Below are 71581 nucleotides of genomic sequence, written 5' to 3'. Positions count from 1 at the left end.
TAGTTAACCAACGCAAATTTTTCAACTCGTAAGCTCTGGTAGACAGCCGATTGTTGGAAAGATTGACTACATACTTAGATATGAAATCGATGCAGCGATGGAAAGGTTCATAATGAGAACGAAATTGATCAGAGCTGCAGAAATAACACTTAGACCGACTTCATTTTGTGCGAAATTGCACGTTGAGGAGGATGAGGGTGTCATGTATGAAGGGCAAATTCCAGAATGTTGTATTTAATTGGAAAAATTTGTTGTAAACTTGTAACAATATTAAGAAGAACAAGTCTTCTTGAGTTTCCCTGTTTCCGGCTGAATTTTGAGGATGAAACCTCAATAAAAATCATTTAAGCTTAAATTCGGTTGGAGGCATAAAGAATTCGGGTTTCAATCCATAGATGTTGAAATCAACCTCTTCGAGTTTCCATGTCTCCTGCAACTCCCGTTTGTGGTTTGCAGACTGTTCCCCGTATCGAAAAACGGTGAAGAAAGTCTTGCCACCGTGGGCGATGTTGACGCCATCGACGAGCTTGTAATCTTCGATGACAGACTCGGTGCTGGTCTCCCAGAAAACGTCTCCATCTTCCTTGCACGTCTTGACAGAGAGCAGCCTGGAGTCCTCGAGCTTAACGAGGAGGCCCGATCTCTGGCTGAAGTAGCCCCATATGGTGTGGTGGATGATCTCATGCTTCGGGCTGCTCTGTGCCTCCAGCGTGGACTGGTTGGTGTCGATCTTGAGTATGAAGCAATCCTCGTCGTTGATGATCTTTTCGCCAATGCAGACGGCGTCTATGAACAAATTGGCCGCGGCTCGTGGATCCAATCCCTGCTAGTAGTAGGATTCAGAGTGTGGCAGAGTACACACTTTCCTTTTTTGGTTTGTCCCAACTAAGATGATTAATTGTTAAAAATTGAAACACATTTATCTCCACTTTATTCTATCTCTCTTACTTTAAAATTAATATGCATATAATCCCATACCACCCAAGGAAGGGATCATCAAATAAGATACCTGTAAGAATCGGCGTAGTAATCGGGGTGGGCCCTTGGAGATGGGCCTAAGTTGGTTGGAGGACTGTCTCCAGGAGAGTTTGCCGTTGCTACCGGAGATGATTTTGGAGCCAGAAATGAGCATCTCTAGGCACCACTTGTCGGGATTCTTCTGCCAGAGGACGAAGCCTCCAGCCTGTTCATTGCTCTTGGTCTTGACGGACTCGTCCCCCTGGTAGAACTCGGAGGCGCTGATCTTCACCTGCCCGACCACGCACATGCTGCTAAGGGCATTCAGCGCCGCCTGCCCACCCATCGCCGCTATGTACTGCTGCACGATGTACTTGGCCGTCGACGCCTCCTGCATTGCATGCACACACGCTCAGTCACAGACAAAGCAGGACTACTACTACCACCACTACTATTACTACTACTTAATATCTGAGGCCAAAAGGTCTCAGGTACAACAAGTTAGCGCAGCCTTTAAATTTAAATTTTCTTTTTAGTAAATAAATTTAAGTTTAAAGGTCGCGCCAACCTAAGACCTCTGGCCAACTCACACACTGCTACTACTGCTACTACTACTGACGATGGAGGCGTGCTTGACGGCGCGCTCAATGGAACGGTCCACCTTGATCTGGAAGGGGAGGATGGGGCACCCCACGATGCTAAGAATGAAGCTCATCTCGTTGTACCTTCCCACGACCAGCGGTGACGACCACTTGTCCGCCGTCTGAGCCTTCATCCACGCGGACATCGCCTGCCACCGCTGGGCCCCATTGCTGCCCAATGGGCTGAACATCTCCTCCGGGATCGGCACCTCCAGCACCGTCTCCAGCGTGTCCTCGCGCTCGAAATTCGGGCATATTTTCCGCATTACTAATTTCTGCTTGTTCTTCGTCGACGCCATTTTTTCTCAGATTGCACAAAAACTCTTGCAAATGATCAACTTTTTTTTTCTTTTGTTTCTTTCAAAGGATTTTTAGGTGGGTTGGCGTTGTTGTAGGAGTCGTGTGGGCACGATGATTTTATTTTACTTGAAATGTGATATGTTTTTCGAAATAAATTTGTGTTTGGAAGAATACAAGATCCGAGTGATCCTCTTTGATTATTTATCATGCCCACGTGCCCTATTGTCTATGACATAAGAAAATACATACACACTAAATTTACAAGAACCAGATTGTCTTCGATTATTGATTTTATCCAATTTTTATTTTTAACTTGATTTTTGAATATAAGACTACATTTTTGCGTGATTCTATATTTCTATCCATGGTTCACGTATGTAATTGTTAATGCTCACACATCAATGAAAATATATTTGACATTTTGTCTATACTAAGTCAATTTTACAATTTACAATCATTTCACTGAAAATGATTCATGGCTAGTAAATGAAAGTTGTAACCATAATATCATGGAAAAACTAAATAATCATGTTTGAAAAAAAATGAAACGCAATATTATATTTAATTAATAGAATTCAGGGAATTATGGTTAAAGTATTTCCTTCTTTTATTTGTTGATTTGGATAAATCCTATGGTTAACATCCCTTCAAATTTAGTAAGAGTGTTTATACTTAACTCTTGAAGCACCTCTACAAAAGTTTTTGATCTTACAACTTCAATTAGAATGTTGACTAACTGATTTTTCAGATTAGATGAATGGATGTTCCATAACTCCCAACATAATTATTTTATCTTTGATGAGGTGCCTTTCAACTTCAACATTCTTGGTTCTATCATGATGAATTGGATATTTGGATATATTGATCGCCTCATTATTATCACAAAAAATCTGGCAGGTTTTGGTTGATATTCACATTGATCAAGAGTTACCTTTTTTTGCTTATCTTATTTTTTTAGACAAGGACTTGCAGCCCCCATTGCTCCATCAGTTGGCTTCAACATCAAATCTTCTAGCTAACCATCCTTACTCGGAAGTTCAAATATTGTGTATACTACTCCCTCCATCCTACAAAAATACGCACTCTTTCATTTTTAGTTCGTCTCATAAGAATATGCATTTTCTAAGTTTGGAAACTCTTTTATCTCTATTGAGATGAGATCCATTCTCCACTGACAATACTTTAATTATTTTTTCTCTTTACCTCTCTCTTACTTTACCATTTTTGCATTAAAACTCGTGCCAAATTCAAAGTGCATATAATTTTTTTGGAACGGAGGGAGTATCAAACTTCTAAACAAGAGAGAGATGAAGGAAGTAGTGGTGTTTGAGATTTAATCTCACTGTGATTTTTCTCTTAAGTAAACCCTAGCACCTCACTCTCGAGCTTCGGTGCTGTTGATGGTATGGTCTGTTCCACCCCCGACACCCAATAAATATTATAAAAATTAAAATAAGAAGAAAAATCAATCTATAATAGTACTAACAAACTAAAACTGTATGCCTTCACAAAATAAATACTAGAATACATATGAAAGAGAGTGTTAGGTTTGGACAATATTAGACTATTTATGAACTAACTACTCCCTCTCTATGTTTCACGCTATCTCACTCTAAGTGATACATTTTTCTTTTTAGGATGTCCTACTCTAAATGTGTCTCATTGTAAGTGATACATTTTCCTTTTCAGTATGCGTTATTCTAAATAACATATTTTTAAATATAAAAACATCACACTCTATATATTTTTCCTCTCTTTAACTTTATTTCTCCAATTTACTTACAAAACAATACTACGTAAAATCCCATGCTGAATTAGCAATGTTCCACTTAGAATGGGACGGAGGGAGTATATCACTTTTGATTTCGAAAATTGGCTTGAAAAATAAAAAGGATTTCCCTATTAAATAAAGATTTCATTGGTCTAATAATACTAATCTCTATTTCTCACAAAAATATGTATTATTTTTTTAGTCCGACCCATAAAAAATGCATTTTAATTACTTTTTTCTTTTCATCTCTTTTATTTTACTAATTTCAACTAAAAGTGCGTACTTTGTGGGAGTGTGTAATAAAAGTTTGAAACGCCTTAGTTACTCGATGAAGTCGGCTCATTGTATATTGAAATTATAGAGCAGGAAAGAATAATTAGGATTCAAAAAGATCATGAAATGATACCTTTAGAAGAAATTAGCAAACCACAAATCACCAAATACTCATATTAGAGCAGGAGTAGGGCTGTTTGTTGCATAGAATCATGTTCCGTCAAATTTTAATAATCGCAATTTGGAACCCCTTCCCTTTTCCCAAATGTGGTTTTAATAACTTATGTACATAAACTTCCACTCTACATATCACTATAGTTAGAAAGGAGTAAAATTCTCAAATAAATTACTCCTTTGGCACATAATAATAAACAATGCGTTTTTTAAATTTTAATTGGTAGTAAAAAAAGAGATAATAAAATAAGAGAAATACATTAGTTCAGTCTCTCTCCATTTTTATGATTAAATATCATTTTTCCAATAAAGTTTTATTCACATATTTTAAACCTTCAGCGACATCAGCGTGTAATTCGCAATGAATGATAAAATGAGACGATTGACAAATTTTCATCTTTCATAATTTATTTTTTAAGATTTTTAAAAAATGTGATGAGATGAATCAGGATTAGGCAATATTCTGTTATTTATTGGCAATTTATCCTTTAATTAGAATAACTTCTAACATTATAAATTTCTTCCCATATAAACTCAGATTAAATATCCATGCCCCTGAAGGCCCTCATTAGTTAATCTAACGGATACTTATCAAAATTCTCACAAGCCTATTACTAGAACTAATTTTTGAAATTTATCATTGTTCATATAAAATACTCTTCTCGTGATGTAGTAGTGAAAATATATAATCATTTTGTTATTTTGGTACGTTCTATAATAATACAATCATTTTCTTTTCTAGCAAAAGTCAATACATTTCTTCTTCATTACTTTATTCTCTTCATTTACTTAATTCATCTAACACAATATTTCTTAAATCGCGTAGTAGTGAAAATATAGAATCATTTTGTCATTTTGGTACGTTTTATAATAATAGAATCATTTTCTTTTCTAGCAAAAGTCAATGCATTTCTTCTTCATTACTTTATTCTCTTCATTTACTTAATTCATTTAACACAATATTTCTTAAATCGCGTGCCGAAAATAAACATCTCCACTACTGCGAAATGGAGGGAGTAGTACTTTAGTAAAATTGTTGATGAAAACTCCATTACCATAAGTGCAACTAGTTTTGGAAAACAATGATCTAAAGCTACAAGATAACAACTTAGAGCAGAAGAAAAGGGCAATACCATTCAATAGAGTGCAGGGACGTTGACGAATTAAATAAAAGGAGATATCACATGCTTCCTTTTATCTAACGATCTGACTTTTCGATTTTCTTAACAGTAACTGCAATCAACTGTTTTCATTTTTACAATCCTTTAAAAATATACACGTTTTAATGTATAATTGGCAATGTAAGACAGAAAGAACGAGAATAAGTCTGATCTCATTACAGGGGAAAAACTTTTTTAAGAGAGTGGAATGTTGTATCTGTTTTTATATATTAGTTTTATAATAAAATATGAGAAGAATTAGTTAGTGGAAAGTTGAGTCAATCTAACATTTATGATAAAAGTTAATTGAAACTCCTAATAACGGATGGACTAAAATGGTTAACAAGGACTCCTAATGGCAGACGAGTAATACTTTTAATGGATGGACTAAAATGAAAATAGTTCAGAATATCATGTAAACACTAATTCTACTTTCCCTCTCTCCCACATCACATGTATCCACTCCACGCCTATATATATATCCAACCAAGTTAGCAAATAATCATCACCCGTTCACACACACACACAACATAGAGAGCAAAAAAAGAAGTGAATATTTGTGAGAGATGGAGATGAAGATGGAGATACCTGTGATCGACTTCAGCAAGCTCGAGACAGGCGAAACCATGGCGCTCCTCCACGAGGCCTGCAAAAAATGGGGCTTCTTCATGGTAACCAAAGTGACAAATTAACCAACTTCTTATACATGAGCACTTTGTATTGTATTGAGGTTTGTTTGGTTGTGTTGCAGATCGAGAATCACAGCGTGGGATGGGGTACGAACTAAACCCTAATGGCAAGCCCAATAACAGTGACGGCCCATCAGCCCAGAGCCCAAGAAAGAGTATCTGTTCGGCACCAAAGAGTTCGGCACGACCAAAGAGTTCGGACTCAGCCTACAGCTCGGTAAAAGCCGACCAGTCAAGCTCTCCTCTCAGATCGGCAAGAGCTGATCGGTAAAGTCCAGCAGTTCGGTCTCAGCATTCGACCGAACTAGGAGTTAGTGGACTCATGAAAGGCCTCCACGACCTCCACTATACCCACGATCTATTTAGTGGTACGAAGCAGTTATTGAGCAGTTATTGCTCACCCACGATCTTGTTAGTGGGGCTGCAAACCACGATCCTAGTTCAAGGTATAAATAGAACTTAGATCAGATAGAAAAAGGTTAAGCTCTCTAGAGATAAAAAATCGTATAGCAAGTCTGTGTTGTAAGCTGTAATCCCAGATCAAGCAATACAATCTTGCCCTCCCTTCTTCCCGTGGACGTAGATTTACTTCAGTAAATCGAACCACGTAAATTCTTTGTGTCGTAGTCTTTATTCTCTACCAGCATTTACTAACATCAGAAATTCGCGGATCCATCACTGGCGCCGTCTGTGGGAAACAGAGAACAAAATTTGTGATAAAGCGAATTTTTGATCCATTTTTTCCACCCAAAAAATGCATACCAGATCGCAGAGTACCCGTATTCCTGCCCGTGAGAACCAGGAGGAAGCCAATCCATCCCATAGGTCTGGAAAACAGCCTAGGGATAAATCCACCACCAGTTCTCATGGCGAAGGAACAAGCCGCTCCAAAAATCGTCCCACTGAGTCTTCCCAGCAGCCCGATTTGAATGAGGCTGTCAAGCAGTTTTTGGCGGCGAAGCAGGAGGAATTCTTAACCTTCCTGCAAAAAAGCCAAAAGCAGCCGGAGACGAAAACGACGGATTCTCCTTCTCCCTCCGCACAAGAAAGTCACTACCGCAGTAGTGTCGCATCTCCCAGGAGAAAGAATCCCCGTCCCCAACATGTTCCAGTTCCTCCTCGGTACCGGAATCACAGGAGAACTCAATCTCCTCCATACCGACGAGATATCGGATTCGCCGTGTACGGAGCACTGAAGACTCCGTTCTCGGACGACATCACCCGAACTCCCCTACCACAGAACTACCGAACTCCGTCGATGACTTACGACGGGCTCGTGGACCCTCACGATTTCTTGGGGCGCTATCAATATAACATGGCGAACCAGGGTCTCAACGAGGTCCACATGTGCAAGCTGTTTCCCGAGCTGCTCATCGGGAACGCGAGAAGGTGGTTCGATAGCCTCCCCCAGGGCAGCATCAGATCTTACCGAGATCTAATGGATGCCTTCCACAGGAGGTTCTTTCAGAAAGCGGAAGCCCGAATCACTTCGGCTCAGCTGCTTTCCATTCGTCAAGGTCGCGACGAAAAAATCAGCGACTTTATGACAAGATTCCACAAGGAATGCCTGCAAGTAGACGATCTCAACGATCTGCTTGTCATCTCGGCATTCCAAAATGGAATCCTGCCCGGAGCTCTCTACAGGAAGCTCGTTGAGTGCGGTCCGCAGACAGCTCAGGAAATGTGGGACATTGCGGACCAGTACTCCCGGGCCGATGAGGCAGACCGTCGCAAACGGTCGTTAGACAGCTCATCGACCCGAGGAGACAGAAGGAAGCCCGATCATAGCGATCAGGGGCATCCTCGCCGGACTCCATTTGAAAGAATTCAAAGGGCTCCGGTGCAAGACAGATTGGGACCCCGTCTCAATCCCGAGAAGCCGCCCGCTCAGTTCGTACCGCTGAACAAGCCGAGAGCGGAAATTTTCGAACTGCACTCTGACCTATTCGAAAAGCCAAAGCGGATGACGAAATCAGCCGCGCGCCGACCACAGGATAGCTACTGCTCCTACCATCAAGACCACGGTCACGATACTGAGGAGTGCAGAAACTTGGCTGCAGGTATCGATGTTCTTGTGAAGGCAGGGACATTGAAAAAATACCAAAGCAAGCAGCCAAAGAAGAATAAGAAGCAGAGTGGTGCGAACTGCGCTCCTCAGGATCCGAAAAGGCAGCCGGATCCCGAAGACGACGACGAGCCGCAATATGATGGAGTAATCCAGACTATTGACGCTCTCCCTGCCGGGAAGACCAAGTCGTCCCTAAAGTCAGAGCGCAGAGGCTCCAATCGAGAGGAGCCAACGCATAAAAGGCTGAAGCAGGACGAAGTGATTACGTTCTCGGATGCTGATCCCGTCCCGGCCATCTCTCCTCACCAAGACGCCATTGTCATCCAAGCCGGAGTGGCAAACAAACTGATCCACAGGGTGTTTGTGGATACAGGAGCGTCGGTTAGCATTCTTTTTAAAGAGTGCTTTGACAAACTAGAAGTGGACCCAGCTCGGCTCAGTCCGGCTCCGCTTCCCCTGAAGAGCTTCGCCCAGGAGGACACCCGCCCTGAAGGTATTATCAGCCTTCCGATCACGGTGGGGAAAGCGCATACTAGCTCCAGTACGATGATTGAGTTTTTCGTGGTGAAAGCTCGGTCCCCGTACAACATCATCCTGGGAAGAGACTGGCTCAACACAGTTCGGGCCGTTTGCTCCACTTATCACCTCACCATCAAGATCCCTACTAAAGGAGGGATAGCGGTCATCCGAGGTGACCAAAAGAGAGCAAAGGAATGTCTGCAAATTGCGCTTAGAAGTGCCGAGCAGTCAGATCGGCACCACCAAGCATAGCAATCACAGCAGCCGGAGTCAGAGGCGATGACCGAAGTCATACCGGAGCCGAACTCGATGACAGTTCAGCTGTACGAAGACGATCCATCCAGAACGGTTAAGATCGGCTTCGCGGGAACGCCCCTACTTCGGGAAAAAAACCATCCAGCTCCTCAAGGAGTATAAAGACGTCTTTGCATGGTCTCCGTTGGACATGACCGGAGTGCCCCCCGAGGTAATCACTCATCGGTTAAATATTGATCCTTCAGTCCGGCCGATAAAACAGAAGCAAAGACTCTTTGCGGCAGAACGAAGTCAAGTCATCCATGACGAAGTCCGTCAATTATTGAAGGCGGATGTGTTATTCGAAGTGAAGTATCCTTCGTGGGTGGCCAATCCTGTCATGATCAAGAAAAAGGAAGGAGGATGGCGGATGTGCATAGATTTCACCGATCTAAATAAGCACTGTCCCAAAGATTGCTATCCCCTTCCGAACATAGATAAAAAAGTAGAAGCTTTGATAGGCTTTGAAATTTTTTGTTTTCTTGATCTGTACAAAGGATACCATCAAGTTTTAATGGATGAGATTGACGCTTCAAAAACGGCCTTCATTACTGATTTCGGCATTTTCGCTTATAAAAAGATGCCATTCGGTTTAAAGAATGCCGGAGCCACTTATCAAAGGATGGTAGACAAGCTTTTTCGGCACCTGATTGGAAAGGAGGTCGAAGTGTATGTTGACGATATAGTCGTCAAAAGCAAAAGCACTTCGGAGTACGAGCACAACCTCAAGTCCACTCTCAACGTGCTCAAGAAAGCCAACCTCAAACTTAATCCCCAAAAGTGTACCTTTTTGGTAGATTCGGGAAAGTTTCTGGGTTGTTGGGTTTCAAAGGACGGACTCAAGGCAAACCCCTCAAAAGTTCAAGTTGTTCAAAACATGGCGATGCCGAAGTCCATACATGACGTGCAAAGGCTAACCGGATGTCTAGCCGCACTGAATCGATTCCTTTCTCAAGCAGCCGAAAAGCAACTGCCGTTCTTCACGGTGTTGAAAAAGGCACCAAAGTTCGAGTGGGGAGCCGAGCAGAAAAAGGCCTTTGACGAGCTCAAAAGTTATCTAGCCGAGCTTCCTATTCTCTCTGCTCCAACCGAAGCCGAAGTAATATTCTTATACTTAGCGGCATCGGATCAAACCATCAGCGCGGTGCTTGTACGAGAAGAAGGCCTAAAGCAGCTTCCCATCTACTTTACAAGCCGAGCATTAAGAGGTCCAGAAACCAGGTATCAACCTCTGGAAAAGATTGCTCTGGCATTAGTAAATGCAGCAAGGAGACTGCGGCCATACTTCTATGCTCACAAGGTATGCGTCTTAACTGATCTGCCACTTCGGCAAGTGTTGACCAAACCAGAAGCATCAGGCAGAATCGCCAAGTGGGCTATAGAGTTGGGAGAGCACACAATTGAATATCTACCTCGGAAAGCCATCAAGGGACAAGCCTTGGCAGATTTTCTTGCAGAAGCGAAGTTCGATCAAGCAATTCCTGTTATTGCCGAACAGAAGAATTCTGCCAGTGCCGAACTAGCACAGCCCTTGGAATCCGAAGTAGAGCCGCCGGACTGCTGGAGCGGGTTCGTAGATGGAGCTTCGAACAAGATGGGAAGTGGAGCTGGTATTTTACTTGTCGCTCCCGACGGACACGAGGTAGCCTACTCACTTCGGTTCCTATTCCCCACTACTAATAATGAAGCCGAGTACGAAGCCCTCCTGGCCGGACTCCAGTTAGCGCAAAGTCTGCTCGTCAAATCTCTCAAAGTCCATTGTGATTCACAAGTCATAGTAAATCACATGTTGGGTACAAGTGAAGCCCGTGACGAGAGAATGAAGAAGTATTTGGACAAAGCGCAAAGCATCAGCCGAAGTTTCTCCTATTTTCGGATAATCCGCATTCCCAGAGCGGAAAATAGCCGAGCAGATACCTTAAGTAAGTTGGCCTCAGATCCGAGCTCAAAGGCGGAAGAATTAATGCATCGAAGCATTGATGAAGCCGAGGTACATTCAGTATCCAGCTCGCCGAACTGGATGACGCCGATCTTGCAGTATCTGGATCAAGGACAATTGCCCGAGGATAAGAGTGAAGCTCGGAAGATCACGTGCCGAGCACTTCGGTACGAACTTCATGAAGGAGTCCTCTTTAGAAAGTCTTACCTCCAGCCGTTATTGCGGTGCGTAGGACCAGAAGAGACGGACTACATCCTCAGAGAAGTTCATGAAGGATCGTGCGGTAGCCACATCAGAGCCAGAGCTTTAGCTAAAAAAGTTCTGAGGTGGGGATATTATTGGCCAACCATGGTACAAGAGGCAGTGCAGCTCGTCAAGAAGTGTACGAAGTGCCAAATTCATGCAAATGTCCCAAGGATGCCGCAGACCGATCTATACACTATGCAAAGCCCTTGGCCTTTCATGCAATGGGGCATAGACATAGTGGGACCACTTCCTCAAGCTCCTCGGCAAATGAAATTCCTTATCGTTGCCGTGGACTACTTCACGAAGTGGGTGGAGGCTGAACCATTAGCTACGATAACGAGCTCAAAGGCATTGGACTTCGTCTGGAAGAACATAGTGTGCCGATTTGGCATACCCCACATCCTCATCTCGGATAATGGGACTCAGTTCACCGACAAGACGTTCAAGAATTGGTGCCAAGAGCTGAACATTCAACAGCGGTTCACTTCGGTCTCCCATCCCCAAGCAAACGGACAAACGGAAGTAACGAACCGGATTCTGGTGAAAGGGTTAAAAGCTCGGTTAGAACAAGCCAAAGGACAATGGGTAGAAAATCTCCCTCAAGTCCTATGGTCCTACCGAACTACACCCAAAACCTCCAACGGTGAAACTCCGTATAGTCTGGTGTACGGCACTGAAGCCGTAATTCCGGTGGAGATCGGCGTACCCAGTCCCCGAACTCTAAATTTCTCCTCAGAAATGAATGACGACGGACTGAGAGCAGAACTAGATCTCGCCGAAGAAAGAAGAGAATTGGCGTGCATAAAAGCAGCCAAGTATAAGGAGCAAGTAGCCCGGTATTATAACCAAAGGGTGAAAAAGCTTCAATTTCAAGTGGGAAATCTCGTCTTGAGAAACAACGAAGTAAGCCGAGCAGAAAAGCTGGGCAAACTCGAACCCACATGGGAGGGTCCATATCGGGTGTCAGAAGTCCTCGGCAAAGGGTCTTATAAATTGACTCACATGTCAGGAGAACAAGTACCCCGAACATGGCACGTCTCCAACCTCAAGAAGTTCCACTTGTAAGAGACAAAAGTCCGGTCAGTCCGTCTCGTGTCTAGTTCGGTCATAGGGGTATATGTTTTTATTTGTTTGTTTCTTACTTGTACCTTTTACTTGTCGTTTTTTAAAAAAAAATTTAAAGTTTTTTTCCTTCATCTTTTTCATTTTTTCTCTATGTGTTTTGTCTCTATGTGCTTGTCGTCTCTTACAAATGGTACCAAGGTATATCGTTCTTTAAAGACTGATCCCCTTTTTAGATCGATTATTAAAGACTATTGTGAGTCCAAGCTTCTAAGGAGGATACAAGACCACAATTCAGCTTAACAAGCAGTCCGTCTGAAACGAACTGCAACAAGCCAACGACTGTGAGTCCAAGCTTCCAAGGAGGATACAAGACCACAATTCAGCTTAACAAGCACTTCGTCTGAAACGAACTGCAATAAGGGAAAGTCCGATCCACGCGATGAACCTTGCCGAATTAGGACGACCAAGTTCGGTCAAAGAAGTTTACCTCATAAGACCGAGGACGACCATGTCTAGTCAAAGAGGTTTACTGCATAAGACCACTTCGGTTAACTGGGAAAGTCCGATCCACGCGATAAAACTCGCCGAATTAGGACAAGGGAAAGTTCGATCCCGGCGACAAAAATCGCCAAATTAGAACACAAACCAAGTCCGGTCAAAGAAGTTTATTTCATAAGATCAAAGACGAGTCCGGTCAAAGAAGCTTACTTCAAAGTCCAAATACGAGTCCGATCAAAGAAGCTCACTTCATAAGACCGATGACGAGCACGATGAAATTGTTTCGCAGAGCTGTAAGTAAGCAGTGATAAAAGCGAAAGGAAAAAATTTCATTTATTAAATCTCGTTCGGCAGACAATTCAGCTCCCCTACGAGAAGGCATTACGCCATTACAAAGGACTATTCTACTGTCCTCGGTTGCTAAAGTTAAGCCACCTATCTGCAAAATCCTCTGGAAGCCGAGTTCGGTTGTTCCGAGCAGATGAAGAATAAGCAGGTCGACGAGATGCTATCCTCGACCCAACACCTCTTCCGCGAGCCCCAGAAGCTCTAACCCCTCGGCGATGAAGAGTCTCTGCAATAAGCATCTGCTGATCTTGCTCGCTCATAGTCACAACTCCTCGGCGAATTTCAGTCCGTCCCTGTCTTGACGATTCCGGTTGCTCCTGAGCCCGTTCTCGTCTTGACGTTTCCGGCTGTTCCGGAGTTCGTTGTTGACTTGGAGTAGGATTTTGAACAAGGGAACCAGAGGCTTGATCTGGAGTGCGAGCATCTGTTGGCGGGAAATGCCTAAGGAATCTCTCGATTGAGGGACGCCGGGAAAGAATGATGTCGTACCGAGAAGCCCAGCGCCGTAATGATTTCACAACTTGTTGGCAAGCCGAGCTCTCCAGCGCATTGTTCCTCCGGAGTACATGATATTCCTCCCACAGTTCGTCAACTCGACTCTGAACATCTGATATGGTCACTCCCCCGCGCACACGGATGTAATCCTCGTACGCAGTCCTCTCAGCAATGGTCGTATTCAGCTCGGCCTCCAGATCCTTCTTATCGGACTCTAAGTCCTTATTATCGGCCTCCAGCTTCACTAAACGAGCCAAAAGCTCGTCATTCTTCGTCTGATCGGCTATAGCTCTTTTCTCAGCTTCGTCTAAAGCCGAAGAGTACAGCCGTTTCCAGTGAAGTATCTCCATCTCCTTGAGTACAAAGCAGCTATATTAGTTCGGCAGCTGTACCGAGCAGATAGTAAAATACAACAGGAATAAAGGCGAGTACGAAAAGCTATACGAAGACAAGTGTAGAGAATTTTTCATTCACAAGGAAAATCTTTTTACACTAGGAGGGCTTCAAGGCCATTTTACAAGGAAGAAACTAGACTAAGAGAAGGGAGACGAAATCATACTCCGCCAGCTTCGTCTCCGGCTCCTCGGCCTGGTTCAGCTTCTTTCTCCTGAGCTACCTCAGCCTCGGCCTCGCATCCTGCCGGCCTCGCCTCCGCCTCCTGATCGGCTTCCTTCTCCGGATGCCCGGCCCGCTCGACTTCGGCCTCCCGCTCCAGCGGCTCGGCCTCACCCTCTCCGTTGTAAGTCGAAGCGGGTGAAACGGGTCCCACGGAGGCAAAGATAGCCTCCAGGTTCTCGTCCCGATCAGCTCGACAACTCCGGACTCGGTCTGCAGAAAGCAGGACCGAGGATGAAGCGAGCTCCTCAAGGAGCGGCAGATTCTGAAGCCGAGCTGCTATCTCTCGGCTGTACAGAGGCAGCACGACGTCGGCCCCCTGCTCGCCCTTATCGGTAATTAGCCTTACCAGACTACCGACAAAGGCCGAGAACTGGCTGCTCAAAAAGAGTTTCTCCGTGTAAACACGGAGAGCCTCCCCCTGGGCAGCCACGGCGGCAGCCTCCTTCTGAGCCTCCCGGTGCTTCGTCTGCTCTTGCAGGATGATGAGCTGGTTTTTGGCTGACCGGGCTTCATCCTGAGCCGAGATCCTAGCAGCTCGGGCCCTCTCAAATTTGGCCTCAGCCTGTTCGGCCAGACTACGAGCAAGATGCAACTTCTTCTGCATCTCCTCGTAGTCGTGGGATGCTTTGGAGAGCTCCACGGAGACGAGCTTGGCTCTCTGAAGATGAACAAGGAAAAAACTCAACACAATGGCCATCAAAAAATGTGGAAAAGAAGCCAAGTCAGAAAGCTTACCTCCACAAAATTCGTCGGCCATTGAAAAGGCTCAGGGACGTGTTCCGGGATGTCTGCAACCACCTCGGAGATGACCAGGTCTTTCCCCGGCACTCTTGGGGACTCATGAAATTTCCCCTTCCCTTTAGCCGAACACTGCTCCGGCTCTTTCGGATCCGAAGAAGAGGTTTTTTGCCTCTTCGGATTCTTCTCGGCTTCAGACGCCGAGCGAGGGGCTCTCTGCCTCTCCGGCTCCACAAGCTCGGAGGACTTTCGGATAGCCTTATTCAACATGTACACTGCCAAAAAGCAAGAAAGCCAGGTTAGTTTTCTTCGTTAAAGCAGTAGAGCATAAAGATAAAGAGAAATCCTCACCCTCGGCCTCTTCGTCCGAAGACGAGATGTCGAACACGACGTCGCCCTTGACGAGCTCAGACTCCGTGTATTGTTTCCTAACTATGGGAATCTTGTTGAGCTTGCCATCGAGCTCGTCCAACGGTTCAGGCCGAGGATGACGGATAACGGACTTCGGCCCTCTCCAGGGAAAACTAGGAGCCGCGGTCCTATCATAGTAGAAGAAGCGGTTTTGCCACTTCGGCCACTTCGTTTTACAAAGGGCCCTAAAGGGCTGTACAGGGATCAAGTAAAACCAAGACCCCTTCCTCTTAAATTGAAAGAATTTAAGGATCGCCTTCAAAGACAAATCCCTTCCTAACCTACGGAGTTCGGCAGCGAAGGCCGACAAGTGCCTCCAAGAGTTCGGAGTCACCTGGCCTAAAGGAAGCTGAAAAAAATCTAGTAAATCTATAAAGGCAGAAGGGAGGGGGAAACGAAGCCCGCATTCTAAGCAGGCCTCGTACACGGTGGCGTAACCCTCCGGCGGGGAGTCAGCCCTATGATCACCGTCAGGTACCACCGCCTTCCCCCCAGGAAAAAAGTATTTTTCGGGTAGGGATATCACAGTATCCTTACTCAAAATACTATGGAAATACTCTACGGTCTTCTCCCCGGACTCTTTCCGGCCAGAAGACCCCTTACCGCCTCTCCTACCGCTACCCGACTCCGAAGAGGAAGAAGAAGACATTTTTCTTACTTTTTGAAGGTGAAGAAAGTCTGAGGAAGCTCTTGAAAGCGGAAGAAAATTTCTCGAGAAAGAGAGAGTATAGAAGACGCAACAGCAAAAGTGTTCAAATGAGGAAGAAAGAGCATATTTATCAGATTCGGGAAAGATTTCGAAATCGTTGCGCTGTTTCGAATCCCACCTTTTCAGGATTCAACGGCCGGATTTTACTGTCGCATTTAATGCAGGCACGCGCAAGGCACGTCCCCTGACGTCAGCCTCCCCCTTACCGTTATCCAGAATGCCGAAGTGACTCACCTCGCCGAAGTGATTCACTTCGCTTTTCGGGGGGGGTAGTGATGGGGTACGAACTAAACCCTAATGGCAAGCCCAATAACAGTGACGGCCCATCAGCCCAGAGCCCAAGAAAGAGTATCTGTTCGGCACCAAAGAGTTCGGCACGACCAAAGAGTTCGGACTCAGCCTACAGCTCGGTAAAAGCCGACCAGTCAAGCTCTCCTCTCAGATCGGCAAGAGCTGATCGGTAAAGTCCAGCAGTTCGGTCTCAGCATTCGACCGAACTAGGAGTTAGTGGACTCATGAAAGGCCTCCACGACCTCCACTATACCCACGATCTATTTAGTGGTACGAAGCAGTTATTGAGCAGTTATTGCTCACCCACGATCTTGTTAGTGGGGCTGCAAACCACGATCCTAGTTCAAGGTATAAATAGAACTTAGATCAGATAGAAAAAGGTTAAGCTCTCTAGAGATAAAAAATCGTATAGCAAGTCTGTGTTGTAAGCTGTAATCCCAGATCAAGCAATACAATCTTGCCCTCCCTTCTTCCCGTGGACGTAGATTTACTTCAGTAAATCGAACCACGTAAATTCTTTGTGTCGTAGTCTTTATTCTCTACCAGCATTTACTAACATCAGAAATTCGCGGATCCATCAGACACGGAGGTGATGGAGGAGGTGAAGGCGCTGACCAAGGCCCACTACAAGCAGGCCATGAGGCCGGCCTTCCTGGCCTCAGAGACCGCCAAGAGCCTCTCCTCCAGCAAAAACGAGCACATCCCCGACCGCGACTGGGAGAGCAGCTTCTTCGTCTGGCACCACCCTGACAGCACTACCACTGTCCTCCCTGACCGCCTCAGGCGGTCGATGGAGGACTACATCAGCCAGCTGATTCAGCTGGCTGAGAAGCTGTCAGAGCACATGTGCCAGAATCTTGGGATCAGGAGGTCCCACATGATGGAGGCTTTCTCTGGGTGCAGGGCCCCCTCGGTCGGGACCAAAGTGGCAATGTACCCAGAGTGCCCGCGACCCGACCTCATGAGGGGCCTCAGGGAGCACACGGACGCTGGAGGGATCATACTCCTCCTCCAGGACGACCAGGTCCCAGGGCTGGAGTTCTTGAAAGGCGGGGAATGGGTCAAAATCCTGCCTTCCAAGAACAACATGATATTTGTCAACATAGGGGACCAGGTGGAGATCTTGAGCAACGGGGTGTACAAGAGCGCGGTGCACAGAGTGATGGCAATGAGGGAGGGGAACCACCTCTCCATCGCTACATTCTACAACCCGGCTGGGGACGCTGTGATTTCTCCGGCCGCCGACCTCTTGGTCCCCAAGGAAATTAGGTTTAAGGATTATCTCAGCCTCTACACTAAGACCAAATTTGGGGACAAAGCCATCCGGTTTCAGTCCCTTAAAGCCATGGCCACTCACAACTAGGCTTTCTATGTTTTTGTTGCTCTCCTTCATATTTACCTTCATTAAAGAAATGCATCTTTGAGTATGCATAAAGTCTGGGGTTTAGCTATGCTTCAATTCTCAAACTTCATTTCTATTTAAGAATTTTTCAGTCAACTGTTTCCAACTTCTATGTACCAAGTCAAAAGGGAGGGAACAAACCAAAACTTAAGGAAGCAAAAAGTTTAGTGCTTGATTGAATTATGATTGTGAGTTGTGACATCATTAAGAGTGTTTTACAGCTTAAGTTTAGGAGACATAATGGATCTCTAATCCCTCTTATTTTGATATTTACTCATTGATAATGGATCGGAGCTCTAATTCACTAAAATTCGTTCACAAGTTACAAACTTAGGTTCATAGATCAAATCACAATTTTCACTCATAGTCAAAATTCAGATGAGAATGAACCCTTTTTTACAAATCGTATATCTATGGAGTTTTATTTTACAAATCCCTTTTTAATATTTTACAAACGGAAACAACAATTTGCTTGATATTGTTATGTAATCCCTCTCAAGTGTCGTATTTTGGGCACATGTATTAATGATAAGAAAAGGGAGGGGGATTAGAGTATACAATGTATTAGCACAGATGTGCTATTAAAAGTCAAAAGAATTACACAACGCATTAATTACTTTCAAATTTTGAAGCTTTTGTTATTTCCTATGGGAAAAGATAGTAGTTATTCTGGTATATTGTTTCAATTCCAGTATTATATTGAAAAATTGATCAAATTTAAGAATAACTTAGTCTGAGTTTGACATTATTTTGCATGGCAAAAATTATGTACATCCACACCAAAATTAACAATTCGCAATATCTATTAATCATCCATTACACTTTAATTATTATTATTTCATTAGTTCCGCAGTAAGGGGTCAACTTATTTTTAAAAAAAAGTGTAAACTATGTCAATGGTCCCTGAACTATACGTTTTGCACGTAAATGGTATCTAAACTTTAAAAATATCGTGGGTAGTCTCTGAATGTCCATAAACTAAGGTGTAATCGCATTTTTGATACCTTTTCACTATTTATCACAATTTTGCACCAAAAATGCCCCTCAAAGCATGAAGGGCATTTATGGACTTTCATTTCTAGGTATTGAATTTGATATTTTTTTATCTCTCTCTTACTAAATATTATATTTTCTTTACAGTTTGAGTACCTGAAATGATTCACTTCACTTTTTCAATCAGTTTATGTCGGATCTTCTTTCTCTCTCTTTCTCTAACACTTTTAGAAAGTAAAAAAAATTGAAATAAAAAATACTACTATGAAATTCTTAATACTGTAGTTTAAGTACCCACGATATTTTTAAAGTTTAGATACAATTTCCGTGCAAAACGCATAGTTCAGAGACCATTTGCGTAGTTCACTCCCCCCATATTATTGAGTTAAGGGAGAGGGGGGAAAAGAAATAAAGATGATAAAATAAAAGAGAGAAAATAATACTTCCCCCGTCTTATAAAAAATGTCTCACTTTCATTTTTAGTTTGTCCCATTAAAAATATCACATTCTAATTTTAGATATATATATACTATATATATATATAAAGAGAATAAAGTATTTTTTTTTCTAACAAAGAAATCAATCATTAGCTAAAAATGGAAAATTAATAACTTAAAATCTGACAAAGAAAGTATTATATACCAATTTATGGAGGGTGTTTTGCATGAAATTGTGATCATCGCTTAGTATTATCACTAATAATTATAATAATAATAATAATTATTATTATTATTATTATTATTATAATTGTTAGTTTTTGTTAATAACTAAGAATTTTACCCTTATGTTTATAAAATCATTATGGACAAAACGAGTTTTAATGATAAATTGGTAAGCAAGAGAGATGGGGAAAAAAGTGAAAGAGATGGGAAAAATGGGAAAAGTAGGAGAGAGAAACCTTCCATTTTTTAGAAATTGAACTATTTTCTGTGAACATCCCAAAATGGTAAAATGAAAGTATATTTTATGGACACAGGAAGTATTATTCATAGGAGTAACTTTTATTTAAAAGATTTTTTCCTTTTTTTCCCTAAACCTTAGTACCTTAGGTCATCTCCAACGTTGTCTCTTATCCGTCCCTTAACCGTCTCTTAAATTACTATTCTTGGGCTCCATTGTACTTTTTACTCCATCTCTTAACTAAGGGACAGAACCTGCAACCCTCCATCTCTTAGGCCATCTGCAACGCTGTGTCTTATCCGTCCTTAACCGTCCTTTAAATTACTATTCATGGGCCCCACTGTACTTTTTTACTCCATCTCTTAACTAAGGGACGGAACCTGCAACCCTCCATCTCTTATCCGTCCCTTAACCGTCTCTTAAATTACTATTCATTCAATTTCATTTTTTATTTTTATTTCCAACCAAATTCAATTAATAAAAACACACTTCAGTAAATAAAATAAAATTACAACATAAAATAAAAATACAACTTAAAATTCAAAAAAATAAAAAAACACATAATTAAAGTCCTAAAAAAATAAAAATTACATAATTTAAAATACAATTTTATAGAAAATAAAAAAAACTACTACGTCGATGAATCATCCCCCGAAGGCGGTGGAGGTGCACTGAAGCCACCTGGAGGCGGAATACCAAGTTGTCTTGACATAAACTCAATTCCGGCAAGATAGGCTTGGTATTGGGGAGGCGTTATGCGGGAAGTGTCCGCCGTTGTGGCGGTCATGTACATGGACATTAGGGAGTTCGAGGGTGCCCCCGAGCCCGAGCCCGCCTGGCTTGATTCGGCTCGGCCCCTCCTCCCTCTAGCCGCCTTCGCCGCATTTCTCCCTTGCGGCCGACGGCGCCCACGGGAGGACCCCGCGGCATTGTCTGTCGTGCCCTCAACCTCCTGCGAGGCAAACTCTTGTGCGGCGCTGCCCGAACTGCCCTCACTAGACGAGTATTGGCCACCCGTCGTGCGCTTCGAGGTCGAGCCCTAGCTGGATCGGGCACCGCCTGCCCACATTTCCTCGTCTTTGACGACCTCCCAAACATCGACATGTTTGAATTGTTTGGCGGTGTCGTCGAAGTAGACTCGCAAAGCCGACCTCAGAATGTCGGCTCCCGTGGCTCCGCTTTGGTAATGAGTCGCTTCACTCTTGTAGATGGCGCAGAATTTTTTGACTTCTCTGTCGACTCGGTCAAAGTGAGCGCGGAACATCTTAAATGTGCGGCGGCGGGACCCCTTCGGCTTAATCTCGTGGTAGGTCTCGGTGACCTTTTCCCAGAAGCACTTCCGAGATTGTTGATTTCCCACGATGGGATCGTACGAGACGCTGATCCAGGCGTTGTACACAACCAGCGTTTCCTTGGGGATGTACAGATGTCGGCCTAGATCCTCCTCCCCCTCATCCACCTCCGCCCTGGAGTTTCCATCGCTTCGGCCTCCTTCCGGAGTGGGTTCAACCGAATAATCCTCCCGAATCTGGGATAATCCTTGCGAATACCTCGGGGCGGAGGGACGGGCGTGTGCATTCACATCAAAATGGGGTGGTTGGTACCCCCCGGCGTCGACGAACCCTGGGTGCCCGGCGTCGACGAACCAGAACCACCACCCAGGACATTGTACATGCCCCACAGTCGCCGAACGCATTGATGTCAAACCCGACGGAGACACCACCGCCAGAGTTTCCGTCGCCGGACATTTTGTGATGAGAGGTTATATGAAAATTGGAGAGGAAATGGAGATGATTTGGGAAGAATAGATGTGTATTTGTGTGTGAAATGATGATGAATTAGGAGTATTTATAGAGTAAAAAAATAAAAAATAAATAAATAATAAAAGAAAAACGGTCGAAAAAACGGTAATATTACCGTTTTTCGCTTTTTTACTTTTTTTAAAATTTGAATTTTAAAAAAATGATTAATTGCGTCAGCGTGACGATGCCCACTCGCGGGCCGGCGAGTGGGCGTCAAGCATGGCACCGGAGCGCGCCACGTCGCGCGGGTGCGTGGCGAGATGGCTCGCCATCCGTCTCGGTTGGACGGGACGCTCGGCGGGCTGGGGATGAGACGGGACGCTGCAACGCGTCTCGCCGCCGTCTCGTCCCAGCGTGACGGGTTACGAGCCACCCGCGTGACGCGTTGCGGGTGGCCTTACTAGTACCTTCGTTCCTTAGAAATAGACTTATTTTCATTTTGCACTATCCCTTAAAAATAAAACTTTTTAAACTTTCTATTTTAGGGCATGAATCTCACAATTCACTACTTCTATTGCTATTTTTTCTCTTAATCTTTCTTACTTTATTTTGTTTATAACTTTATTAACTTTATTTACTTTACTTAATATAATATGCATTAAAATTTATCCTATTTCAAAAATTTATATTTTTTAAAGACGGAGATAGGGATAGGAGAATTTAAACAAATTATTGTCCATGATTGTTTTCGAAAGATTGGTAACTTAGAGCATCGTTAATGCCATGTGTCGGGCGCGAGTCCTAGCCCGGCCCGACCTGCGCGTTGGATGGAGGGGAGTTGCGGCCTGGGCCGGTCCTGGGGCCGCATTTGCGGCCTGAGGACAGTCACGGGGTCCGGCACGGGCACGCGTTAGGTGGTTCGGGACGGGACGCAACGCGGCTCGGCCCAGGGTTATTTCAAGTTCGGGCGGGGCCGCAACTCAATTTTTAATTATTTTTTAAAATTCAAAATTTTTAAAATTTGTGTTTTTTATGGTTTTTATTTTAAAATTTGTGTTTTTTATTGTTTTTATTTTAAAATTTTAAAATTTTAAAAATTTGTGTTTTTCTAGCATTAACGTTTTATATTTTTTATGGTTTTTATTTTGTGTTTTAAAATTTCTATGTTGTAATTTTCAATCTTCGATGGAAATTAACTTTTTCGTGTTATAAATTTCCGGTATTTTTTATTGTACGTTTAAAATAGGTTGAAGTTGTAAATAATGTCATTTATTAGTTGCAGCCCGGGTTGTGGCCTGCAGGGTTAGAGCGGTTGAGGTCTGGACTGCAACTATAGAGGAATAATGACGTGGAGGGGATTTGGGGCCTGAAACTGGGTCTGGGTTAATGATGCCTTAAGCTTTGAGACGGACACGTTTGACATTCACTTGCCATATCATCAAATAGTCTTCAACTTAACCATTTACCAACTTCCAACACACTTCCCCAATTTTCTCACACTCTTATCTCTCAAAAAGTGAAAATCAAGGCAATGGCCGTGAGCAACAACATCACCGCGTTGCTGAACTTCATCGCCCTGATGTGCTCCATCCCGATCATCGCCGCGGGCATTTGGCTGGCCTCGAAACCCGACAACGAGTGCATCCGGTGGCTCCGCTGGCCCCTCGTCTTCCTCGGAATGGCCTTCCTCCTCGTCGCCCTCGCCGGCTTCGTCGGCGCCTACTGGAAGAAGGAAGGCCTCCTCGGCCTCTACCTCGTCTCCATGTTCATCCTTATCCTCCTCCTCCTCGTCCTCCTCGTCCTCGCCTTCGTCGTCACTCGCCCGGGCGGGGCCTACCCCGTCCCCGGCGCCGCCTTCCGCGAGTACCGCCTTGGCGGCTTCTCGGGCTGGCTCCGCGACCACGTCACCGGCGATGATAATTGGCCCCGGATTAGGGCCTGTTTGGCGGAGTCGCAAATCTGCTCTCAAAATTACGTCTCCGCCGCTGATTTCTTCGCCGCGCATCTCTCTCCTATTCAGGTAGATCATCAAACCCCCTTTCGCTTTTTCACCGAATATTTTTTACTGCCTTTTGCTTTTCCACTGTTTAATTTCTTATTTTATTCCCATCTCAATTAGTTATACTACTCCCCTTGCCAAAGAAGATGCTTGCACTGTGATTTTTATGCAGTTTTATTTTATGTGTTTGATAGAGTGTATAAAGTATTTTCTTCGTCCACTATTAAGAGTTTCATTTGAATTCGCCGTGAGTTTTGAAAAATGGAGCATAAAGAAAAGTACATGAGGTGAGGAAAGATAGTGGAACTCCGGATCCATAGTTTTACAATAGAATGTGAATGAAATAGGTTATTGGAAAGTTAGGTCTACCTATCTTTTATACGAAAAGTGAACTGAGACTTCTATCTTTTATAGTAAAAGTGAACTGAGACTTCTAATGGAAGACGGAATAAAATGGTAAACCAGGATTTCTAATGTCGGACGGAAAGAGTAAGATGAAATAAACTACAAATAAATTATTTTTATTTTTAATAATAAGTCATCTTGGGTGGAACAAAGTAAAATGGAAAGTGGACCATTTTCGGTGAGACGTAGGGAGTACCTCCATTCACAAAAAAAGAGACTAATTAGATCAATTCATTATATGAAAAGTTTTAAACAAATACTACTAATCACGTCATTCTAAATGTGGAAGCTCATAATTCACTGAAACTACTTTTATCACTTTTTCCCTCCTCTCTCACTTTACTAATTGCGCAAATCTTTATTATTTATAACTTTGTCTATTTTTTTTTGGACGGAGTCCGTATTATTCTACCATCACTAGGTGATTTATGAGTGCATTATTGTCTTTTTTATGGTTTGATTTTCTGGACCGCATTTCATTATTGCGGTGACACTCTGTAATTAGTTGAGAGGAGAATTCAAGCATGAAACTTTTTTATAGACCCTCAAATTAAATAATTTTTGTGGACCCTTATCTTGATACAATGTCATGTGTTGATTGAAATTTGTCTAGAGACTTGATTATAACTTAAAATCACCCCATCAATCTTTTACCTAATGTTAGTAGGTGTAGGTCCCTTAATTCATTTCCACTAAAACCAACAAACATTCATGTTCTTAATTCCAAGGCCGGATGCTGCAAGCCGCCAATGATATGCGGGTTTCAGTACGCCGGGGCTACGACGTGGAATGGGGCAGGCAACGTGGCAGCAGATGCGGACTGTGGCAAGTGGAGCAACGACCCAAGCCAGTTGTGCTATAACTGCGATTCGTGCAAGGCCGGGCTGTTGGGGAACCTAAGGCACGAGTGGAGGAAGGCGAATGTCATACTCATCGTCACGGTGGTGGTTCTGATATGGGTGTATCTCATCGCTTGCAGCGCTTACAAGAATGCTCAAACGGAGGAACTCTTCGCCAGATACAAGCGGGGATGGACTTGATTTCTTTTATCATGTTTTAATGAAACTGATGGAGTATTAAATTTTGTTATCTCTATTCTACTTTACCAATTTTATTAAATTTTGTTATCTTATGTTTCATAAATCATAATGACTGTGATTGGGTTGTCTTTGACGAGTGTGGTCTTTCTATATACACTGCCCAGCTAAACTAAGAGACCGAAATGGACAACAAAAACGACTGACAAACCTACTTAGGCGAAATTTGAAAAAAACTAAGCAAGCAAAATCAGATGTCATGTCACTAGTAAAATATAGAGAGTATAATCAAAGGGTAATTGTATCGTCAAACATTTGAACCAAAGAAACTAAAAGGGCAAGGCCAAAATCTCACTCTCAACCAAAGAAAAATTTGCTATGATAATAAAATAATTTTCTCAAACCCTGAATCCCCTGCTGTTTCTTTTTCCTCTTGCTCTCTCAAACTTCCTTCCCTTGGCTCGCACATAAGGCTTAGTGTGGCTGTGTGGCACACCCGGAGCTGGACCGAAGTGCTTCACAGCTTCACGAGCTTTAGGAGAACCTCTCAGTAGTACCTGCAATGCACAAGCATAGTATTGTCGATTTTACTTTCAGAGTCGCACTAGAAAAAAAAGACACTATCAACATTTGAAATGCGAATTAATCTATAAAGAGCATGAGAACTACCTTTTCCCTGCAAGGAAACTCAAGAATCAAGATATATATGACACATTATGATACGGATTGGAGGAGTGGAAATGGGGAAGTAGCTGGGCCAGCTGATGTGGAGGATTTGGTGGGCAGCGGCATAATGATAGAGAATGAGATTAACGGGTTAGAGAAAGCAGCGGCAGAATGATAGAGAAGGAGATTAACGCTTTACTCTTAATTATTAATTAGTTAGGCTCTGGTTTAATATATTAGGGTTATAGATTATTATAAATAGAACTTAAGAATGAGAGCAGCGTATCTTTTGGAGAGATCAGAAATAGGACGGCGGTAGCCGTAGGCCTCTGCGGAGGATTATCGTGGCCTCCTTCGTGAGGATTGTTATTCTATTTGCTTCTTTCTTTCTGTCCTTTTTATCAATAAATTGAGATCTTATTTCCTTAATAAGTGTTCTATTGATTGAGTTGGAATTCAGCCTTTACTCCTAACACATTAGGTTCCACTGCTTCATCATTAGAACTGAAGTAGTCTTTTCATACTAGGTGTTAAAATTATGATATTAAAAGCCAGGAGGAGCTCACAATACCTTTCAAAACAACATTTGAATTTTTTTGGTTACAGTAGTTGTATAAATCTAAAATCAAACTCGTGGTTCAAAGAGATAGAAACAACATCCTATCCATTTCTCAAGTTATATACACAAGCAGCATAGCAGAAATGAGTTAACTTCCTTCAACATATTCAACAGATATTCAAAATACAAGAATTAAGTACCGTGTTTTGCCCAAGAGGAGCTCTGAGAGCAAGCTGGTCAAAAGTCAAGCATTCTCCGCCAGCCTTCTCAATCCTAGCCCTTGCTCTTTCTGTGAACCTCAGGGCAGTTACCTTCATGGCAGGGATGTCATGCACCCGGATATCATCGGTGACAGGCCCTACAACAACAGCAATCTTGTCCTCCTACCAATAAAAAAAATTTCAAAAACACTAAACCATTAATTATACACAAACTACAAAGGACAAGATACATGGTTGAAATTGTTATTATGGCCAGCCCCCTACAATTAAACAACCAACATAGGATACCATACTGCATATATGAATGAAGTTCAAATATTCAGCAATGCCAAACAACATTAATCTCCCCTTACTGCACAATGATTCAGTTTCAATCCTACAACCTAAAAAATGCATTACACATCTTTTGAACAATACAAACCCAATTGATTCAATAATGTAAGACTAAACAGCATTAAAGAGCTGTTCGGTTTGCATGATTGTATCTCGGGATTAAATATTAATATGTTTGGTTCATGAGATTGAATGTCACAACTCAACTAGATAGCTAATCTAGTGATAATTAGTCATAGCCAACCTCCTCTGACTAAAATAATCTCACAACTTAATCATAATTATATTCTGGTACTATTTTATTAAGGAAACGGAACATAACCGAAGCTACATAAGCAAAAATGCAAATTTTCCATTAATTCAATCTCCTAATTACAGTAAATATTAAGCTAACATGAAAATCTAAACAAATTAGAAGGTAATAAAAAAGCTACTACCTTGGTCTTCATAAGCTGCGTGAGCCGGGAGAGCGAAAGCGGCGCTTTGTTGACCCTGCTCATGATCAAACGCTTCAAAATCACCGCATTAAACCGGCTCGCAGTCCTCCTCACGAGAAACCGGTAAAGCTATCACATTCAAAAATTGGAAGTGAGATTGATAATTCGGTGATTTTGAGGAGAGGGGAAGAGAGATGAACCTTGACGAGCAGCTTAAGGTAAATGTCATTGGATTTAGGCGCGGTGCGCTTGGTCTTCTTGCACTTGCCTCCGGCTTCCAAATCAATACCCTAGACACGAGACAATCAAACAATTAGAGAAAACTGATTTCGAGGAATCACGGGTAAACGAAGATCGGCGGCGTACCATGGCTACTTCCGCCGCAGCTGCTGGGAATTTGATTAATTTAGGGATTAGTTGTATTTATTTGGGATCCAATGAATTAGGGTTAATCGAACTACTATTCAGAGCAGAATAGGCCCAATTAAGCACACAAATTTGGGGAGGTAGCCCAAACTTTGGAACTTCTTTTTTGGTGACAAATATTCTCTCATCTAAATAAAAAATAACTAATTTTACCATTTTGAATCATTCCCAATATTAAATTAACTCCAAATATAAAAAGTTTTAACAACGTACTATTAACATGAACTCCACAATCCACTAATATTACTTCCATTATATTTTTAGTTTCTCTCTTACTCTTTTTAGTATCTTTCTTATTTTATTGATTGCACAATAAAACTCGTGTCATTTACAAATTTATTGATTTTTTTAAACAGACGGAGTATCGAGTAGTACCCTCTCAATAATTATGGAAGCTTACTATTATCACAGTTAAAATGCTAAGAGCATCCGCAATAGCGCATGTCCCGGCAGAAGTGCGACCGTCTAGCGGCTCGTCCGTCGCAGACGTCCGATATTGCAACTGCCTAGCGCCTCACGGACGTCTGGGGCGGACGAGAGGTCATCCGTCTTAAAAGGCGCTCGTCCATCCCGTTGTCTGTGTGCTCGTCCGCTGTTGTGGTCAGGCGACGGACGAGTGCACGGACATCCGCATTTTTTTAACTCTATATATACGACTCGTTGCACTTCATTTCATTTGTACCACTTGTTTTAATGAGTTTCTCTCTATCTACTCTCATTTTTATTGAAGATAAATGGATCACGACAGTGACTCTTCCGCCACGAGCGAATCACAGACGACGACGTTTCCATTGGAAGTGGAGGATACGTGGCTGGAACGAGAGGGAACGCTGCCGGGATGGTTGGGGTGCCCCAAATGCCGGCGATGATGCCCCAAATGGCGGGGATGATGCCCGGGTACTACACCCTTGGGTCGGGATGCCCCAAATGGCGGGGATGATGCCCCAAATGACGGACATGAATGCCGCGATGACGACGATGGCTGGCAGGATGATGGGCGCAGTGATGCCCCAAATAGGTGTCGGGATGGCGGGAATGGTGCCCCAAATGGCAAGAATGGCGGGGATGATGCCCCAAATGGGGAGTGGGGTGATGCAGGACATGCTTGCCGCTGCGGGGGGTAGTAGAGTGGGGGTCTCCCAATCGTCTGGGGACAATGTCTATCTACCCTCTCTGGATTTTATGACAGGTGGTTCCAAGGCCTGTACTCTATTGGAGACTCAGTTCATCGGCCTTGAGACTTTCTCACTGGAGGAGTTGGGTCTATCTCCGATTAGGGAGCCTCCCACTAAGAGTCCACCGGCGGCGGGGCGTCGGGGTGCTTTGGCATGGAAGTCGAAAAAGAACGGCAAGGGCAAAGGCAAGGGCTAGGGCAAGGGGGTGGCGGGGGGCGCGGAGGAGGCCTGTGGGTGACTGAGGACCATCTGGAGTGAGGAGGAGTGTTTGGCTCTGTCCAAGGCTTGGATCGGTGTTGTTGATGATCCCATTGTGGGAAGCAATAGCACATCATCGGGATGTGGGCTCGCATTGCAGACGCCTACACGACATTCAAGCTGGCGGTCGGAAAGTCTCACGAGCCTGAGCAGTGCCGGAAGCAATGGGAGCAAGTAAGGAGGGCGATCTCCCGATTTGTCGGCATCTACGAGAACAACTCCCACTTGCTAACCAGCGGCCAGACCATGAAGGATGTGAAGAGGTTGTCGCTGCAGCAGTACCCTGGACCGGTAATTCAGTGTGTTTAAATACTGGGACGCTTATGTGGTGCTGATGGATTCCGCCAAGTTTCGTGCTGGTGTTGCCACTGGCTGGCCGAAGCGGACGAAGCTCAACATCTCCGGCGAGTACAGCAGCAGTGCCGGTTCCCACGACCTCCCTGACAATGCCGAAGAGACCCCTCTACTGGTTCCTTGCCGCCGTCGCCCGGTTGGGCAAAAGACGGCAATGCGGGCATCTAGGGGAGGCGCCAGCAGGTCCCAGGAGATTCAATCGGCAGCTCCTATTGCCGAGCCCCTTCACAGTCTCACCAACCTCGCGCGCGTGCAACAACAGATGAGCATGTTCGAGGTCATACGTGAGTGGAAGGCGACGGATGACCCCTTACACAAGGAGATGTTGGGGGGCCTCATTCAAAGTATGAGGCGCGATTTGGGACTCCAACCCCTCACCGGGGGTACCGCTGGCCTTTGGGGACTCCGATGTCGTCGGGACTAGCCAAGAGGACTCTGAAGAGTGAGACGGGTGGCCGCGTGTGGTGAAGCTTTGAGATGGTTTTTTTTAACTATGTATTTTTTTAATCATTTAAAATGTTATTTACTCCCTCCGTCCACGAAAAATAGAGCACATTTGTCATTTTTGGTTGTCCACGAAAAATATAGTACATCTAATAAATGAAAGTTTTCAACAATTTCTCTCTTACTAATAATACGGACCCCATATTCTACTAGCACTTCTTCTCTTTTACTTTTTTCTCTTCTCTCTTATTTTACCAATTTGTATTTTTTATGAATGAAAAGAGTACTTACATAAGAAAATATTTTGAAAGATTTGATTTTTCTTTAGAAATTATTAATAGTAGCATTTAATTTACCGTCTCTGGGACATCATTTAATGCCTTAAAATTTGTTGGCATTGATATTTTTGAATCCATCCATTTATTACTCTCTTAAGTAAATCTTGATAAAATCACTTTTAAGATTTGATTGGATTCTGCAAATCTGGATATGATATTTTCTAGATTATTGCATGCCTTAGATAAATTATTCTATTTCTCTTACATGTAGGAAGACCATTAATTTGGAAGACATTGGCGATGCCCGAAGACTTGCATACATCTCATCTTTACTTATAATAGATTATAATTTGATTGTTTTGTATCTATTGGAGTTTCATATTCAAGAACCAACATTACAATCCTCGTTTTGGGATTATTCTTTCGATCACAAATTGATATTCAAAACAATTTGTATTCAAATATATTTCTTGAAACAAAAGAACATAATAATCATGGTTCTTACATAGCTTGTCTTGATTTATACATAATCCCAACTCAATATTTTTTAACATCCGGTGATATCAACTACTCTCCGTTCCATTATAATTGAGGTGTTTCTTTTCAGTATAAAAATTAAAAACAAATCTTTATTATGTTTAGTGGAGAGATAATAAATTAAGAGAGATAATTGTTTTTATTCACTAAGATAGTGGTAGTATTTTAGTAGGACCTAATATATATATGAGATAATTAATTCATAACACTAAATCTCAACCATTAAATAAAAAAATGGAAGGAAGAGATAGGGTGGATTTTGGAAACACGAAATACACTACACAATTATGTTTTGGTTTAATCTACGTTATAATCTAAATGTCTCTATAGTGAACTAAACACTCTTAGAATGAACTAAATCCTAATCCTTCACTATAATAACATTTTGATTCACTTCGTGTTTTCAAATCCGTGTTATGAACTAAAACACATAGTGAACTTCAGGTTTTATTCTTTAATTATGCATTTAGTTCTTGCCCTATATTAATACTCTTAGTATATTTTAATCCTAATCGACATTCAAATATTTAATTGTATATTTTAGTTTTGGTAGTCATTCTGTAGTTCCATCCATATTAGGTAGTTTTATCCACTAAAATAATGATACCATGATTCTATACATGTATTAAACGATCAATAAAATCAACAAGTACAAGGCTTATTATATCGCCACTTCAACTTAACTAGTATTGGAAAAGAAAAGTAAATGCACAATATAAGTAACACTAATTTCCATCAGATTAGTACATGATGGAATAAATTAGCTTTGCAGCTAACCTCTAATGAAAAACGGCCACAAAGATCAGTCGAATATTGAAGATACAGTGCAGAAGATATGATAAAAAGCAACACCATCATCCACTTGATCATACAACAAAGACTTGATAACTACCTGAACTTGCAAATACCAGTGTAGTTACCTTGTCAATTGCACTCATCACTCCAAATTTGATGGCTAGTTTGAGTGAGCAGGCAAAACAACAGTGTCTGCAAATGACACTGAACCATTATTAGAGGCTCCATCAATTTTCAAGATTCTAGTAACCATGTTATATATCTGCACATTCTCAAAAGATGGCACTTTCCTCCCCCTCGCAAATCGCGGCCCATGAGCAATGAAAATAGTCCTCATCGAGAAGAATGCATTGTCGTATCCGTGAGCTCCACCGCACTCCTGCCCTGTTGATCTCGTCTGCGTCACCGTGAACCCCTCCCCGACCAATCCCACTATAGGTGGAATCCTATAACTATCCGAGTAATGCAGCCGGTTAGGCAAATCCTCCTTGAGAAAAACCCTCAAGAACTCCCCATTCTCCACTCTACCCGACCCCAACCCCTCGTTCATCTTACCAACAATCTCGCTCGTGGAGTAGCCAGGAGGGGGGCGGATTGACAGCACCGGAGTGTAAGACTGAACCCATTCCTTCGGGATTTTAACCCATTCAGCAAGATCATCCAAAGCGATGACTCTCTTGTCACAAGTACCGACCATACCATGATCACCAAGCAGGATAATATTCACATCCTGAAAAACTCCTCTTTCCTCCATTCCGCGAATCAATCTACCAATCAACGCATCAATCTCAACAACGGCATCAGTGATCCTGACATCATCAGGGCCGTACTGGTGGCCCTGGTGATCAGGATCCTCGAAATACAACGTCATAAACGAGGGAATTTCATCACTAGGCATATCGAAGTAGCTAAGCAATGCATCAACTCTTTCTTCAAATGGAACGGATTCGTTGTAAGGCATACAATAATTGGTGGGGCAATTCCAGGAACCCTTGCGTACCTCGGAGCCGGGCCAGAAGTAGGTGGAGGCTTTGAGGCCGTGATTCGAGACGGTCTCCCAGAGGGGATCGCCGAGCCACCACTTGGGGTCGTGGCTGGCCATGTTGAATTTGTCGCCGGAGATAGGATCGGTGAAGTAATTGTTGATGATGCCGTGGTAGGGAGGGTAGAGGCCGGTGACGATGGAGTAGTGATTGGGGAAAGTTAGGGTTGGGAAGACGGGAATTAGGCCGAGATCGGCTTCAGTGCCGTTGCGGATGAGGCGATTGATGTTGGGGAGATCGGTTTTGAATTGGTAGCCGAAGCGGAAGCCGTCGGAGGAGATGATTAGGACGACGGGGTGGTGGAGCTTGGAGAGGGGCCTGGAGGAGAGGGCGGCGGTGGAATGGGGGCTGGGGTTTGGGGGTTTGGAGGAGGAGAAGAAGAGGAAGGAGAATGCGGCGGCGGTGGTGATGACGAGGGAGATGAATGCCAGTGTGGAAGAGGGGGATTTCCTGGGGGCGGGAGAGGGGAGGAGGGCGGAGGAGTGGAGGTCGTCTTCGTTTGTTGAGATTGGGAGTGAGGTGGTTAGGGTGGATTGGTGATCGGAAGCCATTGGGGTGGGATTAACAGATTGTTGAAGAGATTTGAGGGTTGAGATGGCTACTACTATCGTCAAGAGTTGGGGTCAATGGCCTCCGGCAAGAGAAGGGTAGGTAGTGGAAATGACTATATAACTACCCATTTGTTTAGAGCATCCATATCGACTAGCACAAGCTCGTCCGTCCGTCTGTGTTAGCGGCGCGGATGAGCTGTCCGCCACTGCGCTCTTGCCTCTGGCACGGCGCTGCTCGATGCATTGAACACGTCCGTGCCAGCGAGCAGGCGACGTGGCAGCTTCCTATTGGCCAACGACAATTTAATTTTTTTTTTAAAATCAGATTTTAATTAAAAAATCCGATTAAAAATAAAAAAAATATTTTTCCCACTTCCCAAAAAATTATATCCGTTTTCTACCCACTTTTAATTTTTTTTTCAATTTTTCCCCCAAAAATATACATTTTCATCTATAAATACCCCACTTTCACACCAAAAATTCACACCACACTACACAATTCTCATATAAATTCTCTCATTTCCATTCTCAATTCTCAATCTTTCTTTCAATCTTACTCTTACAACAAAACAATATCCGGCCACGGCGATCACCCCCCGGCTCCCACGGTTGGAACACCAATTGGTTCGGTTCACAACCGTTTCCTAGTCCGGAAATGGAATATTCGTCCCTCCTCAAACCCAAGGTTCGAAAGTTCCGGGTGGCTACCGGCCTTACCCGATCGACGACCAAGATGCACCCAAAGGGCAATACGGGTGGACACCAGAGCATAGAGCGAGGTCGAGCGGCCCCTCCCAAACTCCGACTCTTCCTACTCACGGTGTCCGCACACCGTAGGCTCCGACGGAGATGGAGCAATTGTTCAAAGCGTTCTTGTCAATCTCCGAAGATCCGGAGGTTGACACGAACCAATCCGACGATCATTATTGGTGGCTCCTCTGTCGCCGGTACAATGAAAATCGGTCGGCTGGAACAATCGAGCGCAACGAGAGTATGGTGCTCAACGCCATATACAGAGCCAACGAAGAAATCCAAAAGTTCCATGGGTATTACCTCCAGGAAGAGCGGTCGGCAGGGAGTGGCCGGAGCGAGGTCGACATCATCAGTTCCGCCTTGTCGACCTACCAATCCATGAATTACAAGCCGTTCAAGTACCTCAACATTTGGCAAGAGACGCGGTCGCATCCGAAGTATAGGTGAGGCGTAACATCCTCCTCTAGCGGCTCCTCCAAATGGTCAAGGTCGGTATCCGTATCAGATGTCGGCTCCGAAGACGTGGCTATCCAACTTGTCGGAGCTAACTTGGGTAGCCCTGACGCCGGCCCGAGCGGTTCCCAACGCCGACCGCAAGGAAGGAAGAAGGCGGCGGCCAACCGCCGTCGCGCCGTGACTCCATCCGCCCCCGCCCCCACTCCCGCTCCCTATGTGCCACCTCAACCCCCTACCAACTCGTTGTGGGGGGTTTTGGCCCAACTCAATTTGGCCGATAGGTCAAATATGACCCCCTAGCAACTTCGATCATGTGGCGATGATACGGGGTCTCCAAAGAACGTTGGGGGTATTGCCGGATGATGACTAGTCTTCCCCGGGGGCATTTTTACGCTTAAATTACGTAATTTTTATTTTTTAGGAGTTTAATTATGTAATTTTTATTTTTCAGGATTTTAAGTATGTAATTTTTATTTTTTAGTATTTTAATTATGCAATTTTTATTTTTTAGGAATTTAATTATGTAATTTTTAATATTTTGTAATTTGTAATATTATTCCGGGTATTTTTAATGTATTTTAATTTTGTGGAAATGTTTTTATTTAAGTTGAATAATGGAATGGTGGGAACCTTGTGCTCGTCCTTGCGGAAGAGCACGGATGTGGGTGTTGTGCTCTTGCCTAAGAGCAGACAGAAAAAGTGGGGCCGGGCCCACATCCGTGCTCGTTGGCAAGAGCATGGATGTGGATGCTCTTATACTTCCAAAATATGGGCAAGGGCTAAATTATTAAATTGATATAATTTTCCAAAAATGGAATACACGTATTTTTGTGGGACGGACGAAAATGGAAAGTACACATATTTTTATGGGAAGGAGAGAGTATATAAAACATTGTTTTGGTGGTGATTTTGTGTAAGAGTGAGAAAAAATATAAAGAATCGTGTTTCTAATTTATGAAATGTGTCATTTAGAGTGGAAATGAGAAGAATACTTTTTTAAAATTGTATTTTCTCTATTTTAACTATTCTATTCGTTTTATAGTAATAAATACGTTTTTTCTTCTGCAAGTGATTTATTTGTGTTAAGTGAGTTAAATAAATGAAGAATAAAGTGAGAATGATAAAAAAAGTAGAGATATGAAGATAGAATAAATTAAGAGAGAGTAAAGTTAGTGAGAAGAAATATGTTGACTTTATTAAAAAGGGAAATGACTCCACTATTATGGAACGGAAGAAGTATTTAATAGTAGTATAATTTAATGGTATACGTTGTAAAAAAAATAATGTGTAGGAGTAATGTGTTGTTTAACTATCCAAAATTAGAAAGTTCCTACTTTTCGGGGACGGACTAAAAAGAAAATAGTTCATACTTTTCAGAGACGAAAGGAGTATTATTTTCCTAAATCTTGTGCTTAAAAGAAACATCTCTTTTATAGTGAGAAAAAGCCACAAGTGGAGTAAGTTATACTCTCTCCATCCCCAAAGAGTATGAACTTTGAGTTCGGTATGAGTTTTAATGCATTATTGGTAAAGTAAGAGAGAGATAGATAGAGAAAGTTTTTAAAGTATTGTTAGTGGAGAATGGGTCCCACCTTATTAGAGAGAAGAGAGTTTTCAAAATTGGAATGTTCATACTCTTTGGGAACGAAAGAAAAAGGAAATAATGCATACTCTTTAGGGACGGAGGGAGTAGGAAATTTAACTATACAATTTTTTGTATTGTAATTTTCAAATTCTTTCTATAAATATCACCACATTTTTTACCTTGCAAACTGTACAATCTCCGTCCAAAAAAAAAGATAAAGTTGTTAATGGCACGATTGTAATGTGTAATTGGTAAAATAAAATAGATAGATAAGAAAAAGTAAAAAAAAAAACAGAGAAAAAATGTAGTGGAATGAGTGTTAGTGGATTATGAGGTTTACATTATAAATGATGTGTAAGATTATTATTTGTTGAAAGCTTTCCATATTTATACTTAGTCTAATTTTGGTGGAAGGTCCGAAATAATAAAACTAGTCTATTTTTTGTGGACGGAGGGAGTATGATTTTTAATATATTGATTTTATTATTTATAGTATTAATTAATTTTATAAACTAAAAGGAATGGTGATTAAAAAAAATAAAAAAAATTGAATACTTCCTCGGTCCACCAATACAAGGGGAGTTTTGATGTGGTACGGATTTTAATAAATGTACTAGTAGAAAGTTGGTTGAAAAAGTTAGTGGAAGGTAGGTTCTACTTTTATATATTAGTTCTATAATAAAATATGAGTGAAATAAAATTAGTGGAATGTGGGGTCGATTACCAAAAGTAGTAAAAAAATTAAATGGGAAGTTATTTGGTGGACGGAGGGAATATGAAAAGTAAAATTAAAGTTGTTGGAGTAGAGGTATTTGGAAAGGTATAAGGCCACCCGCAACGCGTCACGCGGGTGGCCCGTATCCCGTCACTCAGGGACGAGATGGCGGCGTGACGCGTTGCCGCGCCCCGTCTCGTCCCCAGCCCGTCACCCATCCCGTTCCGCCGTGACAAAATGCGAGATGGCTTGCCACATGCCGAGGCGACGTGGCGCGCTCCCAGGCCATGCGTGGCGCCTGCTCGCCGTCCCGCGAGTGGGCATCATCACGCTGACGCAATAGTTCATTTTTTTTTAAAATTCGAATTAAATAAAAATAAATAAAAATAAAAAATGTGAAACGGTAATATTACCATTAATAACCTTTTTTCCTTTATTTATTTATTTTTTATTTTTTTACTATATAAATACTTCTAATTCATTCTCATTTCACACACAACTACACATCTATTCTTCCTAAATCATCTCCATTTCCTCTCCAATTTTCATCTAACATCTCATCACAAAATGTCCGGCGATGGAAACTTCGGCGGTGGCGGCTCCGGCGGGTGGGATCTCAACGCGTTCGGCGACTGGGGAAGCTTGTGTTAGGGTTTGTATACTAGAAATCACCTTTCGAGTGATTGAATACTGTAAAACTCTAATAATTATTTTACAATGAATGCAACAGATTATTTTTGTCGTAATGTTGTTATGTTCTACATTTAATGGATGTTTAATGCATATTTAAATGTATAAGTCAACATAACAAAGTCTAAGTCTTTGTTTTAGTAGACCGGTTGTGGGCTGCGCTCAATTTAAGGTACGCGGTCAGTTCTGAACAAAGAAAAATAAGAATTTCACAACCTAGATAGGCATAGACTACCTATTGTGAAAGGTTGCAATGTCAGTCCGATTATTTCTAAGCCTTATTGAAATATGATGACGTTGGTGTGGTATAGCACTGAATTGATCTAACAGCAAGATGAGTCTTTATGCTATCTACTGAAAGACGAGGTCTTGATAATTAATTTCTTAATCAATGTACGTTAGCATTGAGCGTACGATATTGAGTATCTACTACTTTGACTTACCAAAGGTGCGGGTTTTTCGTCACCCAACGATCCAGGTATATTGGGTAGTGGTGATCATTATCTGGCGGTGCTAGGATTGCTATTATATTGAATTGCGCGCGAGGAGAGTCTCGTTTGATAACATCCACAAGAGGAGCTCGAAACAAGGTTTTATTATTCTAAATCTAGCTAGTTGGAGTTTGATTACTCTATGAATAATAAATAAGAGTTTCTTGCTAAGTCCACTCTTGGAGATTAAAATATGTTAATTAATTAAGTCCGTAGCAGACATTAATTAATTAATGGATGTTTCTCTCTTAAGCGCGGGAAATGAATTAAACAAATTAAAGGAAACCCGGAACACTTGTAATTTCAGATTTGGAAAGGCAGTGCAATATTACTTCTATAGTGGCTGCTTGAAATATTTCAATATAAGCTAGTATTAAATTGTGGGTTCAATTTAATTAGTAAAAAGCTAATTGGGTGAGGTCATGTCCAAATTCTTTCTTAGATCCCTGGGCCCAATATGTGTCTTAATATAAATAGGAGAATAAATGAGACAGAAAATACACTTATTCTCATTAAAATTTTCGTCCCCTCCCTTTTGATAGAGAGAGGTCCAAAATTGCTTCTTCCGTGAGTAGAGTTCTATCTTCGTTATTCGAGTCCTAGTATTCTTGTGAGATTTGCCCACACAAATATCAGTATACAGTCCGGGACACCAGACAGAAGATCTGAGGTTGAGTTCTGAAGATCTTCACGTGGAGAAGACGCAAGCCATCTTCGATTCTTTGGAGAATCAACAAGGTAAATTGGTTGACTTCGTAGTATGCATGTTTTAGGATTTATTTGTTCTAAAGCATGATTTAAATTCAAGTTACGAGCATGATACATGTGATAATTGCGCGAATAGAATTTGTCTAAATAATCTGCTAAATAGATCAAATTCATGTGATCGGATTTTATGCACGCTTCCACTGCCAACCCCTTCAATTGGTATCAGAGCCAGGTTTTGGCTCTGATTATTTGGATTTAAATTTCGCGAAATTCATGTATGCATGTATTATTTGATTGCGAAGCATGTTCTTGGTGTTTTGTTTAATTTATTATGCATGATCAACTCAAGAACTATCGAATCAAAGAACTTGAATTACTCGATCGTACGAGACGTGGGATCCGTCGGCGCTCGCGCCGAGACGGATTGCCCCACGCGCGATCGTGAAATAGGGTTGTCGATTGAGTGGGAGCCGAGGGATCACGATCACAGGGCGACGCGCAGTCGAGCGTGGGCCCGAGCGCGACGCCGGCCGAGACCGCAACTCCGAGGCGGCCCCTGCACCAAGGCCGACGTGAAGGCTGGCACGGAGTGGTGGTTCGTCCGAGAACCACCGAGACACCAGGCGCCGAGAGCTGGAACCCTAGGCGGAAGGAAGGGTAGTCGGAGCTGGCCGGGAGCGGGCCCGCCACGGTACGCGCCACTGGCCGACAGCTCGCCCCACCTCAACGGCTCGGATGGCCGAGATGGGCGTCGAGACGCTGGCCGAAAGGCGCGCGCCGCCGCGTGCGCGCCTAGCCGAGAAGCGTCGACACCCGACTGATCAACGCGCCTAGACGGGCGGGGCGCACCTGGCCGAGAGGATGCGACACCCGACGAGCCAAGCGGCCGAGACACCGGCGCGCCACCTGCGTGCCACGGCCGAGACGCTTCATGCGTCGAGATCCGACGACGAATTCGTCAGATTTTCGTCGTTCATCGTTCGTGCGAACCTCGTGCGATGAGATAACGATAAAGGATTATTTTAATGATTATTTAATAATTTTATTAAAAGATATCATTAAAATATTATTATTTAATGGAAATAAAATCTTTTTGGAAGATTTACCTAAATTTTAGGAATATTTTTATTATTATCTATATCTATGGAAATAAATAATATTATTTTATTCCTAGATGATATTGATGAGAATAATTTAATAGTTTCCTAATATTAATCTAGATTTTAGGAATATTTTTATTATTTTCTATATCTATGAAAATAAATAATATTATTTTGATTCCTAGATGATATGGATGAGAATAATTTAATAGTTTCCTAATATTTATATATCTAAGATCCTAATAAGGATAGATATGTATGAATACATTAAATAATAAATCTTCTTTTCCTAATCAATGAACATGGAAATAACATGGAAATAATTTGAATTTAATTTTTCATGTCTTATTAAGAATTAAATAATTTAATTATTTTAGATTTATCTTATAGTAGACATGAATAAGAATTAAATACTAGAACATTATTTTCTTAATGGAAGACGCCAACTATGTATAAAAGATTTAATTATCCAGCATATTAAATACCAACAGAATTTAATTAAGCCTTAATCTGCCTCAAGGCTAAGGATAATTGAATAAAAACGATAACCCAAAAATATCTAGGCTGTAATTACGAACTCAACGTTTGTATATGGTCTCCAGCAATTGGTCTGTAATTTATGAAGTTGTTTCCAATATTATCGCCACCTGCACTGTGAGGACAATAATCATAAGAAATAGCGAGTTCATAAGGCGGACTTCTCAAATATAAATAGTATGAACTAGAATGTGGTTTCCAATATTATCGCCACCTGCACTGTGGGGACAATAATCCTAAGAAACTACGAGATTCAGAAGTTCACATAGAATTTATGGGATAGCTTGATCTTGTTAGCAGCGCATGAGCATTGTTATGGGAGTGTGTTGTAGAAATGAGATTCTGTAATGCTAGATTCGGTGGTCTTGCTTAGGCAACATTAGGTGGCCATGCCACACTTGTGGTCTCTGGACTATTCGTCGATGATTGTGACCAGTAAAATTGTAAGATTTTAATGCGTATTGACCTCCTCTGGAGGATACAAAATTTTAATTTTACTGTTGTAAGATTTTGAAAAGTTTTATGGTTAATCTAATCAAACTTCTTACATAAGTTTATGACAAATGGTAAATATTCTGTTTTGCAGTGCAAATCAAATCGTCAATATGTCGTTCAATCCTCTTTCTGCAATACTTAAAGAAAACAAACTCGAGGGCTAAAATTACATAGAATGGAAGCAAAATTTGGACATCGTTCTTACAGCAGAAGAGTACAACTTTGTGCTCGCAACCCCGCGACCTCCAGTGCCGCCAGCCAACGCAGCGGCAGGAGTCCGAGATGCACACAGACGGTGGCATAAGGCGAATGAGATGGCTAAGTGCTATATGTTGGCATCTATGTGATCAGTACTCAAGCATCAGCATTCAGCCATGGAAACTGCCGCCGAGATCATGCAGAATCTCAAGAATCTTTTTGGTACTCAGAATGGAACGGCTAAGTCTCAAGCCTTTCGGAGTATCATGTCGAAGACTATGAAGGAAGGCTCGTCTGTGAGGGACCATGTCCTCGAGATGATGGGCCACCTCAACCAGATTGAGGTCTTGGGAGGGACGATCGATCCCGAGTCCCAAGTGACCATTATTCTTCAGAGTCTTCCCCCTAGCTTCCAGCAGTTCAAACTCAACTTCGAGATGAACAAAAGGATCTACACCTTGGCCGAGCTGTTGACTGAACTTCAGTCGGCAGAGGATCTTATGATTCAGGCTAAGGTGGCCATGATGACTTCGGCGTCTCGTTCCTCTGGCTCCAAGCCTAGTGCAGGAAAAAGGCAGGCACCGAACTCAGGACCAGCCAAGATAGCTAAGGGAAAGAAAAAGAAGAGGACAAACAAGAAGCCCACAGGGAAGTGTTTCAAGTGTGGAGAAAAGAGGCATTGGAAGCCAGACTGTCCTAAAAAGGGCAAGGCTACAGGTATGCACCAAGCTTTAGTAGTCGAGTCATGTTTGGCTTCGAAGTCTACTTGCACTTGGGTTATTGACACATGAGCTACTGATCATATTTATTTTGATCCTGACTTAATGCCGGTGACAAGACGGCTATGTGATCGTGAGATCGAAGTCCAGCTGGACGACGCTACAAAAGTGGCGGCCGTTGCAGTGGGAGACGTTTATTTGCATTTTAGTAGTGATAGATTTTTTATTTTGAAGAATGTTTTGTTGATACCTTCTTTTAGAAGAAATTTAATTTCAGTTTCTAAATTAGTTTTTGATGGATATTCGATTTCTTTTAATGACAACTGCGTTATTAAGAAAGGGCTCTTATATCTATCGTGGTATCATGGAAAACAATCTGTACACAATCACATCTACACAGTTTAATAATCGCAAATCAGAACTCAATACAACATCGAAAATTTTAAAGAAACGAAAAGAACCTTCAAGTTCAATAAACGAAACGTACTTATGGCACCTTAGACTTGGTCATGCAAATGAAAGGAGGATCCATTCTCTTGTTCAACAAGATCTTATTAAAGGTCTAGAGGAGGAACCTTTTCATAAGTGTGAGTCATGCTTAGAAGGCAAGATGACCAAAAGGCCTTTTCAGGCTAAGGGCAATAGGGTCAAGGAAGTACTTGAGCTCATTCATTCCGATGTGTGTGGACCAATGTCTACTGAAGCAAGAGGTGGTTTTCGATACTTCATCACATTCATTGATGACTTCTCGAAAATTGGATACGTCTATTTGATGACCCACAAGTCAGAGTCCTTTAGCAAATTCAAAGAATTTAAGGCTCAAGTGGAAAGGCATCATGGTAAGAGTATCAAATGCCTGCGATCTGATCGTGGTGGCGAATACCTCAGTGCCGAGTTTTTGGACTACTTATTGGAGTCGGGAATCCAATCCCAATTGACTGCGCCGGGCACGCCCCAGCAGAACGGCGTGGCTGAAAGAAGGAACAAGACCTTGTTAAATATGGTCCGATCGATGATGAGTTATGCACGGCTACCTATTTCGTTTTGGGGATATGCCTTGCTTTCTGCAAGCCATATATTAGACAATTTACCATCAAAATCCGTACCTACTACTTCTTTTGAGTTGTGGACTGGGCGCAACCCCAATCTAGCACATCTCAAGATTTGGGGTTGCCAGGCTCATGTATTGGAAAAGGATCCAACTAAGCTAGGATCTAGGACGGAGGTATGTATGTTTATAGGATACCCCAAAGGGACGAAAGGTTATGAATTCTTTAGTCTCCGAGATAAGAAAGTTATTGTGAGCACTCAGGCCACGTTCTTAGAGGAAGACTATGTAATGAATCATAAACCCAGCAGTGAAGTGGCTCTTGAAGAGCTAACTTCTGTCATATGTTCCGTTAACCAAGAACAAGTACCAAGTGTATAAACAATTCCCGAAACTTCAACTTCTACACCAAGAATTGTAGAGCCGCGCCGCAGTGGGAGGGTCTCGCATGAGCCCGATAGATACATTGGTTTGGGGGAATCCATGGATCACTCATCAGACAACAATGTAGTAGATCCCTGAAACTTTGCGGAGGCGCTGGCAGATGTCGATCATTGCGAATGGGTGAAAGTAATGGATTCGAAACTACAATCTATAATAGACAAAGACGTCTACGATTTGTCCGTCCTACCCGAAGGCTGTACTGCCATTGTGAGCAAGTGGATACATAAACGTAAACGTGGAACCGATGGACGAGTTAAAGTCTTCAAGGCAAGACTAGTGGCTAAGGGGTATACCTAAAAGGAAGGTGTCGATTACGACGAGACTTTCTCCCCAGTGGCCATGCTCAAATCGATCCGGATATTGTTGTCTATAGCAGCTTACATGGATTGGGATGTATGGCAGATGGACGTTAAGACTGCGTTTCTAAATGGCAGTCTTGAGGAGACCATCTACATGGGACAACCCGAAGGATATGCCATAGAGGGCAAAGAACACATGGTTTGGAAGCTTAAGAAGGACATTTATGGCCTTAAGCAAGCATCTAGATTGTGGAACCAGTGTTTCGATCAAACTGTTCGCACGTTTGGATTCGAAAAGTGCCCAAATGAAAGCTGCGTGTATAAGAAGGTTGAAAAGGGGAATGTAGTGTTCTTAGTGTTATATGTAGATGACATTCTTCTAATTGGAAACAATAAAAAGATGTTGTCATCAGTCCGAACATGGTTATCAAACCAGTTCGAGATGAAGGATATGGGAGACGCGGGACACATCCTCGGGATCAAGGTTCTTCGGAATCGAGAAAAGAAGATGTTGTGCTTATCTCAAGAATCTTACATCGACACAGTACTTAGTCGTTTTAGCATGCAGGACGCCAAGAAAGGTTTCTTACCTTTTAGACATGACATCCATCTATCTCAAGAGATGTGCCCTAAAACACCGTCTGAGATACAAGCAATGAGAAGGATTCCATACGCTTCGGCAGTTGGAAGTCTCATGTATGTTATGCTTTGTACAAGGCCTGATATTTGCTTTGCTGTTGGCATGGTGACAAGATATCAGTCGAATCCGGGCCAAGGACATTGGACTGCTGTAAGGAATATACTCAAGTACCTTAAACGGACTAAGGACTATGCTCTAGTTTACAATGCAGTCAAGCTCTGTCCTTTGGGATATACTGATTCAGACTTTCAAGCTGATCAGGACTCGAGAAAATCTACTTCAGGATATGTGTTCACCTTAGGAGGTGGAGCCGTAATTTGGAAGAGTGTGAAGCAGAAATGCATCGCCGACTCGACCATGGAAGCCGAGTATGTGGCCGCTTCGGAGGCTGCAAAAGAGGCAGTATGGTTCAAGAACTTCCTTATGGATTTAGGTGTGGTTACGAATCTGCCCAAGAGCATCACGATTTATTGTGACAATTCTGGTGCTGTGGCAAATTCGAAGGAACCGAGAGCTCACAAAGCGAGCAAACACATAGAGCGGAAGTATCATATCATAAGAGATATAGTGCAGAGAGGAGACATACAAGTGGTCAAGATTGCGTCAGAGAACAACCTGGCAGATCCTTTTACAAAGGCATTGGCGGTAAAACCGTTCAAGAGCCACGTTGAAGGGATGAGAGTTCGACTCATTCAAGACCTCAACTCGCTTTCAGTATAAGTGGGAGAAATTTGACGTGTGCACTACTGTTTTGTATACTCGAAAGCTGTTTTGAGTATAAGTGGGAGATTGTTAGGGTTTGTATACTAGAAATCACATTTCGAGTGATTGAATGCTGTAAAACTCTAATAATTATTTTACAATGAATGCAACAGATTATTTTTGTCGTAATGTTGTTATGTTCTACATTTAATGGATGTTTAATGCATATTTAAATGAATAAGTCAACATAACAAAGTCTAAGTCTTTGTTTTAGTAGACCGGTTGTGGGCTGCGCTCAATTTAAGGTACGCGGTCAGTTCTGAACAAAGAAAAACAAGAATTTCACAACCTAGATAGGCATAGACTACCTATTATGAAAGGTTACAATATCAGTCCGATTATTTCTAAGCCTTATTGAAATATGATGACATTGGTGTGGTATAGCACTGAATGGATCTAACAGCAAGATGAGTCTTTATGATATCTATTGAAAGACGAGGTCTTGATAATTAATTTCTTAATCAGTGTACGTTAGCATTGAGCATACGATATTGAGTATCTACTACTTTGACTTACCAAAGGTGCGGGTTTTTCGTCACCCAACGATCCATGTATATTGGGTAGTGGTGATCATTATCTGGCGGTGCTAGGATTGCTATTATATTAAATTGCGCGCGAGGAGAGTCTCGTTTGATAACATCCACAAGAGAAGCTCGAAACAAGGTTTTATTATTCTAAACCTAGCTAGTTGGAGTTTGATTTACTCTATGAATAATAAATAAAAGTTTCTTGCTAAGTCCACTCTTGGAGATTAAAATATGTTAATTAATTAAGTCCGTAGCAGATATTAATTAATTAATGGATGTTTCTATCTTAAGCGCGGGAAATGAAATAAACAAATTAAAGGAAACCCGGAACACTTGTAATTTCGGATTTGGAAAGACAGTGCAATATTACTTCTATAGTGGCTGCTTGAAATATTTCAATATAAGCTTGTATTAAATTGTGGGTCCAATTTAATTAGTAAAAAGCTAATTGGGTGAGGCCATGTCCAAATTCTTCTTTAGATCCCTGACTGGGCCCAATATGTGACTTAATATAAATAGGAGAATAAAGGAGACAGAAAATACACTTATTCTCATTAAACTTTTCGTCCCCTCCCTTTTGAGAGAGAGAGTTCGAAAATTGCTTCTTCCGTGAGTAGAGTTCTGTCTTCGTTATTCGAGTCCTAGTATTCTGGTGAGATTTGCCCACACAAATATCAGTATACAGTCCGGGACACCCGACAGAAGATCCGAGGTTGAGTTCTGAAGATCTTCACGTGGAGAAGACGCAAGCCATCTTCGATTCTTTGGAGAATCAACAAGGTAAATTGGCTGACTATGTAGTATGCATGTTTTAGGATTTATTTGTTCTAAAGCATGATTTAAATTCAAGTTACGAGCATGATACATGTGATAATTGCGCGAATAGAATTTGTCTAAATAATATGCTAAATAGATCAAATTCATGTGATCGGATTTTATGCACGCTTTCGCTGCCAACCCCTTCAGCATGTACAACACATTGGGTGGTTCCGGTACGTCGACGCCGGGGAGGTACCAACCACCCAATTTTAATGTTGATGCATACGCCCGTCCCTCCGCCCCGCGGTATTCGCAGTGATTATCCCAGATTCGGGAGGATTATCCGGTTCAACCTACTCTGAAAGAAGGCCGAGGCGAGGTAGGAGGCCGAGGCGGACGAGGAGGAGGAGGATCTAGGCCGGCTTCCGTACGGCCCCAAAGAAACGCTGTCGGTGTACAACGCTTGTATCAGCCTCTCGTACGATCCCATCGTCGGTAATCAACAAACCCGAAAGTGCTTCTGGGAAAATGTCACCGAGGCCTACCACGAGATGAAGCCGAAAAAGTCCCGCCACCGCACATATAAGATGCTTTGCGCTCACTTTGACCGAGTCGACAGAGAGGTCAAACGATTCTGCGCCATCCACAAGAATGAAGCGGCTCATTACCAAAGCGGAGCCACGAGAGCCGACATTCTGAGGTCGGCTTTGCGGGTCTACTTCGACGACACCGGCAAACAATTCAAATATGTTGATGTTTGGGAGGTCGTCAAGGACGAGGAAAGGTGGGCCGACGGTGTGCGGTCCAGCACGGGCTCGACGTCGAAGCGCACAAAGCACACGACGAGTGGCCAATACTCGTCTGGTGACGGTTCGGGCAGCGGGCCACAAGAGTTTGCCTCGCAGGAGGTTAAGACCCCAGGGGATCTTCCCGTGGGCGCCGTCGGCCGCAAGGGATAAATGCGGCGAAGGCGGCTAGAGGGAGGAAGGGCAGAGCCGAATCAAGCCAGGCGGGCTCGGGCTCGGGGGGACCCCCCAACTCCCTTATGGCCATGTACATGACCGCCACAATGGTGGACACTTCACGCTTTACGCTCGCCCAATACCAAGCCTGGCTTAATAGAGTTGCGTTTATGGCGGCACAACTTGGCATTCCGCCTCCTCACGGCTTCAATGGACCTCCACCGCCTCCAGGGGATGATTCGCCGGCGGAGTAGTTTTTTTTATTCTCTGTAAAATTGTATTTTAAAGTATGTCATTTGTATTTTTTTGGATTTTAATTATGTCTTTTTTTATTTTTTTGAATTTTAAGCTGTATTTTTTTATGTTGTAATTTTATTTTATTTTTAATGAAGTGTGTTTTATTAATTGAATTTGGTTGGAAATAAAATAAAAAATGAAATTGAATGAATAGTAATTTAAGGGACGGTTAAGGAACGGAGGGTCGCTGGTTCCGTTCCTTAGTTAAGGGATGGAGTAAAAAAGTACAGTGGGGCCCAAAAATAGTAATTTAAGGGACGGTATAGTGACAACTTTGTGGATGGCCTAAGGAGTTGTATAGAGTTATAGGAATTGTGGTTTGAATAAGAAATTGAGCATATTGATGATGTGACTAATGAGATATATAAGTTGGGGTATATGAAATGGTAGTTCAATTGGTCAGTAATCTTGTGGTTTGAATAAGAAATTGAGCATATTGATGATGTGACTGATGAGATATATAAGTTGGGGTATATGAAATGGTAGTTCAATTGCTCAGTAATTTTGTTGAACTTATTGAGATGTTGCGCCAGCTTTCTCTCTTGCAATCTATAACTAAACTATCGTCTAATTAGATTAGATGTACCTTGCTTAAAGGTATAGTTTTTTATACATCTCCAAAAAATTCTTCATCATCTCATTCATTGACCAACATGTAGTCGTGTAATAAGCCACATCCTTGGACAAGGATAGCCTAAACACGCTCATTGTTATTCTAGTTCAGCAACCCACACTCCTCATGTTTCATCTTTTCGGATTTGGTTTGTAAAGTCATCCATGGATCTTTACCGTACTGGTAATTCTCAATCTACATCTTCCAAAGCCCGATATTAGATCCGTCGAATTCTCTGCAACAATTTTCCTGTCGATCCCCATCGTGATTTCTACCTCTTAAACCTTAGGCTGTGATGCCAGTTGTTGATAAATAAACACAACCAATCTCAAATATAAATGAGATGAACACAAGGAATTGTTTACCCAGTTCAATACAATGTATCTCTACGTTTGAAGGCGATGCCAAGCAAGAAATTTGACTATATAATTTCAGAATGATTTTACAATGATGGAACACCTCTATTTATAAGCACAATAGAGAACTTATTCCAATCACAACAAGAAACATATCTCTTAATTAAATATATTTAAAGGAAAACAAATATAGATATAGTTATAAATATTTTAAACTCCATGATTAACAATATTATTACAAAACTCCATGATTAACAATATTATTTACAAAATATATAGAAAAAGGGTTATTATGTTGAACCAATCCGATGAGGGCCACTAATGTCACAAAATGTATCATGCATATGCGAGCAATGAGATATGCCCTACATAAACGAATGAAATGAAACTCCTAATAATATATCAATATATGAGTAATACATCTTTAAATTAGGTAGGAGTTATCGAATTCAATCCTCACTACAACAAAACTAATCTTAAAGACTTACTTAATTAAAGACTTAATTACTTGCTTTAATTTTTTGTGATAAATAACTAAAATTTAGGGCACAAAGATAAGCAATCTTAACTAAACGACATAATTAAACAATACTATCCCTCCATCTCACAGTAAGAGTCTTATTTTACCATTTTCGTCTGTCTCACTATAAGTATCTTATTTAATTTTTACCTTAAATAGTAAGTAGACCTTACATTCCATCCAATGACGGACGCAAGAATTGAAACCCGTGGGGTTGAATACAATAGAAAATAATAGTAAATATAATATTTAAATAATTATTTTTTAAAAATATTTATAATTTAAATAATTTATTGCCTAACTTAAATATTTATTTTTGAAGTTATATTTAAATATTTTAAAACTAATCTTATTGATGTTTATCAATAATTTTACAAAAAAAATTAAATCAAATATAATGAAATTATCATTAATAAAATGAACATTATAATTATAATTACTCTTAATTATCTATGGATTATAACTATTTTAACTCTCCTCAATTTTTAGATAAAAAAGTAGGCCCAATTACTTAGCCCATTTCATAAAAAAAATTAAGAATTATAACACGTCTTCTTTTGAATCTCTTCCTCTCCATCTCTCATCTATTCTTTCAATTGTTATTCTCTATCTCTTTTATTTCCTGCAAAGGATGAAGAACTGTGGTGGATATCTGTCTCTTGGCGTCAAGGCGGAGCTCCGTGGGGTCAAAGGTGGAGTTGCGCCGGATTCTCGGAGGTCCATCAATGGAGTTTCCGGGGGCTCTCGGCGGACGACCGGTGGACCCACTCGACCCCATCTGGGTCCGTCATTGATTCCACCAACCTATTCAACTCTCATTTTATAATAAAACTAATATATATATATATATAAACGAGACCACATTTCACTAACTTATTTAATCCACTTTTCTATACCTTTCTTAAAACTCGTACTCAAATCAATTAATACTCTTAATATGGGAGTACATCTTAGTTTTTTATTTTTCTAGGATACTTTCATAGTAGTATAATTTTAGTTGAGTGACTAAAATTAATAAACCTTTAGAAAGTGTTCTTCGACAATTTTTTTTGCAGTGCTTCCCTTAAGTTATTGAAACTTCAGGTTTTCTCAATTTCTATCATGCTGAAAGCTAATTGAAACCAAATACATCCCACTCCATGCTGGAGGGGGGACAATAATTCGATATATATACGTATAAAATTATAAATCCGCATAGATTTTATATTTAATAATGGTAAGTACATAAATTGCGATCGAGCTATATAGTATGTGTAATTTGTTAATATAATTCTTTTGATCAATTACTTAGAAAAATGACCGAGATCCATGCACCAAGTAATTCATGAGTAAATCCACATTTGAAAGTTGATAAATGAAGGATGTAGTATGAAAACATCCAAATCATTCCACCGGTTTGCCACACAAATTCAATTTAAAAAATATCAATTTCTTCTTATTTAAAATCACAACCAGAAAATCTAAGTGGTGGACCTTCTACAAACTGATAGTAGATCACAAAAAATAAAGCTAAACCAATCTCTCACACTTCTCTCTATATGTCTAAATCAAGAATAACAGTGAATAATAATGGAATTTGATGATTAAAACATTAGGCATGAACGAGGCCAGAAGATAGGGCCATGAGCAAGATCGCAGCTACCTTTTCATCTTGAGGGAAAACTCTATGAATTGCTAATTTGTGGCTCAAGAAATCCTCAAAATCCATCTTCTTCCCACTAGTTGATGATCCACCACCACCTACTTTGCACCGTTTCTTTCCCGTCTTCTCCTTCACATTGACCTCGGGTGCCCCTCCGCAGTTGGCTGCCATGGCGCGCCTCACCTTCCTTTGCCTAATCCCACATGCATTGCAAAGAGACTGCACAAAAATATGTTCAATCATTTTGTTAACTTAAAACCATATATAATTATATTAATGGAAATGTAATCAAATGCAAAATCTATATGTTGTACAAACCCAAACTATGATCTGCACTGTCTGATTTCAGGATTTGACGTCAATAGATGACAAATAACGCCAACAGAAAATTATCAACATTATCGACTGATTGACGTTGTGTTGACATTATTTGTCATCTGTTGACATCAAATCTTGAAATCTAACGATCCAGATCATAGTTTGGAGTTTAAAGGAAAAATGCTGTTTGTAGGTTATTTCTATCCTATATTAATACTTCATGCCAAAAAAACAACAGTACCTTGGGACCTTTGGGACCACTTCTCCAAAGAGGGGTCTTGGTTGTGTGGCAATCTGAGCAAACCCTAATTGTGGCGTCGCAATTGTAAGATGATCTCAGATCAGTCTCGACTGAAGACGAACGCATCACCTGCTTAACTTCAAGCCTCGCAGCTTCGGCTACACGATCGTTCTTCCAAGCCATCCATTTTACTCCAATTTCCAACTTGTTTTTGATATCATAAGATGTTGTTGATGATGATCCTCTATCATACTCATAATACCCATCCTAATTCCGATCAAAACTTATAAGAAAAAACTATTCTCTCAACATTCAACAATTAAACTTGTTAGTACTACTTGCTGCAATATAGATCATGCAATACTAATTTAAACACACACGCACACACACACATAAACAAGAAAAATAAATAGTGTTTTGTGTACCCGGGGCTGGTATAATTGGGGATGATAAAACCCCGCGTGATCACCACTTGGATCGAAAAAAATTCGACATGATGTAGAAGAAGACGAAGAACAAGAAACAATTTGGTGATTTAGGCCAAAATTGAAGGCCTTCTGCTGCTCATCATGCTCCTTATCCTTCACATGCTCCATAGGAGAAAGGTTAAGGTTCATTGGAACTAGGAAGAGTGTGTAAAAAAAAGGTCGAAATGATCTGATGATTAGAGGTGTTTTAAAAGAAGGGCAAATGCAAGCCAAGGTAAGGGGTGGGGTTAAGACATTCACGTGACATTAGGACAACCAATCAAACAAAATGGGAAAAAAAGACAAAAGTGAAAAAGGAAGGATCAGAATGCTACCACACGACCATTTGACAGAACCCTATCCCCTATACTTCTATTTTTAACACACCAATGCTTACTAATTTTGTATCCCTTTACTTAATAGTAGATTAATAAAAAAAAGCGGTTACTTCAGTATTAACCTCAGTGATATATAGTTAGTGTTGTTAAGACAACCAACGCCAGGAATTGGGAAAATATAGTTAGTGTTGTTAAGACAACCAACGCCAGGAATTGGGAAAATACCATGATATCGATCGACTTTATCGTATTGGAAAAATATGGAATTTTTTGTATGCCGTGATTATTGATACGGTATGATACCTTACCAAGTGATATCATTTTCATATTATGTGGCATACCAAAATTCGTTATCTACAGTAAATTACGGTATGTACCGAACATATTACATATGGTATATACCACATACAAGGTATATAACGAATTTGCGTTATATATCGTAAAATATGAATATAATTATACATAAATCATATTTATTATATTATTAAATTATACAATCTATGGTGAAATATAAATATAATTATTATAAAATATATTTATATATTTTTCAAAATTATAAAATCAAAATTATATTCTAAATATCCAAATATTCTATTTCCGTTCGAAGGTATACCGCAAATGCGGTATACCGAATTTCAATACAAAATACTGAAAATGAGATACGGTGGTTGAAATTTGTCATACCGAAAATGAGGTATACCGAAGTTCGATATACCTCAAGAAAGTTGACCCGATTCCCTTTGTGAAAAAACTTTATTCTCTCGCCTACTTTACTTTTTTTTATCTATCTATTACTTTATTTTTTTTCCTACTTTATTATCTATTCACTTCACTTTTATATCTCCATGCCAAAAAAAAAATGTTCCAAGTAAGATGAGACCAAAGGAGTATATAATAATAATAATACTCCCTCCATCCCATAAAAATAGACTGGATTTTCTTTTTCGTCTGTCCCATAGAATTAGTTCATATCAATTTATGAAAACCTTTTTTCCTTCTCTTTAATTTTCTCATATATGGGTCCACCATCCACTATATTATTTCAATTATTTTTTCTCATTTTCTCTTATATTTTACCAATTGCACATTAAAACTCATGACATCCCAATGGAGTAGAAAATTTAAAATCCCACCTGCAACTAGCCGTGAGTAGCATCTACGACTGCCCGCCGGACAGATGTGCCGGCCGCCAGGCCGCAACTGGAAGCCCGGAGCCCCCTTCTGGCGTATGTTGAAGATACTCAAGAAAAAACAAAAGCATTGCAAGATGCTAGTAATATACTCCTATGGCTATAATTGTTAGGATCTCAATCCCAAACATAATCCACATCACGAAAAAATATTCTAGTAGTGATTAATTTTACTAAACATCTTGTGGGTGACAATTTATTATGCATGTACACAAATATAAGGGGACGTGAAAACATAAGTATTCTTAATTTATGAGAATGTATTTTGAATGAGTTATTATGCATGTCACACAATCATGTATTGTAATGCTAATTGTTCAGAACATTTACTAATTTGTAATGTTATTGGTTTGCAATGATGTACTCCAATATATATATATAGGATGTATTCATTTCCTTTTTCTAATTATTGTTCTTTTTCCTTCTAAATCCTAGCCCCACAATTTTGATGATCTTATGGACGAAAATTAAGCAGATTATGATTATTTAAATTATTAAAATAATAGGAAAAGGTTAATTTTGGTATAGGAATAATTTTCAGTTATGGATCTTCCATGATCTCCTCTATCAATCTTTTTCCAAAATCCGTTGAAACTTTTCTGCATATTCTTCAAAGATTACACGCCAATATTAATGTCTCTCTCCCACAATGATCATCGTTTTTTACAGTTTATACGTCTGCACTATTATTTTTCTTGTCCCATAACCATTTGATGAGAGATATAGCAGTCAGTAGTTGTACACGACAATCTTAATCTCTCTCTCTTACGGTGATCATCGCCTTCTACAGTTTATGGTAAGTTGCTTGATTTTCTCCCTCAAAAGATCTCAGCGGTTTTTCTACTGGAATTAATCGAATCTTTCTTCCCTCTCCAAAACTTTAATTCTTTCTTCTCCGTTGAAAACACTCTGTTGAAGACATTAGAAAGAAAATTTTTACGATTTTTTTTCTCGTAAAAAAGTGTTGTTCTTGTAGCATTCGTGTTTTGTTTTCATTTTTATTTGTTCCTGTATTGATTATTTGTTCATGTATTGATTATTAAAAAAGCGTTGTTCCTGTATTGATTATTCAACAATGGAAATCGTCGTGGATCGTCTGATTGTCGTCGAGCGATAAAACGATGTCGTTTGATTTTTTGCCGGCGGAGAGGTTGGTGAAACGGAGTCCTCGAGCGACGGGAGGGAGGTGAGGTAGAGCGAAACGCGGCGGTAGAAGAGGTTGCGCTGGTGAGTTTAATGGTTCAACTCGGGGACTTTGAAGTGCTGGTGAACGTGAACTCGGTCGTCGATCCACATAATGTACACATAATGTACATATTGTATAGTATAATGCGTAGTTTAGTTTCTGTAATGCATTATTTGTGATATGTAATGAACATTTATACTGACACGTTTAATTTAAGTTGTGTCGTGTTTCGATGTTTGGTGCACGTTTCTTATTTTCCCTAAGGGTTTAACAAGCCTAGGGGCTAGGGTGTAGTATGTTCTAAGTCTAAAAAACGTTGTCCAAATACACGAGCTGCAGTAATTCGTCTGGGGTTGCACATAATGTATATTTTGTATAGTATAATGCATAGTTTAGATTCTATAATGCATTATTTGTGATATGTAATGAACTTTTATCCTGACCCGTTTAATTTAAGTTGTGCTGTGTGTCATTGTTTGGCGAACGTTTCTTGTTTTCCCTAAGGGTTTGACAAGCCTAGGGGCTAGGGTGTAGTATGTTCTAAGTCTAAAAAATGTTGTCCAGATACACGAGCTGGAGTAATTCGTCAGGGGTTGCACATGCATAGCGCGTAGGTATATTTTAAAACAGATGTACATAATGTACATATTGTGTAGTGTAATGCGTAGTTTAGTTTCATTAATGCATTATTTGTGGTATGTAATGAACATTTATCCGTACCCGTTTAATTTAGGTTGTGCCGTGTTTCAATGTTTTACGCACGTTTCTTGTTTTCCCTAAGGGTTTAACAAGCCTAGGGGCTAGGGTGTAGTATGTTCTAAGTCTAAAAAATGTTGTCCAAATACACGAGCTGCAGTAATTCATCTCGGGTTGCACATGCATAGCGCGTAGGTATTTTTTTAAAACAGACATACATAATGTACATTTTAGTATAGTATAATGCGTAGTTTAGTTTCTGTAATGCATTATTTGTAAAATGGAATGAATATTTATCCTGGCCCGTTTAATTTAAGTTGTGCCATGTTTTGAAGTTTGGCGCACGTTTCTTGTTTTCCCTAAGGGTTTAACAAGCCTAGGGGCTAGAGTCTAGTATGTACAACAGCAACCAAGTGATGCATAAAACAAGATAAATAATGCATTCAAATAGCTAAATAATGTACAGAACCACTCAATTAATGAACATACAAATATTGCATTCATTCTTAGACTCATGTACAACAGCAATCTAATGATGCATAAAACATGATAAATAATGCATAGAAATAGCTAAATAATGTACAAATATTGCATTCACTCTTAGACTCATGTATAAGTTCCATGACGGCTTCCTTCTGCCGTGGAGTTAAACTCTTTATACAATTCAGAAACTCGGTAGGGGTTCGTCGACAATACAGATGGTCGACGTTCCTACCCCTTGGTTTCCTATCCTCCGTCTCTTCCGGAGCTGTACTAGTCCCGGCCTCTAATAATCGCTCCCGGAATTTCTGGGCAATTCCTACTGGCAGTATATCATCGACCGCCTCGTCGATGTCCAATCTTAGCTGCTTTGATGCTGTACAACATACAAAATAATACTCCCTCCGTCCCCCAATTCCAGTCACTCTTTGACTCGGCACGGGTTTTAAGAAAGAATTTGAATGTGTAGTGTAATAAATGGAGGTAGGTAGTGTAATGTGGGGCCCCTTTAACTTTTTGTGTAATAAATTTGTTTGAAGTATTAAATGGCCAAATAAATGTTGGAGGATTACATAATTAAACTTGATTAATTAATATTGGTATAGTGATTAAATAAATTCCATTTAATACTCTTGATTAATTAAACTTGTTGTTACTGCAAAAAAATTAAACATCCATTTACAACAGCTAACTGAAGCAGATTGCACAGAACCTCAAATTCAAAAGTTGGAGGCAAAAATTAAAGGAGGGAATTTCAAGCACCAAATTTCATTGCATGGAGGGAATTTGTACAAAGTCCACCAACTCCTATAACTACATTCATTTCTACTCCTCCCTACTTTCAACAACCAACACAAAAAACATAAAGTTATTTACTGTTGAAAACCCTCAGAAAATCTTCATCACTGGGCAATGGAATGTCAGGAGGTCAGAGAGTTGGACCATGATCAGGAGCAGCAGGAGCAAGGGCAGAGTGGATGGCAGCGGGTTTCATTAACCTTGACCGCCCAAGAAAAAAACCTCATTGCGCAGTTTCTTCTACAGCGAAGTAAGGCTGGAGTGCTGCCAAGAGGTTCATTTACTGAGGCAACCAAGAGATTTGGCATCCATAAAAGGACAGCATTAAGAATTTGGAAGGTCAGCAAGCAGCAAATGGACAGAGGGGAACCTGTTATAATGAGGAGCAGAGCATCAGGTTATCAACACAAAGATAAACTTATGCTAGATGAAGAAAAGTTTAGAAACCTGTCTATGCTTGAGAGATCAACCATAAGGAAGGTTGCTTCTAAGATGGAAGTAAGCAAGTCAACAATTGGTAGATTCATTAAGAGTAGACAGTTAAAACCGCATACAAGTGCTATCAAGCCTACATTGACTGAAGCCAACAAACTTGCAAGGATGAAATGGTGTCTTTCTCATATTCAGGCAACATTAGAAGAAGGTAAACTTCTTTACCATTCAATGCACAACATAGTTCATATTGATGAGAAATTGTTCTACATGACAAAGACATCAGACCGATATTACCTTTTGCCGGATAAGGATATGCCGTATAGGTCCTGTAAGTCCAAGAGATTCATCACTAAAGTGATGTTCATGGCTGCTGTCAGTAGGCCACTGTTTGGTAATGATGGGGAAACCATATTTGATGGTAAAATATGCTTATTCCCGTTCACAGAGGAAGTACCAGCCCAAAGAAGTTATAAGAACAGGCCAAAGGGGACAATTGAGACCAAGCCTATTCAATCCATCAACAAGGAAGTCATGACAACCTGTCTTCTAAACCAGGTACGCCAATTTTTTGTTGTTATTAAAGCTATCAAACATGATTAATGTCATCATTTAGTCTCATACACATCCCTCACAGATTATACCAACAATCAAGGCCAAATGGCCAGCCAATGCAAGCAAGAAGATTTTCATGCAGCAAGATAATGCCAAACCTCACCTAAGAGCTGCTGATCAACAGTTTGAATCACTTGCTAGTACTGATGGTTTTGAATTCCATCTAATTAGTCAACCACCCAACTCCCCAGACACAAATGTGTTAGATCTAGGGTATTTAAGGGCAATACAATCACTTCAAGATGACAAAATTGCCACCAATGTAGATGACTTGCTGAGGAATGTGTTTACCTCATTTGAAGAACTCTCACCACAAACACTCAATAGAGTATTTATCACACTACAAAGCTGTCTGACAGCAATACTACAAGTGCATGGGAAGAATGACTACAACATCCCTCACTTAAACAAGGACAGATTGCAAAGAACAGGAGGGCTGCCCTTACAACTTCAAGTTGAAGAGGGTTTGGTAAGAGAGAGTTTGGAGTACCTAAAGCTTCCTGAAAACAACACTGGAGACACCTACGACATATGGCATCTTAACCATGTTTTAGGGTACTAGACATAATAGTAGGGGATGGAGTTTACATTATAAGCACAAACATATGTTTGTGTTTAAGATGTAAACTCTTTTTTTTGTGCATATGTTGCATTTTTTGTTATTGCCATCAGAAAAATTTCATCACATGGCATCAGCCTCCAAACCCTTCATAGGGGGTGGCTTACTAAGCTAGATAGGTTGCATTTTGTGTAAACATCATCATTGTAAATGTAATTCAGTAATCAGTGATTATAGGTTGTATTATCACTTGAAATCAGCCTCCAAACCCTACAAGGGGGTGGCTTCATTAAGAGTACTCAGAAAAGCTTCATCACATGGACATAGGGACAACACATTACACTTACAACAACCTCTACACCATACACAGGGGTGGCTGAGCTTTCCCTCAGAAAAGCTTCATCACAGGGAAGTCAGAGGACACTTACAACAACTATAGTTATGCCTCAGTATCAGATAAACATTCATCATCAATTCCCACTGCCATCATTTCACATAAACATTCATCATCAATTACCACTGCCAGTAATATCACATAAATATGGAGCAATAACACATAAACATCGAGTACATCAGAAATACAGTAGGTGGCATCAGAAATCAGAAGCCTCCAAACCCTAACAAAGGGGATGGCTTTCAATCAGAAAGATACTCACAAATTAGAGGACATCCTTGAGGCAAGGAAACATGATTAGTAGCATTGCTTTTTCATTGTCGGAGTACTTTCTCTTTGGCTCAACCGCGGCCATGCCTTCCTTAATTTCATCCAAACCAATGGAAGGTGTTTCGCTTTCCCCCCAAAGAACATGACATGAAGGCGGCTTCGGCTCCGACCAATCAAACGGCTGTGACGGAGCCTGAGTTTCAGATCCGTCCATTAATGGGGACGGAGGTAGAATTTCAGAACAATAGACGCCCTCGGACGAAGCCTGAGTTTCAGATCCGTCGAAATCCTTAGCCGGAGCTTCAGTTTCAGATCCGTTGAGAGCGTCGGACGGATCTTTGGTTTCACCATCGAGAGGGTCGGACGGATCTTCAGTTTCAGAGCCGTAAAAGAACCAGTCGGGGGGTGTCGGGCCTTCAGCCCCGTCGTCGCCTACGAACGGTGGAACACCGTGAATGTCGGAACGACTACCGATTTCGTCGTTCTCTACCCAGTCCATCTATGTTTCAGGGACGATACTGTCCATATTTGGAGGGAGGCGGAGGGGGAGAGTGAGTGACGGCGGAGAGTGAATGAGAGAGAGTGAAGTAGATAGAGTGAATCGAGAGTGAGAGACGGGTTGACCAAACCCTAATGGATTTCAATTTCCATTTTTTTAAATTTACAGTAATGGCAGTTTTTGTAAATATTGCTAAACATCAGGGATAATTTTGATGTCCAAAAATGGTAAGTTGGAAGAGTGACTCTTATTCGGGGACGGCCTGAAATGGAAAAGAGTGACTCAAATTGGGGGACGGAGGGAGTAACGTACAATTAGTTACATAATGTACAAACTGAATAAAATAATGTGGACGGTTATACTGCATTCACTTATACACTCTTGTACAGAAGCATCCAAATAATGTCTGAAAACTGATACATAATGCATTTTAATAATCAAATAATGTTCAAAATAAATCAACAAATGCACCATGAATATTGCAATCACCCATTGTCCCATGTCCAACAACAGTCACATAAAGCATAAATCATGATAAATAATGCACTAAAATAACTAAATAATGTACAGATCTGGTCAAGTAATGAACATACAAATATTCCATTTACTCTTTGACCCATGTACAACTGCAGTCACATGATACATAAAACAGGATAAATAATGCATTCAAATAGTCAAATAATGAACAGAATCACTCAAGTAATGAACATATAAAAATATTCTATTCACTCTTAGACTCATGTACAACAACAGTCAAATGATGCATAAAACATGATAAATAATGCATAGAAATAGCTACATAATGTACAAATTTAGGCTAGTTATGAACATAAAATATTCCATTCACTCTTTAACCCATGTACAACAGCAGACACTTGATGCATGAAACAAGTATATAATGCATAGAATTAGTTAAATAATGCACAACATCAACCTAATAATGCATAACATTAACCCAGTAATGTACATTTAGAAAATAAACAATCATCCTTCACTCATACTACAATAATTTACCACACCAACCAAATAATGCAACAATACAACATAAATAATGGACTCAGATTGCAAGAATAATACCTCAATCATCAAACAATAGTCACTTGATGTTATATACAGATACTTTCAATTAATAAACATAAAACTTAAATTCACTATTTTACCAATGTGCAACAGCAGTCACTTGATGTTTCTACCAGTGAACATAATGCATTCATATAGGCAAATAATGCAGAGATTATATCAGGTAATGAACAAACAAATATTCTATGTACTCTTTGACAGTATAAACCAGCAGTGACATGATGCATAATACAGGATATGTAATGCATAAAAATAGTGACATAATGTGCAGATCCATTCAAGTAATGAACATAAAACTATTGCATTTACTATTTTTCCAATGTCCAACGGCAGTTGCTTGAAGGTTTTACCCGTGAGTATAATGCATTCATATAGGCATATAATGCAGAGAAATGTCAGAACAAACAATAAAACCCAGTCGGATACCACAATCCATGCATTTATACCCAAAACAATAAAAACCGTCTGAATTTCATGAGCCGCGGCAATTATCGATGTTCCAATTTATAGTTTTCGTGCCTACAAAATCATTAAAGCGAAGTCACGTACATTGTCGCCGGTTGCGGTTCGGTGTTAGCAACGGTGGAGGGTGGGTGCCGTAATCTTGGACGATTGCCGTCGATTATTTCACTGACTACCGAGCGGCGAACGAGATCTAGGGTTTAGAGAGTGGAGAGAGTGGAGAGTGGTTTTACAACGTTTAATGAGAGAGAATTAGGAGACGGAAGTTTCAAATCCCAATAATTTCGGCCTTTCCAAATTCTGGCGGTTCAATTTTTGCCGGATTACAATTTTACTCTTATAATGCATACACACAGGTTCAATAATGCAACACGGATAGAAATTGGTATCATCAATCTGGACCGTTGCTGCATAAGATCTAACGCCTAATAATAAGAAGAACAAATGATGTTAGTGTTGAATAGGACAATAATGCTCTTATATATATATATAGGGATGTATTCATTTCCTTTTCCTATATTTCCTCCTTTTTCCTTCTTAATATCAGCCATTAGATTATAGAAATGGACGATCAAGATCAACATTGGGTAATTAATCCCGTGTTGCATTATTTGTCCTATTTTGTGCATTATGAGGGTACAATAGTAATCTAATAATGGCTGGAAACCGCTACGAATAATGCACCACATGGTCACGAGTAATGCATATAATTGACTATATAATGCACAATATGTGAACTGCAATGCATACGAATAAGATGTACCATGTTATGATGTTTGGACACACGTTTCTTGTTTCCCCTAAGGGTTTAATAAGCTTAGGGGCTAGGGTATAGTACGTAGACATGTATGTAATCTTCACATGGTAACGAGTAATGGATATAATTGACTATATAATGCACAATTTGTGAAATGCAATGCATACGAACAAGATGTGCTGTGTTATGATGTTTGACACACGTTTCTTGTTTCCCCTAAGGGTTTAATAAGCTTAGGGGCTAGGGTATAGTACGTACGCATTAATAACAAATTATAAAATGATACGAATAATTCACCAAATTGTCACGAGTAATGGATGTTATTAACTATATAATGCACAATATGTGAACTGCAATGCATACGAATAAGATGTACCATGTTATGATGTTTGACACACGTTTCTTGTTTCCCCTAAGGGTTTAATAAGCTTAGGGGCTAGGGTATAGTACGTAGACATTACTAAATGCACGTATGTAATCTTCAATCCGTTAATTAACCCATATACACAATACCTCTAATAATGCATAATATACTGAGATAATGACAATTAACAGCTACATAATGCACTACCTAAACCAAATAATGCACATACGTATATTCCCATAACAACAATTTGTTAGTAATGTCTACGTGCTATACCCTAGCCCCTAAGCTTATTAAACCCTTAGGGGAAACAAGAAACGTGTGTCAAACATCATAACATGGTACATCTTATTCGTATGCATTGCAGTTCACATATTGTGCATTATATAGTTAATAACATCCATTACTCGTGACAATTTGGTGAATTATTCGTATCGTTTTATAATTTGTAATTAATGCGTACGTACTATACCCTAGCCCCTAAGCTTATTAAACCCTTAGGGGAAACAAGAAACGTGTGTCAAACATCATAACACAGCACATCTTGTTCGTATGCATTGCAGTTCACAAATTGTGCATTATATAGTCAATTATATCCATTACTCGTTACCATGTGAAGATTACATACGTGTCTACGTACTATACCCTAGCCCCTAAGCTTATTAAACCCTTAAGGGAAACAAGAAACGTGTGTCCAAACATCATAACATGGTACATCTTATTCGTATGCATTGCAGTTCTCATATTGTGCATTATATAGTCAATTATATGCATTACTCGTGACCATGTGGTGCATTATTCGCAGATACCAAAATGTGGCAGTTACTTTTCCGTCAAATGTCAATAATAACCCTGTAATGCATACAACCACCTTCTATAATGCAACACGGAACCAGTTTTATAGAATCAATCTGATCCGTTGATGCCTTAGATCAAACGCGTAATATTAAGAAGGAAAAAGGATCTAAGATGTGAAAAGGAGAATAACGCTCCCCTATATATATATATATATATATATATATATATATATATATATATATATATATAGGGTAGTGATCAAAGTATAACTAATATTAAGTGTATAACTAGAGAACAAATCTCAGCCACACATCTTAATGGAACAAATATTATTTATTTTAATAATATAAAATAGGCCAAGGGTATTTTTGAAAATTACATTATGAAAACTTATGAAAACTCTCTCGAAAGGAAAGAGTTTTCTGTATCCTGATCAGGAGAATGAAGAGATCTTGTTGCTTGCAATCACGCTGCACCAACAGCATATGGAACGATCTTAAATTTATTGACTTAAATTTAAGCCCCTCCCACCGGAATCTTCCCATACGATCGATCCACCACCAACCACTACTTACGGCGGCGCACAGCCGCCGCCGGAGCCTATAGTGTCGTGGTTTCCCTATTACTATTTACTACCTGAAGCCACCACATCAAGATCAGTATTCATCAACTACTGCTCAAGCATCAACCACTATCCTCGTCGTTTTATTTATTTCTGTTTTTTATTATTGTGCATTCAATTAATATTAGTAGCTTTTTTTCGTTTGAGGCGTGGGATCATTCACACATAATTGTCGGTTTTTTTTGTTCTTATATATTAATGAGATTGCTAGTAGGAGTAGTTTTTTATTTCATCTTTTCTTTCCATTGTGTTTGAATTGAATTTGTTTGTCATTTATGAAAATTTTATGATCATTAGAATTGTATCATTTGTAGTTATTTGATTTTCTCAAAACAGATAATAATTTTTTTAATCTGAGTAATAATTAATCGCTTGGATCAGTTTTTTCGTAAGAAATTCGTAAATATAATTTGGTTAGTTCAATTATTAGTACTATATATAGTTGAGCATACGGACGAAGTAGGATTGAAGTATTAATGCAATTTATTGCACCGTAATTCGTTTAACAAAGAAAAGAAAAGAAAAGAAAAGAAAAGGGAGCATTATTTTACTTCACTGTTGTTTTACAAAACATCACTCTTCGCATGATCTTACTTCACTGTTGTTTACAAAACACATCACTCTTATCATGATCTTACTTCACTCTTGTTCACAAAACACATCACTCTTATCATAATCTTACTTCACTCTTGTTCACAAAACACATCACTCTTAGCATGATCTTACTTCACTCTTGCTCACAAAACACATCACTCTTATTATGATTTTATTTCACTCTTGTTCACAAAACACATCACTCTTATTATGATTTTACTTCACTCTTGTTTACAAAACACATCACTCTTATTATGATTTTACTTCACTCTTGTTTACAAAACACATCACTCTTATTATGATTTTACTTCACTGTTGTTCACAAAACACATCACTCTTACTATGATTTTACTTCACTGTTGTTCACAAAACACATCACTTTTTTATGATTTTACTTCACTCTTTGTTACAAAACACATCACTCTTATTATGATTTTACTTCACTCTTGTTCACAAAACATATCACTCTTAGCATGATTTTACTTCACTTTTGTTTACAAAACACATCACTCTTAGCATGATTTTACTTCACTCTTGTTTACAAAACACATCACTCTTAGCATGATTTTACTTCACTCTTGTTCACAAAACACATCACACTTAGCATGATTTTACTTCACTTTTGTTTAAAAGCACATCACTCTTATTATGATTTTACTTCACTCTTGTTTACAAACCACATCACTCTTAGCATGATTTTACTTCACTCTTGTTTACAAAACACATCACTCTTAGCATGATTTTACTTCACTCTTGTTTACAAAACACATCACTATTAATATGATTTTACTTCACTGTTCTTAATAAAATATATCACTATTAGCAAGATTTTACTTCACTGTTGTTAACAAAACACATCACTATTAGCATGATTTTACTTCACTGTTGTTAACAAAATACATCACTATTAACATGAATCATAAAAATTTCATTCTGATGTACAGTACTTAAATCTTTTGTGTGAAGGCATTCTTAATTATCTTTATCACACAATATCTAATTTTTCATCATTCGTAAATATATTTGATCAAATACATTATCATGAATCTCATTTAATTTATTTTAAATAGATCCAACCGATAAGGAAGTTTTTTCTTTGAATTGGCAACCGTCCCACACATTTAAATCAAGTGGCATAGATATTTTATCGTTTGATTAAACCTTGTATGGCCTACCTAAATAAGCAACTTGGCATTAATAAGCATATACCAATCTTTCGGTTTTTACGAAGTAAACAATAATCAGGGACAAATAATATTTTTTTCCACACATCAGCTAAATATATTGACTATATCTCCATCTCCCTCACCGCGTCGTGCCGCTCCTAGATCTCCATCACCGCCCTGCTCCTGGATCGCCTTCTGCAGAAACGTCTCGCTCTGATTTTGGTATCAGATTTTGGTATCAGATTTTGATATCAAGCGTTTACAAAATTACCATAATACCCCCGCCTTGTTATTATGGAGTAAAATTGTGATTGAGGGAACTAATTCCTCTTTAAATTAGAAAATTACATGTATTAATACTAGCCCTTGATTTTCTTGATCTTGTGACTGTGATTTGTTCTCTAGTTATTTGGTTAAGGGATGTTTGTCATAGATCACTACCCTATATATATATATATATATATATATATATATATATATATATATATATATATATATATATATATATATATATATAGGGTCTTGTTAGGTTGAGATTTTTTAGCTTAATTGAGAATTGAGATGCATTTTCAGCCACTCATTTTGAAATGTCAACTACAAGTAGATTATATCAACTAAGGGTATTATCGTCATTTCATTTCAATAGCCAGAATATCAAATGTCAACAACTCGTATTAAAATGTCAACAACTAAAAAAAAATTATTTTTTTATTTTTTAAAAAAAATTTAAAAAATTTTTAAATTTTTTTTTAATTTTTTTAATTTTCACGCGATGCCAACTACGATGTGTAGCCTGCACATCAAATGTCAATAGCCCTGCACATCAAATGTCAATAGCCTGCACATCAAATGTCAACAGCTTATAGTTGACATTATATGTGTATAGGTGATATGAATCATATATGTAGTTGACATTATATATGTGCAGTTGACACGAATTGTATATGTAGTTGACATTATATGTGTGTAGTTGACATGAATTGTATATGTAGTTGACAAAAAAAATAAAAAAATAAAAAATCGAAAAAAAAATTTAATTTTTTTTAAAAAAATAAAAAAATATTTATTAAATAAAATGTATGATGAAATTACCATTCTGCCCTTCACAATTAATTAATGTAAAAATATTTTCCATGTGGTAAATTCTGGACCACTCATTTAATAAAAATGAGTGGCTAATAATGCATCTCAATTCTCAATTAGGCTAAAAAATCTCAATTGATCACAACCCTATATATATATATATATATATATATATATATATGAGGTGTGATAAAATACAAACTCTCTAAAATACAAACTATACAAACTTTAATCATACTCACTTAATACAATTAATCAACGGTTTATATAAAAGATTTTTCTAATGTCAACATTTTGACATCGAAAAATCAGAATTTGGACACCCCCGTCGACAGAATTTGTACACTTCGTACATCCCCCGGTGACATAATTTGTACATTCTGTTGACATCGACCCCCGGTGACAGAATTTGTACAGTCCGTTGACATAATTTGTACACTTCGGTGACAGAATTTGTACACTCCGATGACATAGTTTGTATAGTTTGTATTTTAGAGAGTTTGTATTTGATCCCACCTCTATATATATATATATATATGCATATAAAATAGAGTAATAATTATTGAAGAAAATGTGTAGTGCGTAATTGGAAAAATGAAGCAAAAAACATTAAATGTGTGGGCAGGCAAAAGACAAGAGTACCTCCTCACCCACACCCATGCTATATATCTAAAGTTGGTATCTATCATCTCAATAGTAATTTGTAATGTTTTATGGGAATATATGGTCCTAACATATTATTGCCTCCTCATGTCTCTATTATTTTTTAACTCTTAAAGGAGGTGCTTGGTTAGGTTTTTTTGGTTTTATTAGAATATTGTTAATGTTACTATTTTCATGACATTCATGTACTTATAACAAATGTTTGGTTTAACCCTGTGTTTGGTTTGACTTTTAGGTGATTCAAGTTTCCTCTTTTTAAAAATAATCTACTCTTGTTTTGTAAAAATGGCCATTAATTCAGAGCAATTAATGCAGGCCTTGCAAAAATGGTAAAAGGCAAACCAAACACCTAAACTCATCAGTCGCCGCATGACCATGACCTGGATCCGGGTAAATATGCAATCATGGTCATACACTCTGCACCCTTCAGACAGAGGGCAAAAGGAAACCCTCACTTTAATAACATCTCAAATAATATCCTTCATACATCCCCTATTAATTAGCACCATTTGACTCGACAATTAATAGAATAGTTTTTATCTAAGAACTCAATTACTTTTCACGTTCTACTTTATTTAATATAGAGTTATCAAAATGGCATAGGCTGTGGACTATATCACATGATCCTACGAAGGACAAATGTCATTCTGTTATATTTCATAAAAGAAGCAAATAAGTTTATATGTTTTTCATGATAATATAAAAGAATTATATTATTCCCTCTGTCTATCATTAGGAATCTCATTCGAGTTCAACACGAGTTTTAAGAAATATGAAGAAAAGCAGACTGACAAAGATAGTGGAACGTGGACCCATTTTTTTACATTAGTTTTATAATAAAATGTGAGTGGAATGACTTAGTGAAATGTTGAGTCCATTTACCAAAAGTAGTAAAAATGAACCGAGACTCCTAATCCTAATGACGGATGAATTAAAATGGTAAACCAAGACTCTAGTGACGACAATAGGGAGTATAATTTTAGTACTTAGAATAATACCCGTTATTGAATTTATTTAATTAAAGAAACAAAGAAGGTTATATATGTTTTTATTGATGATATAAAAGAATTACAATTTTATTACTAGGAATAATACCAATGTATAGTCTTGAAGTCACAAGTAAAGTTAACATGTCTACATCTATGATCTATCAAACAAAAGCATTGAAATCCAAGGAAATTAGTATATACACATTGGACTAGTATTAAATTCCAGCCCAACTCATGTTGATGAAGGCCATTGTAAGGAGTTGAATGCTACAAGCCCATGGCGTATGAATTTGGGTAGCTAGGAAAGGAAATAAGTTTCACAACAATTGACTAATAGCTAGGATAAAACATCATCATTAATAAATTAATAATTTTTATATTTCATGGATTGTGCATTGTTATTTTTTAATTTGGTTGAATTTATAGAATTTCGAAATTTAATCTTATGGGAGGGTTCATTGATTATTTTTTTTCACCCGTTCTCCATTGAAATTAAGAGTAATACAAATATTCAAAATATAACTACGGATAATTGTAAAACACTTACGAAAGTATACCTATTCTATAAAATCGATCACAATTATATTATTATATAGATAAATATCAGCATTTTATCGCTACAAAGAGTTGGAAAATTCCAATGACAAAAATTAATGCTATTTATATATACGCAAAATCACTAAAGTTCGTGATTTGTTTTTAGTTTCAATCAATCCATATATGATATATGAACATCCCAATCAATTTAATGGTTGTATAATTTATATAAAACATTTTGACAAATATAAGCTCTAATCTAAAATCGAAATTTCTTATCCTACTTGACTTGTAGATACAGATAAAATCCACTAGAGATCATGGAGTCAACAATTTTCAATTTAGTGAAAAAATTAGATTTTATCCAAAATAAGATAATTGTAACACTTTTCAACTGTGTAACCAATTACTCATATTCTGGATTAATAAAAATACAAGTGAAGACAAAAAAAAGAAACATAACTTGAGGGAATAAATCGTTATAGAAGTTTACATAAACATATTTCTACCCAATAAGATTAATTCATTCAGATATGCCCACAATTTAAGTCTGATTGAATGATTGATTTCACTTACTTTAGATAAACGAAGTTGTTGCATTGTCATCAAATTTTGGCGTTACCTTCTTTTTCTCAAACTAATTAGTTGCATTTTCAACTTATTGTTTTTGGCCAACGAAAACTAACAAAAAATTTCAGCTGTTTTTGTATTATTATTGGTTTGCAGGCCGGCCCTGCCTGACCAAATTACCAGCATATTTTCTACAAGCAATTATTTAATCAGAATTAAAAATAAGTCACAAAATTTAAAAATTGTGTGGATATGGGAGATGACCTAAGACTTAAAGGTGGGACACCTATTTAAATAAATTGTCTTATGATTGAAAATAATGGATCATTATCTAAAAAACTGGTCAATTTGGGAGTAGTTTTCTAATTTTGGACTAGTGTAGGATTAGATATTAGTAGATGAAGTCAATTACTCACGGATTTCATCAAAATCTCTATAATACATTGTTTGATATGATGTTTGACAAATGACAAACTTAATTCAGATAAACAAATAAGCCCTCTTACTTAATTCTGGAGTTTTATATGTAAGTTAGTATAACCACCTTGAAATATTTGTCAATGAATAACTAATTGCATGTACCATCAAGTAGAATTAATTTTAGTAAGTAAGTTGAGTTCGATGAGATTAGTTATATGAACCACTTTTTCATCATTTCATATATAATTTGAAGAAAAAGTATTTATACTATATATGATTAAATCTACAGACATTTAACTGAGAGATCTCAACAAAAGTCAATAATTATAAATATAAGAAATTATTTCTTGCCACGGAACGAGGATATAATTATATATAGTGACTGATGGAGTGGGGCATGCCTTGCTTTTTATTTGTTATTTTTCTCTTTTGTTGTGAGAGTGATAGATTATTCCAATTTTAATAAATTAAAGTTGATCATGTACATATCGTTAAGTAGTTGATCATGCACATATGAATAGTCATAATTTTTTTTTCGAAATTAAATAATACTATCTTTTTTTCGTAATTAAGTAATATGATTTTTAGAAACATATGGAAAAATTTATAATTAAATTGAAGAGAATGTTATACCTTAGATATTGATGACTGGCCTGAAATTTTGTGTAAACTCTTACACAATGTTGACATATTTGTAGTTGTGTATAAAATGTGGAAGACAAATCAACTATTGCATGAAATGTACAAAACATTAAGAATTACAGTATATAAAATTATTGGATTAAGTTGCTAAAATTTAATACTATTTACAAAATTAATGCTAAAATTTTGCTGCAAGAACAGTTGAAATGATAACATTAGACTTATTTATACAGTTTAGGTGGATGTATTTTAGTGGAAATAGACAATTTTAACATGTAACAACTTATGAAACATGACATTTTACCTAAAATATCACTATCTTCCTAGGAAAGTTCTCTTTTAAGCGGGCCAAGCCATTTCATATGAATCACCCAAGTATAAAAATTGAAAATATAATTTTTTAAAGAGTGAACGCATAAATGGTACTCCCTCCATTTCATCATAGTTGAGGTAAAAATTTTCGGCACAGAGTTTAAGAAAGAGATGTTGAATGTGTTAAATAAATAGATAAAAAAGTAATAGAGGGAAAAAAGTAGAGAGAATAAAGTTGAAAGTGAATAAAGTAGAGAGAATAAAGTAAGAGAGAGTAGAGAAAGAAAGAGAAAAAAGTTATTATATAGGAAAATGACTCAACTATGGAGAGACAGAGAGAGTACCTGATTTTTACTTTATCTCATTTTTTGTACCTATAAATCACATTTTTAGTATCTGATACAATTTTCAACCCAAAACACCCTTTGAACAAGTACATTGTTCCATTTGTGTTCTAGAGGACATTTAATTATTATTATAATAATATTATTGTTATAATACTAAAAACTAGTATTGATTAATAAATAATTATAACATAATTGTTTAAATTATGAATCATATAATATTATATAATAATAACTATTATTATTATTATTTTATATTAAATTAATAACTAATCAATATAGTCCTAATAAAATTAAAATTGTGAATTGTATTCATAATGATATAAATAATTGAATATTATTAGTTAGGTGTTGCAATCTTAAAATGAGCATAAAATAATTTAATTAAAAATATTTAATTGATTTAATTAGTTTAGATAATTAATTTAATTAGGTGTTTTGTTCTTGATTTATATTATGGATACAATTAGATGTGGGTATAAAATATTAAAAAGAAAGAAGAAAAATAAGAGAAAAGAAAAAAGAGGAAACATCAACAAAGGAGAAAAAAGAAAGAAGAATGGAAGATAAATACTAAAAAGAAAGAAGAAAATGAAGAAAAAAGAAAGAAGAAGAAACTAAGGAAGAAAAATACGAAATAAGAAAGAAAGAATAAAGAAATCACATGTTTGGTAGTACTATTTAATTGAAATTTCCAAAAATATCCTCCATAACCAAAAAATCATATATTTGGAACCTAGGGTTATTTTTGTCATTGGGTACCAATAATGATACTCCCTCCGTCCCACAAGAATATGTACTCTTTCCTTTTTAGTCCGTCACACAAGAATATGCACTTTCAAATTTTGGAAACTCTTTTCACACTAATGAGGTGGGACTCATTCTCCACTAACAATACTTTAACTACTTTTTCTTTCTACTTCTCTCTTACTTTCCAATTTTGCATTAAAACTCGTGCCGAACCCAAAGTGCATATTCTTTGGGGACGGATGGAGTATATAATAAAGATCAGGTACCATTTATGTGCGAAAATGAAAGATCAGGTACCATTTATGTAGTTAACTCTTTTTTAAAAACACTACTTTTCATTTAAGGTGCAAAGTTTAATACTGTTTCCTCCGTCCCTGAAAATATGTCACTTATTTTCATTTCTCGTCTAATTCTAAAAATTTGTTACTTTTCACTTTTACCGTTTTTGAAAGCAGGCCTCACATTCCACTAACTCATTTCTACTTCCATTTAAAACTAATATATAATTATAGGACTCACATTATATTAATTTTTTAACCTATTTTTTATTATATTTATTAAAATTCTTGTTGAGTCAAATAGTGATAAATTATGGGACAAAGGGAATAGTATGTAAATTTTATTGCAGAAAATAAAACTAACACACCTGTGGGATGTCATTTCAATCCTTAATTTATATATAAAAAAAGTAAAAATCTAAACACTTACACAATACTATTATACTCTTTCCGTCCCAAAAAAATATGCACTTTGGGGTCGATATGGGTTTTAATGTAAAATTGGTGAAGTAAGAGAGATGTAGAGAGAAAAAATAAATAAAGTATGGTTAGTGGAGAATGAGTCACACCTCATTAGAGAGAAAAGACTTTC

General features: G+C 39.3%; 8 protein-coding genes across 8 annotated transcripts in view; 4 read left to right on the top strand and 4 right to left on the bottom strand.

Annotated features, from left to right (window-relative positions):
• LOC121750836 (protein EFFECTOR OF TRANSCRIPTION 2-like) overlaps positions 1–323 on the top strand; it is a 2458-nt gene extending 2135 nt beyond the window's left edge. The window contains exon 3 of the mRNA XM_042145454.1: positions 1–323. This exon is cut by the window's left edge and continues 733 nt beyond it. The gene's annotated coding sequence lies outside the window, so the exon portion shown is untranslated.
• Positions 324–329: 6 nt separating this feature from the next.
• On the bottom strand, positions 330–1894 carry LOC121750837. The gene is made up of 3 exons (XM_042145455.1): positions 1577–1894; positions 1010–1348; positions 330–823 (listed from the first exon to the last, which is right to left on the bottom strand). The coding sequence occupies exons 1-3, from the start codon at positions 1862–1864 to the stop codon at positions 341–343; spliced, it is 1110 nt and encodes a 369-aa protein (XP_042001389.1). The 5' UTR covers positions 1865–1894; the 3' UTR covers positions 330–340.
• A 3960-nt stretch (positions 1895–5854) lies between these two features.
• Positions 5855–17567, top strand: LOC121751490 (1-aminocyclopropane-1-carboxylate oxidase 1-like). Its single transcript, XM_042146238.1, has 3 exons — positions 5855–5947; positions 14245–14263; positions 16786–17567. Exons 1-3 carry the CDS (start codon positions 5855–5857, stop codon positions 17565–17567), a joined length of 894 nt encoding a protein of 297 aa, XP_042002172.1.
• Positions 17568–22686: 5119 nt separating this feature from the next.
• On the top strand, positions 22687–24818 carry LOC121750089 (tetraspanin-2-like). The gene is made up of 2 exons (XM_042144546.1): positions 22687–23261; positions 24374–24818. The coding sequence occupies exons 1-2, from the start codon at positions 22773–22775 to the stop codon at positions 24683–24685; spliced, it is 801 nt and encodes a 266-aa protein (XP_042000480.1). The 5' UTR covers positions 22687–22772; the 3' UTR covers positions 24686–24818.
• A 101-nt stretch (positions 24819–24919) lies between these two features.
• LOC121753033 (60S ribosomal protein L18-2-like) lies at positions 24920–27365 on the bottom strand. The gene is made up of 5 exons (XM_042148176.1): positions 27265–27365; positions 27099–27188; positions 26899–27027; positions 26108–26290; positions 24920–25239 (listed from the first exon to the last, which is right to left on the bottom strand). The coding sequence occupies exons 1-5, from the start codon at positions 27265–27267 to the stop codon at positions 25081–25083; spliced, it is 564 nt and encodes a 187-aa protein (XP_042004110.1). The 5' UTR covers positions 27268–27365; the 3' UTR covers positions 24920–25080.
• Positions 27366–31031: 3666 nt separating this feature from the next.
• Positions 31032–32854, bottom strand: LOC121752257 (ectonucleotide pyrophosphatase/phosphodiesterase family member 3-like). Its single transcript, XM_042147232.1, has one exon. The coding sequence runs from the start codon at positions 32757–32759 to the stop codon at positions 31326–31328; it is 1434 nt and encodes a 477-aa protein (XP_042003166.1). The 5' UTR covers positions 32760–32854; the 3' UTR covers positions 31032–31325.
• Positions 32855–49846: 16992 nt separating this feature from the next.
• On the bottom strand, positions 49847–51333 carry LOC121750664 (putative GATA transcription factor 22). Its single transcript, XM_042145244.1, has 3 exons — positions 51060–51333; positions 50635–50901; positions 49847–50294 (listed from the first exon to the last, which is right to left on the bottom strand). The coding sequence occupies exons 1-3, from the start codon at positions 51249–51251 to the stop codon at positions 50025–50027; spliced, it is 729 nt and encodes a 242-aa protein (XP_042001178.1). The 5' UTR covers positions 51252–51333; the 3' UTR covers positions 49847–50024.
• A 4570-nt stretch (positions 51334–55903) lies between these two features.
• On the top strand, positions 55904–57398 carry LOC121752814. Its single transcript, XM_042147902.1, has 2 exons — positions 55904–56779; positions 56859–57398. The coding sequence occupies exons 1-2, from the start codon at positions 55904–55906 to the stop codon at positions 57396–57398; spliced, it is 1416 nt and encodes a 471-aa protein (XP_042003836.1).
• The last annotated feature ends 14183 nt before the right edge of the window (positions 57399–71581 follow it).

Source organism: Salvia splendens, chromosome 10 (assembly GCF_004379255.2).
Source record: "Salvia splendens isolate huo1 chromosome 10, SspV2, whole genome shotgun sequence".
In the NCBI taxonomy this organism is placed as follows: domain Eukaryota; kingdom Viridiplantae; phylum Streptophyta; class Magnoliopsida; order Lamiales; family Lamiaceae; genus Salvia; species Salvia splendens.
This window is presented reverse-complemented; position numbering and strand designations above follow the sequence as displayed.

Coding starts and splice junctions, on each gene's coding strand:
- LOC121750089 (XM_042144546.1), top strand. CDS start 22,773: ATGGCCGTGAGCAACAACATCACCGCGTTGCTGAACTTCATCGCCCTG. Junction 23,262..24,373: donor CGCATCTCTCTCCTATTCAG/GTAGATCATCAA, acceptor CTTAATTCCAAG/GCCGGATGCTGCAAGCCGCC.
- LOC121752257 (XM_042147232.1), bottom strand. CDS start 32,759: ATGGCTTCCGATCACCAATCCACCCTAACCACCTCACTCCCAATCTCA.
- LOC121750837 (XM_042145455.1), bottom strand. CDS start 1,864: ATGCGGAAAATATGCCCGAATTTCGAGCGCGAGGACACGCTGGAGACG. Junction 1,349..1,576: donor CCGTCAAGCACGCCTCCATC/GTCAGTAGTAGT, acceptor CATGCAATGCAG/GAGGCGTCGACGGCCAAGTA. Junction 824..1,009: donor TACTACGCCGATTCTTACAG/GTATCTTATTTG, acceptor TACTACTAGCAG/GGATTGGATCCACGAGCCGC.
- LOC121752814 (XM_042147902.1), top strand. CDS start 55,904: ATGGAATGTCAGGAGGTCAGAGAGTTGGACCATGATCAGGAGCAGCAG. Junction 56,780..56,858: donor CAACCTGTCTTCTAAACCAG/GTACGCCAATTT, acceptor CATCCCTCACAG/ATTATACCAACAATCAAGGC.
- LOC121750664 (XM_042145244.1), bottom strand. CDS start 51,251: ATGAACCTTAACCTTTCTCCTATGGAGCATGTGAAGGATAAGGAGCAT. Junction 50,902..51,059: donor CCCAATTATACCAGCCCCGG/GTACACAAAACA, acceptor GATCGGAATTAG/GATGGGTATTATGAGTATGA. Junction 50,295..50,634: donor GTGGTCCCAAAGGTCCCAAG/GTACTGTTGTTT, acceptor ATTTTTGTGCAG/TCTCTTTGCAATGCATGTGG.
- LOC121753033 (XM_042148176.1), bottom strand. Junction 26,291..26,898: donor CGCAGCTTATGAAGACCAAG/GTAGTAGCTTTT, acceptor TTTTATTGGTAG/GAGGACAAGATTGCTGTTGT. Junction 25,240..26,107: donor CTCCTCTTGGGCAAAACACG/GTACTTAATTCT, acceptor TGTGCATTGCAG/GTACTACTGAGAGGTTCTCC.
- LOC121751490 (XM_042146238.1), top strand. CDS start 5,855: ATGGAGATACCTGTGATCGACTTCAGCAAGCTCGAGACAGGCGAAACC.